The 72089-nt window shown below is 47.5% G+C and overlaps 2 protein-coding genes across 2 annotated transcripts; one reads left to right on the forward strand and one right to left on the reverse strand.

Annotated features, from left to right (window-relative positions):
• The first annotated feature begins 23911 nt into the window (after positions 1-23911).
• LOC149337620 (uncharacterized) lies at positions 23912-29120 on the forward strand. Its single transcript, XM_089554919.1, has 2 exons — positions 23912-24570; positions 28888-29120. Exons 1-2 carry the CDS (start codon positions 24186-24188, stop codon positions 29118-29120), a joined length of 618 nt encoding a protein of 205 aa, XP_089411045.1. The 5' UTR covers positions 23912-24185.
• Positions 29121-30335: 1215 nt separating this feature from the next.
• On the reverse strand, positions 30336-32808 carry LOC149337621 (uncharacterized). The gene is made up of 3 exons (XM_089554920.1): positions 32296-32808; positions 31145-31350; positions 30336-31020 (listed from the first exon to the last, which is right to left on the reverse strand). Exons 1-3 carry the CDS (start codon positions 32806-32808, stop codon positions 30540-30542), a joined length of 1200 nt encoding a protein of 399 aa, XP_089411046.1. The 3' UTR covers positions 30336-30539.
• Between the last annotated feature and the right edge of the window lie 39281 nt (positions 32809-72089).

Below are 72089 nucleotides of genomic sequence, written 5' to 3' on the forward strand. Positions count from 1 at the left end.
TCGGACGTTGCAGCGTTGCGGAAGCTGCTTTGTTCTTGGGACCGCTGGAACCGAGAGTTGGAACCGTTCGTGAACCACGCCGTCTTTTGGTGGCGTTTCTGAAGTGGTTTGTTTGGGGTAATGCCGCTAAGCAGCAGGGATCTTTGGGGTACGCTGCGCGGCAGGTGCAACGAGCCTCAATGTGACTGTAGACGCTACGTCGTTGTGTGCTCGGCGGACAGCTCCGCGCCCAGCGCTACTCGTTGCGACTACTGCAATCACGTTTCAGGGGTTCTTGGAAGAATGACGGACTTGGGTGAGTGGCCTTTTTTTATCATATGCACAATTACGACCTGCGAAGTCATTTATTTCATGCTGGTCAAATTTGTGCGTAATTTCTTTGTTTGCCAGAGCAGCTTCATTTCTTAGCCTCGTTGAGTGCACTTCGAAGTGAAATTTGGTTCAGTAGTTTGAGTGCCTCATTCACCTATTTCGCTGGGTTTCTTGTATTTACTCTACTCTTGAAGATGTTGCAGTCAATTAAAAATTTGCCTATCATATGCCGATGTTTGTCAATTTTCTCCTTTCCAAACCATTCTCTTGTTTAGCCAATTTTTGTTATATTCAAATTGAAATTCAGCACAGCTCTGTATTTCACCACCTTCAGCACGTTACAACGACATTTTTGCCATATTTAGGCCAGCCATTGTGGCTTACAAAGGTTACACATTTTGGAGCACGTAACCTATGGCTAACTCAATGATGTATACCTTTGTAAAGGTTACAGTGCTAAAAACGTTGCGTAACCTATGCGTAAAAAGAAGTAACCTTTAGCATTTGCAACTTTTACAAAGGTTATAAGTGGAAAGGTTACATTGTGTAACCTTTAAATTATAGGTATGCTTCAATGTGAAAATGTGCAACTTTGCAAAGGTTACCCAAAGGTTACCGTGTTTAGAGTGTAGTCACGGCGGTGAGCCTCACGCTCCTCTCACCAGTGGCGCTACAGTCGAGGTGACGTTATACCAGCTGCATAATAAAAGGGCCCCCAGCTCGATCCGTCGGCGGAGGGCGGCGGTAGTCACGACGGTGAGCCTCGCGCTGCTCTCACCAGTGGCGCTGCAGTCGAGGTGACGTCATACCAGCTGCGAAAAAAGGGCCCCCAGCTCGATCCGTCGGCGGATGGCGGCGGTAGTCACGGCGGTGAGCCTCGCGCTCCTCTCACCAGTGGCGCTACAGTCAAGGTGACGTCATACCAGCTGCATAATAAAAGGGCCCCCAGCTCGATCCGTCGGCGGATGGCGGCGGTAGTCACGGCGGTGAGCCTCGCGCTCCTCTCACCAGTCGCGCTACAGTCAAGGTGACGTCATACCAGCTGCATAATAAAAGTGCCCCCAGCTCGATCCGTCGGCGGAGGGCGGTGGTAGTCACGGCGGTGAGCCTCGCGCTCCTCTCACCAGTAGCGCTACAGTCGAGGTGACGTCATACCAGCTGCATAAAGAAAGGGCCCCTAGCTCAATCCATCGGCGGAGGGCGGCGGTAGTCACGGCCGTGAGCCTCGCGCTCCTCTCACCAGTGGCGCTACAGTCGAGGTGACGTCATACCAGCTGCATAATAAAAGGGCCCCCAGTTCGATCCGTCGGTGGAGAGCGGCGGTAGTCACGGCGGTGATCCTCGCGCTCGTCTCACCAGTGGCGCTACAGTCGAGGTGACGTCATACCAGCTGCATAAAAAAAAGGCCCCCAGCTCGATCCGTCGGCGGAGCGCGGCGGATAGTTTGCCATTTGCTTTCGCAACCTACCGGACTTAACCAAGCTCAGCCTCTGCCAATTTTAAGCATGAAATGCTTTTAGCCCCCGTTGTCGGCAGTGTGGTGACGTCACGCCGAGACCGAGATCCACTCATCCGGGCATTGAAATCCACTCATCCGGGCACTGAAATCCACTCATCCGGGCACTGAAATCGAGTCATCCGGGCACTGAAATCGAGTCATCCGGGCACTGAAATCGAGTCATCCGGGCACTGAAATCGAGTCATCCGGGCACTGAAATGGAGTCATCCGGGCACTGAAATCGAGTCATCCGGGCACTGAAATCGAGTCATCCGGGCACTGAATTCCAGTCATCCGGGCTCTGAAACGAGAACATCCGGGCACCGTACGAGACTTAACGAGATTTAACAAGACTCTCTAAGCCCTCCTACGCGACCGGCATGCAAGCAACGGATGGTCTCCAAACGAGTCACAAAAAATAACTGCTGCCAGTGCCTTCTCAATGTTTATCAAGATATCAGTCGCGCTGTGCGTTTGATAATTCACGGAATTATAATTTCCGATTTCTAATAACGCGTGCAAAAAGCACATAAATGCCACGATACACTTCGTTGTCATATGTGACCTCTTAGGGGCTTCGCGCATCGAAGCAAAGCCGCGCAGGCGCACAGGGGCCCGGGGGAGAAGCGCTGCGTTCAAAGGGCAAGGCATCGCGCCGAACGGGTGGTGGCGTTCCTCCCTTCCATTACGGTGCGGTTCGGGTGTCCACCGAGATGGCAGAGAATTACTGCGCCATTTCCTTTCCTCAAAAAACTTTGCGTTCAAATGGCAAGGCATCGCGCTGAACGGGTGGTGGCGTTCCTTCCTTCTTGTACGGTGCGGTTCGGGTGTCCACCGAGATGACATTAGGCCCGTAAACATTTCATGCTTACTCTACTCTCGGTTACGGGAGAGGCAGAGATTTTTTCTACGGATCAAGGGCAAGGGTTCTGCAGGTCTTCGGTGAAGAGTTTCGGCGAACGCCTATGGAGGTTGAAGCATGCGGTAGACGCAATCTTGTTTGAATGGCCAAAGCTGAAGCCAGAATGGTTCCGATTCGCCTACCTTATGTTGTTCCTCGTTGTCAGCAGGGACGTATTCGGATCAGGCCAAAGAACAACAGCCGCTATTTTATATTTGCCGAATACAACCGACAAGGAAGGTGTTTGAAGATATTTTTGGCCTGCACCTCTATCCATGCACACCGGTTCGTAAATGGCCTTTGTCACATTGCCGTCACTTTTGACACACGTGAGATTAGTAGACATTATTTTTCAATGGCAAAAACCGCAAATCGTAGGCTTCAAGGAGCTTTAGTCCCGTTTGCAAGCGCCGCCAGTCATCGCCCACATTAATGAAGAGATTTATCGGCTTCAGAATGAAGTTTTACGTGCAATATGTAACCACACTTTTCGCCCACACAGCAGAGCTTTCCGATCAGCATATTATGCGTAGTCAAAATATCTGGCCTTTAACATTTAAGACAGCTTGGGGCGCAAGCGAAGCAAAAGCGACGCACGCTTGGCGCGAAGCAGATCGGCACAAGCCAATTCACACTGGGGAAAGACCCTTCAAGTGTGACATATGCCCTTATACAGCGTCAGTGCGAGGTAGTTTAAAGCGTCATACGCTGACGCACGCGATCACACAGGAATATAGCTGTGCCCAGAGCAAATTCACGTGATCAGATAAGGATAGCCTCAGAGAGCACCTGTGCGGTCAGAGACAGTGAAATCTCCAGACAGACGTGCTGTGTCAGGAATATGCTCCTGCCTCTTGTGTACAATCCCGTGCGCCTTACCACATAATTAAGCGTCCACGATTAGCCATCAGGCGAGACGCATTGTTCTTGGAATCAGATAGACATCCAATATTAACGTCTTCGTTCCTACTGCAGAAAGATAAATGCATGATTTCGCAGGTTTTATTCTTTATTGCTGCAATGCTGCATTGTCTTGCTCATCAGGACATTTGAGAATAGCAGACAGCATACATGCTTCGATTGTTTTGAAAATCAAAGTTTGCATAATGAAGGCGGGATGTCGCAAAAGTTGCGTAGGGCACTCAGGTCTACTTATGTGCTCTGAACGCACAAGCATCGTTTTTAATTTCTTTTTATTTTATTTACCTTGTTAATATTTTCCATTCCTTTGTAAAGACACACCTACTCATTAGCATACAGTCGTACGGTAACGAGCACACTACGTTTGCCTTTGTTCGCCGAGCGTGTTTTTATGGCCTGTGGTTATACGCTCGTCTCGCAATCATAAAGACCGTGGTTCAATTCCCAGCACCCTGAGAATAATTTTTGTTTGTCTTTGATATTACGGTGACGGAATCGGATATTTTTGGTAGCACTGCTGGTTGTCGGTATTTAGCGCTCGATTCCAAATACTTGCTCACAGTGCGAATGAGAATGTCGGGCTACGGACATTCTTCATGTTGTAATAAAATTGCCACAGCAGCTCGCCACGAGGCTAGTGCGTTGACTCCGGCCTTTGGTATGTGACTATGTATCTAAGCTGCTGATTTGCATTTCGAGATTTAAATAACAACCAGATTTTTGAGTACGTGCGCCAAGAATGTGTTGGAAGGAAACCGTCTGACCATACGACATTGGTTGGATATGGAGCACCGTTCTCACACATGCTTCAGTACACTATGCATATCCAGTACATATATTGGCTAGCTATAATAAAGCCACAAAATTGACAGACGAGTACGCGGTATGTTAAGGCAACGCCTACTCAGAAGCCTACGATGAGGAACCCAGGAACAGCAGCCAGACATCTGCGGTCTAAAAAAGCAAGTTGAGCATAATTCCTTACGAGGGCCTGGCATCGGTTGGGATAATAAGTATGATAAACGCTACGAAGAAGACGTGCATCATTCCGCCTGCACAAGGATGGTGCCGATTTGCGCATCATTTTGATGGAAAATTATTTGGGACATTCGTTGGTCATGGTGCTGCCCAGTTTCTCATAGCGTCAACATTCCTTTCTTGCTGAACCTGTAAAGGTACTAGAAGCCCATCCGCCCTCCCAAATGGATCAGCGCCTGTTAATTTCTTTATTTTTCCAACAACTACATTGTCCGTGCAAGTCAAGCACGGAAAAATGTTTTTACTGCATTTTCATTACGCCCTTTACGTTACGTAATAAGCACTGGAACGAGAACATTTCGTGAGAGATCTTCGTGGTTGAGATCCGAATTGTAAAGAAAAGACAAACACTCCGTCCAAAATGTCATGAGAGGACTCCCGCTCGGTGCCGACTGACACCTTCTTAAGGGTTGGTTGGTTAGGAGTGTTAGTCACACATTCAGAGCGAAAGCATTCCTAGTCCCCCTACAAGAAAAGCTGGCGGTGACTGCGTGTGTGTGTGTGTGTGTGTGTGTGTGTGTGTGTGTGTGTGTGTGTGTGTGTGTGTGTGTGTGTGTGTGTGTGTGTGTGTGTCGCGGTGGAGCAATGGTTATGGTGCTCGGCTGCTGGCACGAAAGCCGCAGGTTTCATCCTTGCCGCGGCGGTCGCATTTCGATGGAGACGAAATGCTGGATGCCTGTGTATTGTGCGATGTCACTGGCCGTTAAAGAACCCCAGGTGGTAAAAATAATCCGGAGCCCTCCACTACAGAGTCCTTCATAGCCTGAGTTTCTTTGGTAGGTCAAACCCCATAAGACGCCCTGCCGTTGTGGTGGCTGAGTGGTTATGGCGCTCGGCTGCTGACCCCACAGACGCGGGTCCGAACCCGGCCGCAGTGGTCGTATTTTGTTGGAGGCGAAATTCTAGAGGCCCGTGTGCTGTGCGATATCATTGCACGTTAAAGAACCCCTGGTGGTTGATATTTAGAGAACACGTTCACTAAGGCGTCCATCATAACCTCAGTCGCTTCAGGGCCTTATACTCCATAAACGATAAAAATTCGCAACTGCAGCAGTTTATCTCAGTTGGCGTAAGTCGGCAGATAAAGGGCCGCCTTGTGTCCTGTTAAAATGATGCTATTAAGTGCCTATTCATCCCTCCGACACAAGAAAGTGGGCGTGATTCTAGTTATCACGTAGGATTGCGTGATCGTGCACAGGTCGGCTTTTTCTCATGCCCGTAACATGCCAAGAACCCTGATCGTGACTACTGAGGTCATCGGATGGTTGTCAGTGTGCAAACCGATGGGTTCCCTATGGTCGGACTCTGCCTGTGAGGCTTGTTTGTTACTTATAACTAAGGGTCCCGATTCCGCTGGTGAAATCTTAAGGCCCTTCCCCTGCAGGAAAGATTGTACCGTGTCGATAGCTCGTCGCAATGACTCTGCAATATATCCATCGTATTGGTAGTTGATCCACACGGTGATGTCGTCGGCGTACATAGGAAATGTGGAGAAACGAGATGCATCTTGGATGCAAAGCAAAGATTTCGACGAGGGGCGAGTCCCTACAACTTGCATCCGTGCTGAATAGATCCTGAACACACCCTATCGGACTGCCCTCTTAAGATGTGTTAAGCGGCCCCATAGTATTGTTCTCCGACTTGACTATCCTTTTTGCAATGTTTATTGAGAGGATATTAGCTGTCTCTATAATATTTACATCTGGACAACATGGTGTAGACGTAATCAGAGACGCGCACGCGACAACGTACATACATTATGAGTATGGGGGGAGGGGGGAGCACAGATTTATATACTTCGCCTGCGGAAGACTGGTATCCTAACCAGACCTTCTCAGCCACAACGGTTTGCCCACCTTGGAACCTCGTTGACAAATGCATTATTAGATAATAACGTTTGCTATTATCAAGAATCATACAAAAATAGAATTTCAGGCTTATATGCAGCACAACAGAATGCGGCAGACTCGGCACAAACATGACATCAACAAAGCTAATGCCTCAGAGCAGAACCATTGGAAACAAGCTGTCGTTTATTCCAAGAACGATAGCCGACTGGCATTATAACCCAAAGCATTTTTATCTGCAGTCAGATCAAGCAAGTTTTATGTACTTGGTTTGATTCTTCGAGTGTTGTTTTTTGGTGCTTTCGACGCCTGCATCGAAATATGACGCTTTTTATACTTTACGAGTTCGATTTTTGCGCAGATGCTCGACAGTATGCTCAAGTGCTCTCTTTTGTTGTTGTTGATGTTGTCTGTGATGGACCAAACATTTTTAGACATCAAGCACCCACTCTTGACTTGGCCACTAAAAGGCGACCGGCAGGATTCAATACAAAAAAGAAGAAAGAAACGCGCCACGCAGTCATAGTTCTCGTGGTTGTCGCGTGGTGCCGCCACAAGAAATCATGCGGGACCGTGGGCGTGGTGTTCAGACAAGCAGTAGGGGGCGTAACACGGCACCAGCGAACTTTTCAACACTTGTGGCGGTGTCTGCCTACTCACTGGGTGCTTAGACCGGCAATTTCAGCCCGCTGTGTGGTGTCCGTATTCCACTGAACATCCAAGCCGATGACCCAGCTCTAGGGAGAACCTGTGTGAGTAAAGCTGTTCTTTTACGCACTGCTGCCTAGTGTTTTTTTTTTTTTCATGAGGCACGTTATGGCCAAGCTTCCAGCGCTAATATGTATTCCAGGTTACAAGAAATGTATGTTTTGGTTGAAGTAAGTGTGGATTTTGTCTATTGTATGCCGGTTGTTGTTCGCTTTGTTTTATGAAGGAATACGAACCTTCCTACGCAATTTACATCTGAAAAAAAAAACGGTGTGGCTTAAAGGGAAGCTGAAACGGCTTTTTGAGAATTCGAGGTTATTCAAGGATTCCAATCTATCAAGCTTCTAGATAAAGCATGAAAAGTATTTTTGCACTAGCATTTAAAATGGTGTCATAATCATCGATTAAAATCGCGACGATGTTTAGGCTTCTTCTCACTACGTTGGAGGAGTGCGGGGAAACTCGGCAGTGACGTCATTGTTGCCGAAATTTCAGATGTCGGCTGCTTACGGCTGCATGCTGCTGTCGGTCGTGAGATGGCGCCAAACAATGCATCGTGAGCTTCATCTTCGATGGCGTCAGTTTTCTTCCATGGAGTAACCGTTTCTTTGCTGGAAACGTAGTGCCGTCGTACGTGACGTCATTATCGGGGCCTCTACCCGTCGATGCGCACTTCAGAGAAGAATGAACGCCGACAACGACTTTATTCGGCGATTACGCCACCATTTCAAATGCTAGAGCAAAGCGATTTCACAGGCTTTACCAGCACACTTCGCACATTTGGCAACCTTAAACTCATCGAATTCTAAAACCGCTTCAGTAGCCCTTTAAAACACGTCCCGCAGTCTGGTTTCCTTTTGCTTAGCCTTAACAATGTAATGGGTGCAGCAGTCAAATAGTGAACTTTTTGGCTCTCGCGACTTGTTTATACGCTCCAGTGGCAGCTAACTCCAGGTTTTCTACCTCGATCAGCAGCACCCACTTTCCCTTGAACGACCAAACAGAACTGAGACGCTTACGACGCAACTCTGGGGACACCTTCGTGAGTGCATTTGTTCTCTTGCACATGGCTAGGTTGGTGTTTTTTGCGTAGGCGTCGTGGAAAGCCGCATGCCTTTGTGCCTGCCCCATACTAGCAGCCCGTGTTCTGTTAACATGCAGGGAGCCTTCCTGAAATAAAACATTTTCTACACAGAATATTCTCGAGAAGTCCGCTGCGGGAATAGAAGTGGAAAGTTCCTGATATATGCATTCTTTCACGTGAAGAACTGGCGCGTCAGCTGTCAGTCAGCGAGCTATTTCGGGCGATGCAAAGTCGGCGTATATTTTTAGCTCCAGCTGCTCCTATTTTTTACCGCGAAGGAAACAGAGGAGAGAAGGTGCGCCATATTTAGAGCATCGATCACATTTCCGCGAAGTTTTGTAGTAGTTATGTGCTGCTGTTTCTGCATCGGACGAAATGGTAGCCATTGCATTTTGCGCCTTACGTAGGAAGTTCACTGTAGGCTTTAAATTCAGCGCGGCTGAGAGCAGCGGTCACTGTGTTCTTCGGCCACGCAAAATGCGCTTCTAGCTATCGCCGCCGCCAAGCTGTTAAGTACGGTCGCGACCAGAGTACTTTGGGACATGGGAAAGTGCGGGACAACTACGTTCTGAGCCACCCAACACTGCACGCTGTCGTGCCGGCGCCCACATTTCGCTAGCGGGCCTGTCTAAACAAGCGCTGCGCGCTCGCCGACGCTCACAGCAGGCCCAGACTTTCTCGGACAAGTCGCGACATGCAGCGTGACTCATCCCGCCAGCGCGGCGCCGACACGGACCCTTCCTCCTCCCCTCCTCTCCGTCGGTGCGAACTCCTCCGACGCTGGCCGGCTCTCGACCATTGGTCTAATTTGAACGGTGGCCAGTGATTGGAGGATTTGAACGGCTGCTGCCGTAACCGTTACCAGCGGCTATAAAAACGGAGCCGCGCTGAACCCGAGGAGCAGACGGGCAGCAGAAGAGCCATCACGCCGGAGCTACGCTCGCCGCCGGGGCAGCCCTTCTTCTGTGTGCCTGCCCGTGGTGCTCTTGACTCTTGTATCATGTAAAAGCCCTTGTACATACTGTACATAAAGTTTATTTGACTCACCGTCGCCTCGACCTTTTCCTGGCTCGGACACTCAGTCCCAACAGTGGTTCCAGTGGGTGGGATGCCCAAGTCCCAACAGTGGTGGCAGCGGTGGGATGCCTCAGTCCCAACAGTGGATGGCAGCTGCGGGATCGACCGGCGTCAGCTACCTCGGCGCGGTGAGTGCCTGATGTTTTCCCCTCGATTCGCCAGACTGCCCTAGCACACGTGATTGTAGTCTAGAGTAGGGCTGTGTGTGTGTTGCACTGTAGAGAGCTTTGCAGTTTCGAGCCAAGTCGGAGCGCTTTGAAACGAAAGCTGGTGCAGAGGGAGTAAACGAGACGTTGTTGGAAAGAATTACTTGCGCGTGTCATACTAGTAGCGCTATAGTAGTGAACGGCAAGGGAATTCTAAGAAAAGGGCAAACTGCAAGAGGCTATTGTGCGCGATGGAGAACTTCAAAGTGAAAGAACTCATCGAAATTTGTGAAGAGTTGGGCATTGATTTGGGCAACGCAAAACGAAAGCATGCGATTCTTGAGATCATGCGGAAGGAGAATGTAACGGCTGAGGAAGCCAATGAGGCCTGGGAAGAGATCACTGAACGCCGTGATCGCGAAGAGGAGATAAAACGGCGTGCTAGGAAACTGAGGGACCTGGAGTTTGAAGCACACGAGATCTTTTATGAGAGAGATAGAACATTGTTCGCTCTGCGTGAGACCAACGGTCATCAGCTGAGAGACAAGCCGCAGCCCTTCGTGATCGCCGAAGATATGGCGAAATATCTTGCGGAGTTCGAGCGCGTCTGCGAGAGAAAGCGCGTTGAGCGGAATGGTTGGGCACAGAAGTTGGTAGCCCTGCTTTCCAGCGAAGCGTATGACGTTGTCAAGCGCCTGTGGGACGACGGCTTGGCGGACTACGATGAGCTGAAAAGCTTCTTACTGGCGAGATATAACGTGTCACCGCTGGACCTTCGCCAAAGGTACCTGCGAGAGAATAGCACCCCATCGTTTAACGATTTTCCGTACCAGTTTAAAGCCGACATTTTAGAGTGGCTCGAAAATGCTGAAGGGTCGGAAGATCGTGACGCAGAGGTAGAGTGCGTAGCTGTAGAGCAGAGCTGCCAGTGCGGCACAGAGGAAGGTAGTCCGTACTTGGCAGATGTAACTGCTGCTGTAACAGTGGGAATTGCCTCGCATTCGCGAACTGAGGGAACCTCTCTACCATCGGATAAGGTAGTCACAGCATCGGACGATGCAGTTACGGAGGTCTCGCCCATTGAGATTGTCGCGGAGTTACCGGAAAGCGAATCTCCTAGCGTGTCAAAAGCAGGAGAAGTTGCCGAACAGGGCAGAGAGGACGTCCATCTGGGCATTAATGAAAACGCTTGCGCTGACTCAAGCGAAGTAGATGACGACGGCACACCGTGTTGTGCAGCGCGTTCGGCAGAAATGCAGAAACCCCACACTTCCGATCAACGGATGCGGACGCATATAGAGTTTGCGGACGCAGAGTTGTGCGCTAGTGTTTGCAGCGAGCGATTCGAAACGAGTCCCGTGCTTTCGCACTGCTCTGAGCTTTGCGACATTCCAGAAAGCAGCTGCAGTAGCGGGAACACCGCGACTGAGTGCACAGCCGACCCTCAACCGAAATTGGCTGAAACGCGTCAGGAGCATGACGAGAGCTGCGTGTCAGCAGTAATGTCGACAGAAAACACTGGTTCGTCTGCGCCTGAAGAAACTAAGGTGCTGGACGACAGTGGAGAACAGAGCGTTCCAGACGACATAGGGGCGGTAGACGTCAGCCCGTCCGAGAAAGATGAGGACGAATGCGCACTCAGTGACGCTGACAAGGAAGAACGCAGTTTGGAGGAGGCTAGTAAAGGCGCCAAAAACAGGCCTAATCTAGGTAGCACATATGAATCAGCTGACAATCAAAGCGACGTTGTCAGAGAGCAGAAACTTAGGCGACGGAAGCAGAATGTGCTTTCACAGGCGAAAGTGAAAGGAAAGCTCACGATAAAAAGCTGCAACCGGAAGGAAAGGCACCGCCAGTTCAGGAATGTGAGCTATCGCCACAAGGTGATAGCGAAACAAGAGAAACAGTGCTGCCGTCGAAAGGAGAGGAAAGGCAAGCTCAAGGGAGAGAGCTGTCACCGAAAGACGATGGAAGGCAGGCAAAAGAAAGAGTGGTGCCGCCGAAAGATGAAAGGCAGGCATAAGAAAGACAGGCGCCGCCGAAAAGAGAGAAAGGGCAAACGCGCGAAAACGGGTTTCCACCATCGGAAGCGCCAGCGTCGCCGGCAAAATGACTTCAGTAAAGTCAGTCACGTTGTCAGCCCTGAAACTAGCGTCAGAACCAGAGCTAAAGAAATGTGCGAGGCATTACTATCGCGCAAAGCGAAGCGCGTAAGTGTGTCGCGGCACATAGGTCTGGGCAGTAGAATAAACTGCAAAAAGAAATCATACCAGAATTCGCGCGGGAAAGAGTATCCAGGGATGAAACCGAGATACAAGAGAGCGCTGCTCAAGAAGCTCAAAATAAAGGAGCGAGGCAGGGGTGAATCTTGCCCCGAGCACAGAGAGAGCAAGAGGCGCAAAGTCACATGCTCTCATGCGGCCTCTCTCTTTCCGCTGCAGTCACGGGAGCAACCGCGCTCCCACAGAAAGCGGCACGCGCGCGCAAGGAAAACACGAGAACGGCTCAAAGAGCGAGAGATAGTACGAGGCCGCAGTGACAGGGGCAAGAAAATTGCCAAGAAGAAACCGTCGAAGCGCTCGGCCAATCACAGTTATCGCGATAGAAAGCCGCGATTCGAGATGACGCCACTTAGTAGGCGCAAAATCAAAAGGCTAGGAGAGGCGAACATCACATTCATTGGAGAGGCAAAAAGTTGCGCGACAAATGGACGACTCGTGGGAGGTCTGACTTGCCCCCACGAACAGAGAGAAAGAAAGAACGGTCCCATCGGAAGCGTTGCGCACTCGCTATGGGACGTCGCGACTGGCGCGCGAAGCGCAAAGAAAGGGACAAGTTGCCAGTCTATGAAGGCGAATCGCTCTCGTACTGTAGCTCCCGTAGAAACTGGAAAGACAAGTACAGAGAGAAAGAAAACCGCGTATACCGCGAAAGAGGCAGAGACATTAGCTACCGCGGTAGTAGAGAGAGAAAGAAAAGCGCGTCTACCGCGAAAGAGGCAGAGACGTTAGCTACCACGGTAGTAGAGAGAGAGAGAGAAAAGCGCAGCACAGCGAAAGAGGCAGAGTCACTAGTGTCCGCTGTAGCGGGTGTCGTTTACCGTCTGTTAGAAGCGAGGAAAACGCGAACGTAGACGCACTAAGCCGTGTGTTCTAAGCAAGGCTGGCTTCGCCTCCTCGTGACCTACATTTTGTCTCTTCGCGAACAGCTGTTAAGTTCGCTCGTAGATCGGGGAAAAATTTATGTCCTCATTTGTGGCCTCAGCTGAGTGCTCTTCAGGCCGAGTGATCTCAAGAGAGCGAATTTATTTTGCATTAATTTCATTCCGAGTGTTTCATGTGTTTGACATTTTGAGTTTATTGCTTTAGAGTTCTCGTCTCATGTGTCTCTTGTTGAAGAGGGAACAAAAAGGGGGCAGAACTATTGCTAACGGAGTTTTTGTGACCTTTAAGTCTGGTGTATTGACGGGTGACAGAGGGCACTTGCTCGTGTTGGGTGTTGCCTGTTGTCGGTCGGTTCTTCGCAACATGCAGAACGATCAACGACCGATGCTGAGAAGCAAGCTCTTCCGAAGGACCGAGCGAAGCTGATCCAGTCACCTGGGCGACTAAGCTGCGGAGCAGTGATCCTGTCCTGACGAGCGGGACCCGTTCTCGGAAAGGAGCCTGGAGCTACCTGCGGCTGAACACCGGACGAGAACTTGGAGGAGCCTGGCGTACGAGCGCGCCCCGCATCCGAGCCACGCGGAAGTAGCTCGTCTTCGTGGCGCATTGTTTGGCGGCGGTGGTGCTGTCGTGCCGGCGCCCACATTTCGCTAGCGGGCCTGTCTAAACAAGCGCTGCGCGCTCGCCGACGCTCACAGCAGGCCCAGACTTTCTCGGACAAGTCGCGACATGCAGCGTGACTCATCCCGCCACGCGGCGCCGACACGGACCCTTCCTCCTCCCCTCCTCTCCGTCGGTGCGAACTCCTCCGAAGCTGGCCGGCTCTCGACCATTGGTCTAATTTGAACGGTGGCCAGTGACTGGAGGATTTGAACGGCTGCTGCCGTAACCGTTACCAGCGGCTATAAAAACGAAGCCGCGCTGAACCCGAGCAGCAGACGGGCAGCAGAAGAGCCATCACGCCGGAGCTACGCTCGCCGCCGGGGCCGCCCTTCTTCTTTGTGCTAGCCCGTGGTGCTCTTGGCCCTTGTATCATGTAAAAGCCCTTGTACATACTGTACATAAAGTTCATTTGACTCACCGTCGCCTCGAGCGTTTCCTGGCTCGGGTGCCCAGTCCCAACAGTGGTGGCAGAAGTGGGATGCCAAAATCCCAACAGTGGCGACAAGCGGTGGGATGCCCCAGTCTCAACAACGCCCACACTTTCGCCCTTTGCAGGCATCTCCGTAGCATCAGTCCTACCTTACGCGCGCCGTATACGTAGCGACTTAGAAAACTTTATACCCATAGATATACTCTTGAAAACGCTTACAACGACCGCAGTTTCAAAGAACGCTCGCTTAACTCGAACGAGGGGAGTGCTACTGTCAAAGTATGCATTGGGGTGATGGGGACTGCATTTTAGATACTACGAACAACCCTGACATTGTAAATAGGCAAGATTGAGCGGGAAGGCGCAGCAAATTCGGCCTCGTAGACCAAAAACCGGCTTATCTGGTAGGAGCGGAGTTTGAAGAGCGCCCCCCCCCCCCCCCCCCCCCCCCGACCTCTCGTGACACCCGCCCTCTGAACGAATGCGGAGACCAAAATTTCAGTACGAAAGGCAACACGTTGACGACGAAATGACAATTTAACCTAATCGTACCGTCAAAAACAAATGCCTTGATAGGCGACACTGCGCTGGCAGAATTCAGCGCAAAATTGTGCGCTAACGGGGAAGAACGGCTGCGACAGGCGGCTCCCCATTGTCATCGGGAAGTCAAACCAACTAATACTTTCGTTCGTGCGCTTTCGTACGTTTCGAGCTGAATTGAAAGTCCCGGATAATGCCTTACTTTTTGTTGCTATTCCTGGAGCGTGCAACCAGGCATGAGCTTCGTAAGGGTGTCGCACGATTATCTCGCCGAGTGGCTAGTGCACTCGTCCATGACATGGCGAAAACAACACGAGCGTCTGCTCGTTCTTGACAAATTTGCGACGCACCACGCGTTGTCTTCTCTGAATATGGTTGCAATGTTCTTCTCGCCACCGAATGAAAAGTGAAAGATTCAGCCACCGGACTTGAGCGTCATTCCCGCGCTCAAGGTGTCCCAGCATCCGCGCTATATACAGCGCGTGCTCATACCAAATGATGCCGAAGGTGGCGTTGTACCATTTCGGGTACCTTTGTTCCCCGCTGTGGAAATGAACGAGGCCGTGTGGTTGCGGCTTACGGCGGAGTTAATAGGAAATTGCTTCCCTGAAGCACAGTTCATTGGCGAGGAAACGACAGAAGACGCTGCTGAGCATACGCGTGATATGAGAAATGTGGAATTGATGCACAGATGGCCGGGCATGACTTCACGTGGGATGACTTCGAGAGGTGCGGATCATGATGCCGTCATTGCAAAGCGAACACTGAACAGGCCATTGTTCGTGAAGTACGAGAATTTCCCGATTGCCCACAGTCTGCTGACGAGAATTTCGAGTTGCCAGCGGTTTCCAAGAACGCTTTATCCCCGGTTAGTTAAATCGTGTTTTTAAAGCACCTCGTTTCTAAACCTTGCACGGCAACATGCGTATGGCAGCTCTCCAGAGCTTGGAAATCGTCGTGATAGCGTATGTTTCGAAGAAGCCAACGCGCATAATGAATGTTTCTGAAAACAAACGTTTGTTAAGTCAGACTTCGCATTTCTGGCTGAAAATGAAAATTCCGCTTACTACGAATCTCGGATGCAAAGAACACAATCCGCGCTGCCATCAGGATTGTTAAAAGTGGGCTCGACTGCGTTGCTCTTTGCGAGCCGACGCGATGGCGGAGTGGCTACGGTTTTCGGCTGCTGGCCCGAAATACTGGAGTTCGATCGCGGCCGTGGGGGTCGGATTTTAATGGAGGCAAAAGTGGGTGTAAGGGCACTGTAAAAAAACATCAGTTGGTCGAAACTATCCGGAGTCCTCCACTACAGCGTCCCACATAGCCTGAGTCACTTTACGACATTTGACCCCCATAAACCAAACCACACCGATCAATTTTGAATTATAACCTTTGCCCCTACATTGTGAAAAAAAAATGTTAATTAGTTCATTTTATGTAGTTTTGTACTTATTCTTACAGGATGAGTTTGTAATTTACAGTCTGTACAGTCTGTGTATTGTACAGTATGTACAGTCTTTGTCAAAAGTAACCAGGCTGCTTGGTTTGCTTCTAGCTTGTATAATGGAGCCCTTGTGACTTTCCTAAACATCAAAAGTTGTTGGAAGGTAAGAAGACCCCCATACCTTACCTTTAACAACCATTCCAGCTTCAGGGAAGCTGTATGGGCTCCACTGTATGAGCTAGCAGCAAACCATACAGCCTGGTTACTTTTGACAAAGACTACATACAGCATCATGGGCATGAAGATGCAGTGAATTTAACCATTTTTCTCTTGTGTTTCGATGCCTATGTCACCATCCTAGAGTCTACGGCATCCAGGAGGAAATTTCTTCGTTAACCGCTCTCTTTCTTCTGTTTGTGAGCCATCTTCTAAAGTGAACCATGTCGCCCCCGGAGGTATACCAGGTGTTTCAGGGTAGCCGGTCATTAATTTTTCAAAGCAGCGTTCATATATAAAGCGAAGGTCTTTGCGGGGTAGTAATACCAGTATTAGCGGACGTCACAAAAATGGCGAATCATGTGAACTAGTAAAGTGATTAGCCTAATTCTTATAGTTAGAATTAAAAGATTTCTAGCAGGCTGATAGTCATGGCAATTTCAGTTCCTAGAATTCGCCGACGCGATTACTGTAGCTGCTATGGCGCAAAAAATTTTTCCGTAAAGTGAAACAAACCCTGGATCGGCCAGAAAAGTGGTCCACTGGGGCTCGCTGACATATTAGAAACTGTGGCCAGAGAACGTTTTTCGGAATGGCCGGAATTTAGACGCTGGATGTTAAAAACACTGGGCATATAATGAACTGCTGTAATTTTTACACGGGTTAAAAGCAAATTTGAAGCGTATTCACATCCTCGGCTTCCCTGAAACACCTGAAATATCGTGAGATAAAGCTTCTGCGCCTGCTTACTGTCCCCAAACTACCCCCACGGCCCCCTCCACCCCTCCCAAAAAAGAAGAGCATGAAATCAAGCCTCTTATAAAGTGTGATATCAGAGCTGCCTGGACACGCTGCAAGAAGCCCCGTACGTCATCTTACGGCAGTACATACACTACTGGCACTGTTTTGATATCTTGCATGAATCCACTCCTTAATGCTTGAGATGTCGACGTGGTGCGTTCCCTTAAAATGCCCGCGTCCTGCGTGTTATGTTACCATAAATCTTTGCGAGAATATTCCTCGATGCAGCCAACAATGTGGCATGCTTTAACTATCGCAAGAAAATTTTACGCATAATTGGCTGTGGTTCCCAGCATCTCGAGCAGAACTGCGAAGGCAACGGTGCGGCAATCGCAGCGGCGGCGGCATTTCAGGGGGCACTTTAACCGTCTAAAGTGCGTAGAGCATTTTCTGCACCACTTTGATCGCCTCTGTTGCACTGGTGACGTCATCACTGAATGACGTGACGCATAAATATTAGGTAGTAATTACTAAGTACTGATACATTTCTAATAATGGCTAATTACTGATTAATTACTAAATACTAATCAACTCCTTATTAAACTCCTGAGACCCGTCCATGGCAATTTGTCCAATATATTGGACATTCGTTATTGAGCCCGTACTCCTACACTTAAGCATCCATCTTCATAAAACCCGGTTCTCCACTACATTGCACAACTGGTGGTGCCATCTGTGCGTCGTTTTTGAAATTAACTTCACTTTCCCGCCAAAACACTTCGACAATGGCAGAGTTCAGTTAAAGCTTACTTTAGTTCAGTGGCGCGGTGAGGGTACGCCACCTGCTGAGAATTAAGTATTTTTTCCGCCATTTTCGCCAAATCTCACGGCAAAAATTTGGTCTTATATGAACGAAAATAGAATGGGAAATAAGTAGATATCAGAATTTTAACTCTACATGCCTTCACTTTTCTCTGCTTTTAATTTGATTTATCGTGTCCAATCGTTAGACACTGGGACCCAACCCGGTTATTTTGACCATGGTTTTGAGATGGCTTTGGTGACAATATTAAACGAATACTGCTGGTATTTAACGGATGGGGCGAAATCACGTATTATTTTTTTTTTCTAGTGGGCAGGTCTTGCGTTTCCGATGAGACTGCCGAAGCAGTTTTCCAAAGCATTTAACAAGGAAACAAGTCGGGCAATGGCCTACCGGATAGCGACGACGTGACTGCTGTCGATCCGAACTTCAGTGCAACACTTGAGGATAATTGCACGGACGAAACTAGCGATGACTCATTTGTTACCTCCAAATTTATGTGGGCCACCCCCGAAATTTGGCCCACCGGGCGTTCAAAATTTCACTTCGTCCGAATTACACCAAAATAGGTGTCCAACCTAATTTCAGTCAGGACAGCGCTTGTCTCTTGTCCTGGTGTTTTGCGCTGTTCCGTCACAAACTAATTGCAGTACGGCGAACCCAATAGTGATCTCAAAATGCAGGCAGGCCACACCCCGAACTTGGCCCACTGAACCCCCGAAATTTGACTTTGGCCACATTTGACAAAAATTGCTTCCAACCTAATTGAGTATGGCCAACTCAATGGTGACCTCCAAATTTAGGTGGGCCACCACCGAAATTTGACTTCGACCGACTAGGATAAAAATTGCTGCCTGACCTAATTCGAGTATGGCTAACTCAATGATGACCTGCATTCTTAGTCGCACAAGTTTCACGTCTATATCTCAAGTAATTTGTGTCATGCCCACTGGGTGGAAAAATACGGCTAGAGCCCTGGTGTCCCATATATTGGACATCGTGCTGGGCTGAAACTATCAGTGCTGTTGAAAAATTCTCTCTCACTTTTCACCTTTCTATTCCTACAAGCTTATTCTGAAAGCCTACAAAAAAATTGTGAACTGAAATTCATCGCGGGTCTCAGGAGGAAATGACGCTTAAGCTTCGCCTTTAGGAGTGGAACACAAGAGCTTGTTCTAGCACTGCCAGGGAGTCCACGGAACGCCACCACCCGTTCGGCGCTATTTCTTGCCCTTTGAACGTAACACTTTTTGAGGAAAGAAAATGGCGCTGTTATTCTCTCTCGTCCCTGATAGAAGAAAGAGAATGTGGGGCCGGAATGAAGAAATTGAAAATTGTATTTGAAGAAAGGAAATTACGCAGTAACTGTCTCGCATATCTCGGTGGACACCAGTCATCCATTTGTAGAGGAAGGGAGGAAGTGAGAGTGAAAGAAGAAAGAAAAAGAGGGGCCGCAGTGAAGAAAATGAAAAGTTTATTTGAGGAAAAGAAATTACGCAATAACTGCCTCACACTCGCTTCTCGCGCATGCGCAGTTGGGGCTCTCCGGGGTCCGCGATATCGCCCACACCTACCGTAGTGTTGCTTCCGTAACAACAAAAAAAAACTTACTTTCCCTAACGCCCCATTTTTTTAAACTTGAATTGCAGAAGCGGTGTGCTCTCCTGACTACCACGACAGAAGTTGTGTTCTGGGCTCACTTGTGGACAACCATCGTCGAAGGGTGCTGAACACTACCAGCAAGACCCCCAGCGCCGTATTCGCTCGAGGAACATAATTCAGTTCAGCGGCAGCCACCTGGGTTGAAAGGAGATGTGTTCAACCTCCACTCCGGCGCCCATGTTTCAGTGAACTTCGGCGATGTTACGAGACACGTGCACACTGAGACAGGAGGAGAGCCATTGAAATGCTCCGAGGACGCAGCGGTGTTAGCGAAGTGCGACTGTCAGAGCGATATGCGCTGTCACACAGGAGGACGACCGTATCACAGTGTTATGTGCCTTTTTGCAACTGAAAACTGTACAACGCACACTGGCAAAAGCCCCTTAAATTGCGATGCACGTCCTTCTACAGCAGCAGAGTCGAGATGTGTCACTCCGCATGATAGTACGCACCGGCACGACAAACGCTCAAAGTGCGATGTGGAAACTCTTACAACTGCACACTCTTCACCCTTAACTCGAGGCAAACGTACGCACACTGGCGAAAAACCATTCAAGTGCAGTATGTGGCCTTTTAAAACTGCATATTTTTCACACTTAACTCGGAACAAGCGAACTCACACTGGAGAAAGACCCTTCAAGTGCGACGTCTGCACTTTTTACGACTACTCGATCTTCCACCTTAATTCGGCACAAGCTCACACACACAGGGGAAAGACCGTTCAAGTGCCATTTGTGCCCGTTTAGAGCTGGAGACTCTGGGAGTTTAGCTGGACACAAGCGAATTCACACTGCGGAAAAACCCTTCAAGTGTGACATATGCCCCTATGCAACGTCTTAGAAAGGGCATTTAAAGCGCCATAAGCTGACGCATGCTAGCGCAGAGGGCTATCGCTGTACCCTGTGCTCATTCACGTGTTCAGATAAGGAGAGACTCAGAGAGCACGTGTCCGGTCACAGGCACTGAAATCTTCAGATGGGTTCGCCAATTTCAGGAACGTACTTGCCGATGGAGTCCACTTCTATGCTTCTTACCAGATAAATAAGACCCCTCGATGAGTCGTGACGTGAGGCGTATTGATCTTAAAATCCGACGGACATCCGTACTCTACTACTCGGTTCCTAATGGAGGGAGATAAAATGCAAGATTACCACAGCTTTTATTCTCTATTCGCTCTTCGCATTGCTGCATTGTCTTAGTTATAAGTGATATTTTAGAACTGGACACAGCATCAGTGCTTTGATTTTTGTCCCAAGAGTAAAAGTTCGTATACAGAAGAAGGTATTGAGCAAAAATTACGGAGGGCACTTAAGACTACGTGCTTGCTTAGAATTTAAAAGCATCCATATTTGTATTTTTATTCATTTTTTTTTTATTTTTATATATATATATTTGTCATTTTAGCTTCCTTTGTAATTGGATGCCTATTCGTTACCACACAGTCGTCAGACAATGCGTATACAACGCGCGCCTATGTTCGCCTAGAAGAAATGTGGTTTTGCGACCTGTGAGTTGTATGCTCGCCTCACAATCTGAAAGCCCTGGGTTCAATCCCCTGCACCTTTGGAAGAATTGTTAGTTTTCTGTGTTGTGGGGACGCCTTCGTCCCCTGCGTTCACTTTCCCGCATTGCACCCCACTGTTGTTAGCTGCCCCCGAAAAGCACTCCTCTCGGTTGGGTTACTTTTAACTAACAGGGGAGGGCGCTCGCGTCGCAGTGACACCAGCGCCACGGATGGCGTTTTGCTGCGCGCGCGCGAGGGATAGCTGGCTCTCTTCTCCCTGGGAAAGGGATCGCAAGCGGACGTTTCCGCGCGCCGCTCCGCTCTTCGTCGACGGGCGCCTCTTGGTCGGAATTTGCTCCCGCCGAGCCCGTCCCGCTCGGCCTCGGAGCCTATCCCTTTGCCCTACCGTGGGCGAACGTTCGCTCGTAGCCGTGCTGGTGAGTCGGACTTCCTCGATTCCTCAGTGTATTTTGTTGCTAGCTGGCGTTATTGTTGTTATAGCAATAAATGACTTGTTTGTGTCAGCCAGTGTGTCGTTCCTTTGTTCCCGTAGAGCAAGGCCCGCCGTGGTCGGCGTGCGCTCGGTAGCGTACGCGACCACGGGGTGGGGTCCGCGCGGTTTTGAACTGTGTCAGCCGCGCTTAATCGGGGAGAACATATTTATCTCGCCCCATTGCAAACCCCATATCTGGCAGCCTAACGTGGGGCCTGCTCTTGGAACATTGAAAGACTGTCAGTTCGGTTCGAGGAACGCTCTTTGTCCGTACTTGACAAGTGGTAGGCCTAGTGTGAATTTTGATCGCTAGGACCTGCAGCATGCTTTCTTGAGTGCGAGGTGTATTGCGCTGCAGCATGTTTGAACTTTTCAACATGCTCAGCATGTTTTTTCTTCGAGTTTTCTTGCCTGGAGTTTCTTCAGAAGAGCACGAGAACCACTTGGTCCGCATCGAGGGAGCGCGAGGCCTAGCGCCCGCGGAGTTGCCGAGCCCGAAGCGAGTGAGTACGGAAGCCGCGTGGGTGGTCCGAGTTTTCTGTATATATTTTCTCGCTGTCTCTTTTTCGACTCTGGGAGTCGCGGCTCCGGGAGCCGGTTGGCCTGGGGCCACGGGTGCCGTAGAGCTCGCTGGTATAGACGAGTGGCAAAATGGATGGATGGATGGATGGATAGGAGCGCCCCCTTTGAAACGGGGTGGTGGCAATTACCACCATGCTCAGCTTTTCTTTATTTATTATTTTTTTTGTTTACTGTGTTGGCAATTCTCATTAAGATTCTCCATCAACTTTGCCTACGGTTTCCTACTATTCTAACCTTATGCCACATCTCTGCTTTGGAGCAGCGGTTTGGAGCAGCGCCATCTGTATGCATGCACACGAACTTCGTTGCAGCCGCCATTGTGCAGGAAAGGTGCTCCGTGCCTCCGTGCTCGCCGTGCTACGTCCGTGCGCCCGCGCGACGCTTCTCCGCTTCTGGCTGCCTTACTTCAGTGGTTATTTTTCACTACCTGGCTGCACTGAACTACCTAAAGTCATGCCAGTTAACTGCTGCGTACCACTGTGCACGCAGTATGGCGGTTTCGACAAGCTGGGACGAAAAGTAAGTGCTTTCTGCATTGAGCTTCCGTAGTGTGCATGCCTTCAGTACGCGCGTGTGTGCAAGGCGTGACTTTTCGAGTTTAACGTCCCAAAACAACTCAGGCTATGAGGTAAACTGTTGAGAGACGCCGAGAGCACCAGATTAGTGATGCAGCCCACTTTCGGCCCTTTTAAAGTTCGCCGGCATCGCACAGCATACGGGCGCGTACTGTGCTTCTGTAGCCGAGCGCCCCAGCCGCTGAGCCACCGCAGCTGGCCCTAACGAAACGGAGCGCCGCGGCTGGGGCAGTGCGCGTAAATTATGTGTTATCCCGCTCCCACAGGCGCCTCGCCGTGTTTTTCGTTGGCACCAAGCGTGGATAGCCCGACGACGGCGACGTGCTGATTGCGAGCTACCCGAAATAGGACTCTAGGCAGGTGTGCCTTTAAAGTTGATGAATCTCGTTCATATTTATCGTAACTTTTTTTTTTATAAATAACAGCGTCAACCAGCGTAGCAAGAAGTCTACAAGGACTGCATTTCAAGGCACAGTTCGTATGATTCGGCAAGAGATACAAGACTGCTAAGGCAGAGGTTAAGAGAGGTTTCGGCAGTAGTAGTGCGTTGCTGGATTATGGCCAGGGATATGGAAAGCTTGACATATGGTACCCTATGTCAGCATGCTGAAAAATACAGTGCATTAGCTGGCTGGCATTCAAATCGTTGGCGGGTATATGCAAGATGGCATGAAGGCTTACTTAAAATAGCAGTTGTCTAAAATGACATGCATGGGCAGCGTGCAGCTGCAAGTCACAACAGTGCACAGTGTAAATGTGGAATTTTATTCTCAGGTCTCATACCACAGATTTCCGAGGAAACCAGACCTATACCAAAAATGGATCGTGGCCATTAGGCGTGACGAAGGTGCACTTTTTAAAGTGCCGAATGCAACAAAGGTCTGCTCTCTTCATTTTCTCGAGAGTGACTAAGTTGCAAATGTTGCAAACGGACAACGGCACTTGCACGACTTTGCTGTGCTATCAGTGTTTCCATTCAAAAATACCAAGCCTCCAAGGAAGCCACCAGCTTCAAGGGTCCCTTTTCAGAGTGTGGCACCATCAAAGAGGAAACGATGTGCGATGGACACGTCACCTAAGACAGTACAGCATATGCCTCTGAATGCTGATCACAGGAACCTAACGGATGAAGATATCCCTGCTTCCGAGCATAGCAAGCAGGCAGCCAATGATGACAGCCCAGGAGATGAAAACTGTGCCAAAATTATCAATAGCCCAAGAAATACAGAAGGCAGAGAGGTCTCAAGTACTGAAAATGAAGGCGTCCAGCAAAAATTCCCTTCGAATGTACACACAAACACTGTTTGCTCTTGCGGAGAAGCTATTGCACAGTTAGAACAACAACTAGCTGTCAGCAAGGCAAAAGAACTGGAAAGCAAGAAAGAATTGGAGTATTTAAAGCTACAGCTAAAATCCAAAGACAGTGAACTAAATTTGCTCCGTAGTGAGCTAATCCAGGCACAAAAAAAATGTGGAGAAAGCGGAAGGAACTGTTGCATTTGATGTCGAAAGATTTAAAGATAGCACAGAGGACATGCAGTTTTATACTGGTCTTCCTAACTATTCCCGTTTTCTTACCCTCTTGGAGTTCCTAGATGTAGGTGAAACTGGTGAGAACATCTCGCGCAGTGATAGTACCAGTACTGGTCTCAGAACCACAGCAAACACTGGACGACGACACAAAATAAGCATAGAGAATCAGCTTTTCCTTGTGCTAGTGAAGCTTAGGGTGGGTCTTTTTCACCGGCACCTTGCCCATTTGTTCCACATTTCAGAGAGCACAGTTTCAAGGATCCTTTCCACATGGATAGATTACATGTATTTACAGCTTACAGAGCTTTCTCTTTGGTTGTCACGACCAGCTGTAGATGCGACCATGCCACCTGCATTCAAAGAAAAATACCCTTCAACGCGCGTTATTTTAGATGCCACTGAAATAAGATGTGAAGTACCTACATCTTTTGTTACACAGTCACAGGTTTATTCTTTCTATAAGTCGACACACACACTTAAGGGACTAATAGGAATTGCACCTAGTGGAGCACTGACATTTGTGTCCGAACTTTTTACGGGCTTCACATCGGATAAAGACTGCGTCATCAAGAGTGGATTTCTGGAACTTCCCTTTGAAACAGCAGACTCAGTCATGGCTGACAAAGGCTTCAAAATAGAAGAGCTCTTGAAAAAAAAGAATGTGCAACTGCAACGATGCCAACGTACACTCACCTACATCGCCTCTTTGTCGTGCAGATGCTGATGTTCGCGCTCGTGCCTTTCAGTCCGCTTGCTGGTGGTGTTGACGCGAGAGGAGCCATCGGCAGCACTCTTCAGCCGGGAACGTCGTCCTCTTGTCCCCGGAACTCCGACCCTCCGTCCTCCATCCCGGCCGGACCGCAGTCAGCTGGCTCGCTCGAGTCGGCACAGTGCCTTCTTCGTGCCCCCTTCAGCCGGCCTACCACGGAATACTGCACGGATGCCAACTTTGGTTCCTGCCCGAGTACGGCGCATGCTCCAGTCTACCCGCCCACCCTCCTCCCAACGATAACCAGCATGACTACGTCACCAGAGCGTGCAAGCTACTTAAGGACTGCATCACCGCCCGCGCCGCTTAATGGGCTCGGCAGCACTGCAACGATGCCAACGTACACTCACCTACATCGCCTCTTTGTCGTGCAGGTGAGGTATGATAAATCGCTATTTGCGCGGCGTACGCGTTATGCGGCCTTGCTAGTGCTGCCGAGCCCACAGTGTTGTGTCGCAATTACCTTTGAATGTGTTGGCGTCATACGTCAACTGCTGATCTTGTCGGGTGACGTCGAGGTTAACCCGGGTCCCAACACCCGCGGCGCTGCTCCGCAAGATAACTCTGACATAATGGAGGCTTTGCAAGAACTGCGATCTGGCCAAGCATCTTTGTTGTCAGAAATGAAAACAATTCGTTGCACGTTAACTGAAAACGACAAAGCGCTGGGGGAAATAAAACCAGACTAGCAAAGATTGAAGATGATTGCGCAACATTTGCCGCAATAAAAACCGATATCAGCGATGTTCGGGAACTTGCGGAGCACAATGCCGGTGAAATATCAAACATTATGTCTAAGCTGGTGGATTACGAAGACAGGGCGCGCCGCTCGAATTTATTATTTTTTGGATTAAAAGACACCAACCCTGAAACATGGGCTGAATCTGAAAACTTGATCACGACGGTATGCAAAGAAAAACTAGATATAACAATCAGCCCCAAAGACATTGAAAGATGTCACAGATTAGGAAAATTTGATGCCAACAAAAACAGACCAATCATTGTTAACTTTGCTCACTACAAAACAAAAGAGAAAATTCTTTCCTCTGCTAGCAAACTAAAGAACAGTTCCTACAGTATTTCGGAAGATTACTCGAAAACTACCCTCTCTGCCAGGAAACAGCTACTTGCATTTGGTAAATCACAAAGTGAGAAATACAAACTCCGCTACAATAAGTTAATCATCGGCAGCACTACCTACATTTATGACCATATTTCAAACGAAGTTGTTCCCCGCACCCCATAGATACTACGTAATCCTCCGGAAAAGCCTAAGCTCCGCCCTTTGTCCATTCTTTACACTAATATTCGCAGCCTTGTACCGAAGTTAGATTCCCTCTCAAGTCTTATACGCACTACGGAGATCAACATAATTGTACTAACCGAAACATGGCTAAATTCAACCGTAGCGGACTCCGAAGTAACTTCCATGTTTCCTGATTTCAATATCTTTAGACGCGACAGAATTAATAGGCGAGGAGGAGGTGTACTAATAGGTGTTCATCATTCTTATCCTTGTTCCGAGATTAAACTTGATTCCCCTCTCGAACTCCTTTTCATTAAGTGTCATGCCTCGTTCCCTCCTGTTATCATTGGTGTTTGCTATCGGCCCCCTGATCTAACTGATTCCTTTGTTGCCCACTTACACGAAGCACTCCGCGTGATAACTACGTCCTATCAGCACATACCCATTCTTTTTTATGGTGACTTCAATTTTCCTGACATTACCTGGTCCGATCTTCCCACCATTACATCAAAAAATAACATTGTAAGTGACTTTGTTAACACGTGCCTAACCTTTGGCTTGTCTCAAGTCGTATCTGAACCTACTAGGCACACTGATCATTCCTCCAACATTCTCGATCTCATTCTCACTTCCCACCCTGATAAAGTTTCTACGCCACTTCATTTACCCGGACTTAGTGACCACTCCATTATACTAAACACATTTTCATTCCAAGTCCCAAGTTTGAAGAAAACCAAAAAAACACTTACATTATACGACAAAGGTAACTACGCTGCCATGAACACAGAACTAACCGATTTTGGGGCGTGGTTCGTCCATGACTTTTCAAGCCGGTCAGTAGAAACTAACTGGTCCCTTTTCATACACAAAATGCATCAACTAATAGATAAGCATATCCCTACTATCACGATCACAGAAAAATCATCGTCACCGTGGTTTAACAACGATCTGAAGCGCCTTAATAACAAGAAGAAACGGCTTTTCCGTACAGCCAGACGTGTGAACACTGACTGCTCATGGAAAAAGTACCATTGTGCTGAAAAAACATTCCAATCTCTGGTAAACCAAACTAAACGTTCCTTTTTTTCATCAGTATTACCTGCTATGCTTCTCACTAATCCGAACAAGTTTTGGAAATCCATTAATCCTTCACGCAACACACCTATTACTTTACATGATGAGGACCATAATCTCATTCCGGAATATGATGTCTGTCGCGTTCTAAATTCTTTTTTCTGTTCAGTTTTTACTAACGAACCGGACGGCGAATTACCGCACTTCCCTGTCTTCGATCATCCAGCTATGCCAGACATTTTGTTCGATAGCAATGGTATTAGGAAACTAATTGAATCATTGAAAGTGTCATCGTCATCTGGCATTGATGGCTTGAACTCTAAAGTGCTAAAAAATACTAAAAACGTGGTTAGTGTCATTTTGTGCCATCTTTTTCAACACTCATTATCATCAGGCGTGCTTCCGCAAGACTGGAAAATCGGTAAGATCGTTCCAGTCCCCAAGAAAGGTTCATCGTTTTCATGTAAAAACTACCGCCCTATTTCTCTTACGAGCATCTGTTCAAAACTAATGGAACATATTATTTATTCTCACATCGTTAAATTTTTAGTTTCGCTCAAGTTTTTTCATCCTAACCAACACGGCTTTCTAAAAGGACTTTCCTGCGACACCCAACTAGCCCTTTTTGTTAATGATCTTAGCTCTCATCTTGACCTAAACATTCCCGTTGACACGCTCTTCCTTGACTTCGAAAAAGCTTTTGATAAGGTACCCCACAAAAGATTACTACTAAAACTTTCACGTCTTAACCTTACCCCCTTGGTGTTAAAATGGCTACAAAATTTTTTGACCAACAGAGAGCAATTTGTCTACGCCAACAAATCATCGTCACCTCTTTCCCCCGTTACTTCAGGTGTACCACAAGGCACAGTGCTTGGACCCTTGCTTTTTCTAATCTACATTAACGATCTTCCCTCTAACGTCAACTCGAACATCCGATTATTTGCCGACGACTGTGTAATCTACCGCCCTATTACCAGCAGAACAGACTCTGACACCCTCCAAACTGATCTAACCCAAATCAAAACTTGGTGCAAGCATTGGCTAATGTCCCTTAATATTACTAAAACATGCATGCTTTCTTTTGATCGCAGGCAATCCCATATTCCCTCAAAATATGTTCTTTTCGGTTCTGAAGTATCATCTGTTCTTTCCTGTAAGTATCTTGGCATCACCTTAACTCATACCCTAACATGGTCTTCGCATATCACGAACATCGCTAATGACGCTAACCGCACCCTTGGCTTCCTACGTCGAAATCTTCGTTTTACTTCCCCTTCTATCAAATTATTAGCTTATAAAACATTCGTCCGACCTAAACTAGAATTCGCGTCAGCAATATGGGATCCTCATCAATCTAACCTTTCTATAATCCTTGAAAAAGTTCAAAACCGCGCTATCCGTTTTATTTATTGTGACTACTCTTACTATACTAGCGTGTCCTCTTTAAAATCCAGAGCATCCTTGCCTAACCTTGAAACTAGAAGAAAAATATCTCGACTATGCCTATTCCACAAGTTCTATCATTCACCTTTAGGATCATCTATCATATCAACAGCTCATCGTCCTTCTAGCCGCAACAACCACATCAAGACCGTATACCCACCCGCTGCAAGAACAACATCTCATTTCCGTTCTTTTTTTGTCATATCATCTCGGGACTGGAACGATCTGCCGCCGGAAGCCGTACTCATCGTCAACTGCATCGACTTCAAGAAAAAGATTGAGGCCATCCTTATGTAATCAGTAATCTTTATGTATCCTGTAATCTTTATGTATCCTGATCTTTATGTAGTCTGTAATCTTTATATAATCTGCATGTAATCAGCCCATCCCTCATGTAATGCCCCACAACCGGGGCCTTTGAGGTAATAAATAAATAAATAAATAAATAAATAAACATTCCTCCATTCTTAATGAGAGGACAGTTCACTGCGATTGAAGTGAAAGAGACACAGGAGATTGCTTCCATCAGGATACATGTGGAGAGGAAGATAAAGAGAATCAAAGGCTACCACATATTCGACCGCCTTGTTCCTATCTCCCTGGTGCCTTTGGTGAACCAAATGTGGACAGTGTGTGCCATTCTGACGAACTTTCACCCTCCCCTTCTGAAAGACAACGAGTGATGAAACTTTTAATAAATGCTGGTTCTGCAGGATTCATTTACGGGGGGGGGTACCCAAAAGAAATCGGACTAAATTTTTTGGTCGCCAAAGCTTCTGTGGTACACTGGTACCGCGTTTTGCACTAGGAGCGCATACAACGAACATTCCAGAGTCAGTAAGCCGAGTGCCGTCGTTGAAGGAGGTCAGACTCGTTTAGGCAGAGTTTTAGAGTGACGACTGTTTTGTGTGAATGTCGTTTTTGCAATGGCTGATTTTCGTGAACAGCGTGCGCCGGTGAAATTCTGATTTTTGCTCGGAAAAAGTTGAATGGAAACTCTTGAAATATTAAGAAAGACGTACAAGGACGATGCTATGGGGAAATCTCAAGTGTTGCTGAATCGAATCCTGAAGCAAAGCAACAAGCATGCCAATGGAAAACATCAAATTCACCTCGCCTCAAGAAAGCTCGTCAGGTGAAACCAAACCTCAAAACAATGCTGATTGGTTTTTTCGACGTGAGAAGAGTCGTCCATTGAGAATTTGTTCCGCAGGGTCAGAAAGTTAGCCAGGCTTTCTACTTGGATGTTTTGAAAAGATTGGGCAACAGTGTGCGGTGGAAGCGGCCAGATTTGTGGCGGTCGGGTGACTGGTTTTTCCATCAAGGCAATGCCCCTGCTCACACAGCCCTGTCTCTACGACAATTTTGGACCAAAAATGGCATGACCCCTATTCCTCAACCCTCATACTCTCCAGACCTTGCCCCGTGCTACTTTCTTTGTTTCCTAGAATGAAAAGGCAGGTGAATGGAAAGCGTTTCGCTGATGTTGCTGAGGTGAAGAAAAAAACGACGGAGGCACTGTCAAGCATCACAAAAGATGAATTTAAACAATGTTTTGAAAAATGGAATGAAAGATTCGACAAGCGTATCATTGCAAGTGGGGAATACATTGAAGGAGATTGAAGGTCTGTGCTTAAAATGTGGACAAATAAGTTCAAACAAAAATAAGTCCGGTTTCTTTTGGGTACCCCCTCGTAGAGCTTGCATACGTTTCTGAAAACATCTGCTTTCAAAAATAAATGCCATAAAAATTAAAAAAGGTATTGCATAAGAGCATGGCTAGTTTTGTTAGCGTGATTTCTCCATGGTTACGGCGCTTGGCTGGGGCAGATGGGTGTTTCAGAGCTATCTTGGGGCGATGAAGGCGAAATTCTAGAGGCCCGTGTGTAGCTTGCGATGTCAGTGCACGCTAAAGAACCCCAGGTGGTCGAAATTTCCGGAGCCCTTCACTACGGCGTCCCTCATAGCCTTAGTCGCTTTGGGACGCTAAACCCGAATAAACCAAACCAAACGTGATTTCTCCCCTATTCCTCAACAGGTCAGGATTAGTTGTTCATGGGAATAGATGGCATATAAATAGCCTTGTGTTAGTGGCAGTGAGCTTATATCGTAATCTCAGATAGATATGGCAGCAGAGTATTAAAATAAAACTGATCTAGGACCCTTTTTGTACTGTCCCATACACTCTCCTGAAATCTTATTCTCTCTATCAGGATAAACTCTTCTCCATACACAACAAAATCGCCCCAAGATAGCTCTGAAACGCCCATCTGACCCAGAATCTGGTGGTAATAGTCGTGATCCTCTTTCAAGTGTGGCAATCCGTTAAGAACAGTGCTGCAGAATTCTGCTGTTGTCAGATCATCTGCTGTGAGGCCACGTAAGCTGTAGGGGCATTTGATTTCTACGATGCCATGGGACCCTTCCACAGCATCGTAGACAATTCGGTCTGGAGAAGCTCCCAGCCATGGGAATGCTGGGTTCACCAGGAGTCCACACGTAGTTATGACAGGAGCATGGCCCATCTTCTTGAGCACATCCTCGTACCTCTGGGCAGCTATTGCTTCTGTTTTGATCCCGTAGCTGGAAAAAAAAAGTCAGGTAAAATGTTTAAAATAAAAAAATTATTGCTCACAAACTCATTTTCTATATCACTTTGCTTGCAAACTATCAGAGTTGTGTGCACCGCTACTGAAAAAGTACTTACTTGATTGCAGGAACCCTAGAGAGGTCTCTACTAGCTGTGAGATTCTGTAGGCCCTTGCTTGTCCATGGCGACTTGCGGTTGAGGACTTGGCCAAACTTCGAGGATGTAATTCGAACTTTTCGACCTTTATGCCAAGAGCTACTTCTGGCCTGCTGTCTGCTGTCCTTTTCCAGTGCTTGTCCTTCTTTCTGTGTCGCATGCACTTCCTGCATTATAATAGCCAAGGCCATGAAAACCAAGAAAAAACATTCTTCACGACACTTGCAGCCATGTTGCCTGCTTCTATCACATTAGCATTACCACATAGTAGCATAGCAGCCACACTGGAGCAGGTCAATACAAACAGCAACACCCAATGCTACAATCAACAAAGCATACACCCTTAAGCCCACCTTTGTCGAGTATGACTGCTCGTAGCTACTACAATTTTTCTTAGAGTACAGTTACACCAAAGAGTCCAAGATCAGCAGCCCTTTCTGCTGCTGTTCAGCAGACTTTGGAGGATCAGAACAAACGGGCCAAGCATGTACAATCTAACTGTCTTTCTGTTAAGCCCTCAGTCGCAAGACTTCGCTCTATACTACCCCAGCGCAAGTTCTTTCCTTTGGTAAGCACTCACCATGCATGGACCATCCACAAGCTAAACGCACAAAATCTGTATGACCATACCAAAAAGCCACACCGCTGTGATGTATACATCACGGCAGGCACGCATCAACTAGGCCCTCATTAGCACCTTTCTCAATGGGATGCAATATAGTAGCTGCCGCTGCATGGACTATAAAGCAAGGCAGCACACGTTCAGAACAACAAGCAGCCATTCGGAGCACTTGAACCAGTAAAGCAATACCAGAATTATCACAGATGCAGGCAGAAGTAAATGCATTAACTAAGCACTGATGTCCCTCAATGCTGTTACACAAGCTCGACAGCCATAGACTTTTTGTTTATACCCACTCTTCAACACAGATGTGTATTTTAAGTTCTTGTGAGATTATAACAAAGTGCGATCTAGAAACAGCTATGAGATTTTAAAAACTCCTTGTTTTTCTGACAATAACTGCCGCTTCTGAGTACAACCAAGCAGGTCATCGATAACAGGAAAAAACCTGCTTACTCTAGCTTCCCTTTCTTTCAAAGCACTCACTGACCTGCACAATGACGTTCCCTTCGAGATGTATTTCAGGAATCCATGGAGCAGATTCTCGGAAGAAGGTGAGGGGAGGGATGTTCTTCTCTAAAGTGATGGCGGCAGGCTTCACACCAGACATCAGAACGGCGAAACCGTGCGGCAAAAGCGACTGCTGGTAGCTCTGTGGAGATAGAGTAGACACAGACCCAAACCTTGACTCTTCTGTATCCCCTTCATCAGTTAGCAGGAGGCCCCTCGCAAAGTCATTATCGGGGTCATCAGCTAGCAGGGCGAGCGCAAGACGCCGCTTGGATTGCTCTTGCTGCTCACGATTTCTAGTGCGCACGCGGCGTTCCTTGGGTAGCGCGATCCGAGGCGTGACGGCTCCGCCTTCTTTCACCTTGCGCCAGTCCACGGACTGCAGTGAGCATCCTTTGACAGTGTCACCGCGCGGTCTTCTCCACTTCTGCGGCAGATCCGTACATGAGAGCTCGTCAGGCGCCACTGTAAATCCTTTGCTTTTTAGCAACATCACCGTGCGCAAAACGGCTATCAAATGATTGCAGGCGAGTTTTCCTGCCGGACAGTCGCAGCTCCCACCTACGATGTGCGCTGTGTCGTCCAAGGCAATCAACACAGAATACGGTGGGGCATTCTTCTTTTTGCTTCGAAAGCACGGTGCTCTAATGAAGGCAAGACCACCACTGAAAAGAAGGTTAAGAAGTTAGCGTTTTGAACATAGATATTCTTCAATGAGAAAGGCGCACAAACCAACACACTGCGTTTTTAAATTCTGTAGACTGGCGGCAACTAACTGTCGAAAACATGGGGCGAGTTTAAGAGGGCTCGCGAGCTTGACGTCGACAGCAACGTTACGAGCACTGGCCAGGCAGCGGTACACAAGTTACTACGTGCCTGCCGCCGCGACCACATTGTGATGGAGAAGAAATGTAACAATCCCTCGCACTCTGATTTAGATGCATGTCAAAAAGCCCCAGGTAGTCAAAATTCATCCACAGCCGCCCACTTCGGCGTTCTCTTTAAAAGCCCGAGTAGCCGATGCTAAACCTCGCAAATCGAAATCGCAGCTAACCTACCAGACACCCATGAAATAATTCTCTTACCTGCTGTCGCTTTTGTTGGTCATCAGTGCCGCTACATTCACGTAAGATTCTACGTGAAAGTTGTAGCTACGTTCGTAGCTGCGCTGTGCGCCCGATCTCTTCTCATAGAACTCACGGACGCTCCGATCCGTAAGCGTTGGTATCACGGTCAGATCGTTTTTCCATCCCGTGACTGGGAAAATGACCGGTTGTGCCATGACACGAAATGACGGAATAAACGGCAGCTCACTGACTTCCGATCAAAAACCGCTGAAATCAGTGACACAAGGGAAAATTGCAGATCAGACACGGCAAGTCTGCCAAGGCGAACGAAATGTTTTCCTGCACAATGGCGGCGAGGTACAATGTTGCTAGAACAACCTGCGACATTTCACAGCGTTGCTGGCATTTATGCAACCCGTCTATTGCAGCTCGGCACCGGGCGTTCCGACACCGTCCGATACGGTGGGCGCCGATCACTCAGAAGCTGCTTCGTGCAGTGAGTGGGGTAGGACCATCCCACAACGCTGATGTCTCCTCGCGGCTGCGCGCACGAAACCCGTTTCGGGTCGTTCTTTTGTTGGGGGTCGTCGACCGTCACTATGGTAGTGAGGCCTAAAGCTATTCATAGCTGCCTGCACCTTGTCAAAAGTTACACGACCACCGGACCGTGGTGTTGAGAGGGGGCGCACTTTGCTGGCCGCCCGTTTTTTTTTAACCTCGCATGAACCGAGCATTCTCGTCCAACTCAAGAAAGGTCTTTGTTCACTCGAACTTTGCGTTGCACAGCCGCCCGACACGTTTCGCTAGCGAGTTGAGCATTGAGCCACCAGGCCCTTGTGTACGCCGTTTCCCCTCCCGTGACCTACGTTAAAGGCATGCGGAGTGTGTTTCGGAAATTTTGCAGATCCAGTGGAGCCACTCCGGCTTGCTGTCCTGTGCACATCATCTCGCTGCCGCCTGCTGCGACGGAGCGGCCTGTATCCTGTTCGCCGCATCCATCCGGGGCAGCCGTGGCGAGACCAGACAGCAGCCACCTCCGGAATCTGCGGAATCTTGGCCTGCAATGGTCAACCGGCCCTCTTCGCGGGCCTGCGGACACACAGACCGCGGGCCATGCGAGTCGTCCCAGCGGAGAACTTCACGCCGCCTTCGGAATACCGCGGAAGACTGTGTGCACTCTGTCGGCGTGACCTCCGCTGCACGACCTGCCTCAAGTGCATGAAGACCAGGAGACTCCTCCATAGCATGTAACTTGCAGGCGCGTGGGTCTATTTAAGGTTGGGGGGATGTGGGGACGCCTTCGTCCCCTGCGTTCACTTTCCCGCATTGCACCCCAGTGTTGTTAGCCGCCCCCGAAAAGCACTCCTCTCGGTTCGGTTACTTTTAACTAACAGGGAAGGGCGCTCGCGTCGCAGCGACACCAGCGCCACGGATGGCGTTTTGCTGCGCGCGCGCGAGGGATAGCTGGCTCTCTTCTCCCTGGGAAAGGGATCGCAAGCGGACGTTTCCGCGCGCCGCTCCGCTCTTCGTCGACGGGCGCCTCTAGGTCGGAACTTGCTCCCGCCGAGCCCGTCCCGCTCGGCCTCGGAGCCTATCCCTTTGCCCTACCGTGGGCGAAGGTTCGCTCGTAGCCGTGCTGGTGAGTCGGACTTCCTCGATTCCTCAGTGTATTTTGTTGCTAGCTGGCGTTATTGTTGTTATAGCAATAAATGCCTTGTTTGTGTCAGCCAGTGTGTCTTTCCTTTGTTCCCGCAGAGCAAGGCCCGCCGTGGTCGGCGTGCTCTCGGTAGCGTACGCGACCACGGGGTGGGGTCCGCGCGGTTTTGAACTGTATCAGCCGCGCTTAATCGGGGAGAACGTATTTATCTCGCCCCATTGCAAACCCCATAGTGTACACCACAGTGACTTCATCTGGCAGTTTTGTGACCACTGCTGCTGTTCAACTCTTACGCCACGTTTCTTTCTCGATGCGCCATATGATGTTTTCGCATCGATAAACAGCAGAGATTACAGCTTACTTGGCTGCTGAGAACACACCTCGTTTCTAAGAGCGAGTAAATTGATGTAAAAGACCCATGACCACTGCAGCCGAAATGAGTGTCGGTAGACAGAGCTCGCTTCCGGTTACTTGTTCACAGCGAGAATGAGGAAGTGGGCTGCCGACAATCTGTATGTTGCAATAAAACTGGCACCGCTGTTCGCCATGAGACCCGTGTATTGAGTTCATTCTATGATGTCTGTACTTTTATCTAAGCTGCTCCTTAGCACTTCGAAATTCAAATAAAGAACAGGTTTTTTTAGTACATGCCTGAAAAATGTGTTACAATGAAATCGCCAGACCACTCGACATTGGTTAGATATAGAGCAGTTTTCAAACTTCCTTCGGTACACTATGCATACCCAGCACATCTATCCGCTAGCTTATTCGCGGAGCCAGTTAAAAGCGTAGAAGTGACTCCCCGTGTTGGGTTTTAATTGGGGGAAATAAATACGTTTTCTCTTTTTATTCGCGGCTGACTAGGTTCAAAACCGCCGGGCCCCTCCCGTGATCGCGTACGCTACCGAGTGCACGCCGACCACGGCGGGCCTTGCTCTGAGGGAATAAAGGAACGACACTCTGGCTGGCACAAACAAGGAATTTATTTCTACAACAACAATAGCGCAGCTAGCAACAAAATACGCTGAGGAATCGAGGACGTCCTACTCACCAGCACGATTTCGAGCAAACGTTCGCCCACGCCAGGCTATTCCACCAAAATGGGTTCAAAAATCGGCTAAATATTGTCGGAAAACCCCAAAATATCTGCTAATATGCACTGTGATGCTAATATGTAAAAATACCTGCACTGCGACTTTCTTTGGCTTAGAACTGCAAGCAAATGTAGTGATCCATTGTCGGAACTATGATCACAAGTGTTTAAGCAAAAACGAAACCAAAATGCTCAGCGTTGCTTGAAGCGGTGTCTGCTTGTGCGCATATCATAACCAGTCATGAGCATCAGGTCAAGGAAAAGGTGGCACATTTTATCCCGCAACTTTGGCTAGAAGTCAAGCGTACAGTCACATTATTTTTTGAGCAACATTGGTTGGAAGCGTCCAGGTAGGTCGCACCGCGTCATTTTGCGCCTGCTGCGTACTCAGCGAGCGTTCCTGCCAGTAATTTTATTTAAAGGCGTGGTTAAAGCAAAGCAAATATAAGTAGGCTGTAAGGTAATTCTATTCTCCTAAAATGCACACTTCGCAATAACCTGCATAAAAAGTACTCCACAAGGTACCATTCTATATGGGTTTATTGTATATAAACATTAGGAGATAGCAACAAGGGTTGCAGATTGCATCAATCACATTGCTTAATTGCAAGAAAAAAAACGTGACAGGAATGTAAATAAGTTCGGACTAGTCATGACTAGCCCAAAGCAACTCTATGTAAGCGTTGAAGCAAATGCACAGAGAAACTGTGTGATGTCAAAACACAAATGCATCAGCATCTTGATCGGAATTTTAGTCATCAATCTGCAGGTAAAGCGGCTGACACGTAACATTTCAGGAAGTTGATGGTTCACTCTGTCCACGGTAACTCGTGTCACTTCCAATGAGTCGGGATAACTTTTTCTGGAAGTTGGTTGTCTAAACAACTTTTACCTTTCCTCTTCAGCCACTCTCTGATTAACTATAACGGCATTAGAATCTAGCTGGCGTCAACCTGCTTCGCAGTTGTGCCTTGAGCAAGTTCATGTCGCTGAGCGATCTTTCAACTTCCGCATTCGAGTAAGGTAGGACCAGCATTGAGGTAGCAAAGTCCGCTAGTTCTCTGAATTTTGAATCTTTAGTTGCTGGGTCTTATCGTTTTAGCGGATTACAGGATTTGTAGTCGATCTGAACAAAATGAGAAATTCTGTCACCAGGGCTTTAGTAAAAGAAAAGTGAGCTGCGGGTTATGTGCGCTGAAGGAAACTAGCGGCGGCGCCGGCAGCCTGCTCGTTGGCTGGCCAGTTAGTTGGCATGGAGCGTTATATGACACGCGCTGAAGAACCCCACGGAGAGATTCGCAGCCTGCGCCTCTCTGCACCTGGGTGCTGTAGGGTGTCCACTGGTGCCATGCATGACCCCGTGCATCGACCCTGCGAGGCGCGGCGAAAGGCGCCACGCCGCCGGCGCATTGGCGCCTCGGTAACTTTTGCTATCCTACCTCGCAGGTTACCTCGGCGCCAGCATCATTAACCTGAGAGTCGCTGTGCAGTGTGAACGCTCTCTCTTAGTGCTTCCTCACTCCCCTTGCTTCCGTGCAGAACAAAGCAATCCGCTTGGTATATCGGCATTTCTGTGGCACTACGCCAGAAATTTACCTCTTCCAGACGGTGCGCACGTGCATGGGAGATTATCGTGCCAAAAATACCAAAAGTGAAGTACGCTCAAAAGTTTCGAACCGCGTGGCTTAAAGACCCGGATGTGAGCAGCTAGCTTCTCTGCAAGACAGCACCCAGTGGATTGAGGGCTGCCGAATGTAAGTCCGATGCCAACTCGGATCCAAATAAAATGACCTGAAGGCGCACAAAAATACAAAAACGCACCAGAAAGCTGCTAGCATATTGGACCCGTGGCACAAGCAGATTACCTTCCCGAGAAGAACTGAAAGCGATGCAGCGAGTACAGCAGAGGGTAGGGCGGCGTTGTTCATAGCTGAACATTGCAGCATTATTACTACCGACCATCTGGCAAAATTCATCAAGAAATAATTCCCAGACAGTGCGGCTGCCAAAGGGTACCGAATGAAGAGGACAAAATGCGCTGCCGTGCTTAAAAATTATGTTCTGTACCTGCACTTTAAAGAGGACCTTTCATCTTACACTGACAACAGCAAATACAGCATCATTCTTGACGAAGAAACTGACATATCAGTAACAAACTATTTCTCAGTATGTGTCATTTACCACAGTGAAGCAATGTAGTCAATTTTAACAACATTCCTCTCCCTGTGCGAGCTAGAAACATGCGATGAGCGCGGCATTGTTAAGAGCATAAAATGTGCGCTTCACAATCACTGTCTGAAATTGGAAAATCTTGTTGGTATCGGGACAGAGAACGAGAGCATTATGACAGGCGTAAACAACGGCGTCTCTCAACAGCTCAAAGCTCATGCTCCCCATTTGGTTTTGATTCGCTGCTTCTGCCATTCGCTCCAGCAGTGCGACATCAGCCGCTGCGGGAGAAGGAATTTCGAGATGCTTAGATTACCTTGTGAGCGAAACTTACAACTGGTTCGCTAGGTCCTCATCGCAGCAGCAAGCGTATAAAAAACTTTTTGGTCTCGTGAACAGCGGAGAATCGCCTTTGAAGATCGTGCAAGCTTGCTCGACTTGATGGCTTTCTATCGCGACAGCAGCGGAACGAGTGCTGGATCAGTCCTGAAAACGCACTTCCAAATAGTTAGGTTGACGGAAAAATGTCATGGCGCGGAAGTGCTTCACTCCGTGTACTGTGACGACGCGAACAAAACTTATTTGCTATTCCTAAAGTCAGTACTTCTGGAAATACAAAGAGTGAACAACTAGCCTTTTGAAGCGAATAGTGCGGGCTAGACAAAGCTGCTGGAAAACCTTGTGCTACTTTTCTCTACCCTAATCAAAAAAGTGATGATTCCAACTGGAAACGTCGACGCAGTCAAGACCAAAGTACAAGACTGCTTAGACCTAAAACCGTACTTGGGCTACTTGTTCGAAAATGACATAAAAGAAATGAACCAAGCGGGCGTCCAGAAGACGAAGACATGTTAAGAAAGATATGCGTAATGTTCCTGGTTTCCTCCATCGAACAAGTATGGCTGAGGCTTCCTAACAAAATTGAAACGTTAAAAAGCGAGCGACAGTTGTTAATAGAAAAAGCCTTGTGTGTACTGAAGCCCTCTCTAGTCCCATTGATGGAAGCGGTAGGTGTACCGCCAAGCAAATAGATGCGGTGGAAAGCCAATGGAAGAGCATCACGACTGTCGCGTGGGCGAATAACTCAACTACTCAGAGCTTCTGGTGCGAAGTAAAAAACTATAGAGACTATTCTGGCGAGAACCCATTCAGAGAACTCCGCTAACAAACACGCTAGCTGCTAGACGAACATTGTTCCCTCTAAGAGGCAACAAAATTAGCTAAATTTAGCCGAAAAACCGCTAAAAGTGGAACATTGCCGAAGAGGGTCCGTCTCCCCCCTGTGCGAGCGCAGAAAACACGCCATCCGTGGCGCTCGTGGCGCAGCGACACCGCCACCCTCCTTTGCTAGTTAAAGCAGCTAACGCGGCTTAGGAGAGTGCATCACGGGGAAGCGAACCACAGGGGACGAGTAAAGCGCATCCCCACACCCGTTAAGGTTAAATGAATAAACTACAAAAATTGACAGACGACTACGATAGTCGGTACTGCGAAAGTTCTGCGCAGCTCTTCATCCCAAGGAAACCACCTTCCTGTTGTCCATTTCTCCGCTCTGCGCGTGGCAGGTGGAGTTACGCTCTGCTACTGCCTGCCATGGTTGTCAGTTGTTGCGGTAAGGCAGCTCCGACACAGGCGACTTCGATGAGAGATCCAGCAACAGGGCCTGATTGGTGTGTTTTGAGGAAAGGAGATAACGCAGTATCACATATTTCTGTAGTAGGTGGCTCGAGCTAGCTAGTGAGTCCCCGCGCACACTGGGCATACGAAGAGCGTCTGAAAAATTGGGGGGAATTATCAACCATTATAAATTGGGCCATAGACTAGCACCCCCGCCAGATGTTGGCCTAACTGTTAGAGACACTGTCGAGTGGAGGCGGTCCAAACTAACACCTTCACGAACTCGGGCTGGGCGTTTCACGTGCTACCAGAGCTTAGGGGCAACACTGTGGGGCGAGAGGGACCCTCGACTACATAATTTTGGAGTTCCCACAGTGCCCAGGTGTGGGACAAAATATCGCCAGTACAGAAGCCTGGAAGACCTGGCTTCGAAGCGTGGACCCTACCACCCAGCGACGCAGCATTCATCTGTCGGAAAAGGCCGCAACAAGCCAAGGGCTGCCTGCCAGCCTATAATCCGCGGGCGCACGACTCCCCGTCACCCCAGGCCTCCGTGCCGGAGAAGTTCTTTCAATGAATCAACATATCTTGGTGGACATCCGAACCGCGCCGTAAGGAGAGGCATAAATGAGGGAGTGAAAGAAGAAAGGAAAAAATTCGCGGGGGCTTAGCTTTGGTTAAGCCTGGTAGGTTGCGAAAGGAAACGCGCAGCGCCTCCAACTGAAGGACCGCAATGCGCCGCGTCTTCAAGTCAAGCGTGGCTACCCGCCACCGCTGCGCGACGACTCAAAGCGTGTTTGGTAATTCTTTTATGTTTTGTTTTTGATGTGTTGCGAAATAATAAAATACAGCTGGTATGACGTCACAGCGGCAATAGCGCCACAGGTGCGCAGCGCGGCAAACACACACCGTAACAGCAGCTGGGCTCTCTGAAGGAGCGTGTTGGTCGCAAATAATCTACAGCTGGTATGACATCACAGCGGCAGTAGCGCCACACGTGCGCGGCGCGGCGTAACTGCAGCCGGGCTATCTGAACGAGCGAGTTGGTCGCCCATATTCACTCTGCTAAGGGTCAAATGTAACTGCGGCCGGGTCCCGCGAAGGCTTGAAAGTGCGAGTAGTATTGCTTTCGTAATAAAACGTAATCTACAGCTGGTATGACGTCACAATGGCAGTAGCGCCACAGGTGCGGAGCGCGGCAAACACACACCGTAACTACAGCCGGGCTCTCTGAAGGAGCGAGTTGGTCGCCCATAATCTACACCTGGTATGACGTCACAGCGGCAGTAGCGCCACAGGTGCCCAGTGCGCCACAGGTGCGCGGCGCGGCGTAACTGCAGCCGGGCTATCTGAAGGAGCGAGTTGGACGCCCTTATTCGCTCCGCTAAAGGTCAAACGTAACTGCGGCCGGGTCACGCGAAGGCTTGAAAGTGCGAGTAGTATTGCTTTCGCAATAAAAAAAACAAATGCCGAAGTAAAGGGCTCCGGAATAAGGTCGACCACCGGGGAATCTTTATGCAAAAAACAGCGCGAACGAACGGGGACGAGACCAAGAATACACAGGAACAAGCGCTGTACGAAGAATACACAGGAACAAGCCTTAGCCTCAGCGCTTGTTCTTTTGTGTTCTTCGTCTCGTCCCCGTTCGTTCGCGCTGTTTTTTACATAATGCATCACCAACTCGCCCGCTTATCTATCCTGGGGAATCTTTAACGTGCACTGAAATTGCACAGCCCACGTGTGTCGCCTCCGTCGATATGCGTCTGCCGTGTTAAGAGGTAATAGGCCTATCCTACCCTACGATTCAGCCCACTACAAACTTGTAAAGAGGAACATCGCGAAATCAACTTTTAAGAATGCACTCACAAAATCTTGTGAACACAAGTTGCAAGACAACTTTTCGAACTAAGTGGTGAGGCTGACGCAATCAGGGTACCCGCAATCCCTCCTTTCGTCTGTAGCAAAAAAAATTGCGCGTCTCCCGTAACCGAGAGTAGAGTAAGCATGAAATGTTTACGGGCCTAACACAGGCTCCATTGCTCCGCTTAAGCAGCTTTGACGGTGGCGGCATTGAAATCCAGGACGATGCAGAAGCGTATGCGGACACGACGAGACGCAGGCCTGACAAGAATGTATATGCAGCGCGTTCGAATACTCCGCGAGCGTGTATACATCTGCCTGCCAGAGGGGGAAAGGGCTTGAAGGCCAAGCGTCCGGTCTTTTACATGCGTGAGTGTGGGACCGCAGCGCCATACTTGGGGAGGGAGCGAAAGTTTTCCGCCGAAAGCCCTTCTCGCCCTCTTTCTCTAAGCAGCCTTCTCTCAAAGCCCCTAACAGATCACGTATGACAACGAAGTGTATTGTGGCATGTATGTGCTTTTTCCACGCGTTATTAGAAATCGGAAATTATAATTCCGTTCATTATCAAATGCACAGCTCGACTGATATCTTGATAAACATTGAGAAGACACTGGCAGCAGTTATTTTTTGTGACTCGTTTGGAGAGCAACCGGCGCTAGTATGCCGGTCCTGTAGGAGGGCTTAGAGTGTCTCGTTGAATCTCAGTACGTCTCGTACGGTGCCCGGATGTTCTCGTTTCAGAGCCCGGATGAGTGGAATTCAGTGCCCGGATGATGGCTCTCGGTCTCGGCGTGAAGTCACCACAATGCCGACAACGGGAGCTAAAAGCATTTCATGCTTAAAAGGTCCTGATAGGTATGAAGCTTGAAAGTAAAGCTCCGGATGATACCCGACAGCGGAACAAAATGGTCGCCGTTCTACCGTACCTGCACCAGATATCGTATAATGTGAAGAAAATTGGTAGAAAGGCAGGCGTAGACGTAGTCTTTTCAGCCCCTATGCGCCTGTCAAGCCTGTGCAACCCAGTTAACAAACAGAAAAAGAACCGTGGCTGCACAACCAGGCACCGAGACCCTATTGTGCCTTGTGCGGACGGGGTTGTATACTCCATCCCTTTATGTTGCATAAGGCGTACATAGGCCAAACAGTAAGCTGTTAAAATGAAAGGTTGATGAAACATAAAAATGATTTAACTGGGGCGCCATTAAGGAACATGCCTGCCCATGCCGGGGATGTGACAGCAAAAAGAAATGTATTCGTAATTTTAAGAAAGCAACCGTCTCTAAAAAAGCATAAAAAACAAATGACGCATGAAATCGTTGAAGCCCCCAAATCTCAGGGCTTAAGGAAGGTTGCGTAAGCACCCCATCTATCTCGCTATCTGAAAAAGAAATCACCTTTCTCTCTGGTTTTGTCTGATTTTACCTGGTTTTTAGAGGCACATTTTACATATTGCTTTTCCTTTTAGCCGTGTTAATTGTTGGCCCTCATCCTTCGTATCGCTAACCTTTCCACCGTCTTCTCGCCTCCTCATGCTTTTAATAAAATTCGCGCCTTCAACCCTGTTTTCCCATATTTTCCATCTTTTTTGTCATTCGTGCACACTCAACCCTGTTTTTTTCCCCATCTCCTTTTTTTGTTTTTTCCGCATTTCATTCGTGCTTCATTTCATGCAGCGCAGTGTACAGCGCGATTCTTTTTATCTTTTGACGCACTGGACATCCTGTGGGTACCAGTTCGATCGCGCGCCTTGATTACTCCCTCTGGTGGGCTTTAACTCGGTGTGCGTATATTAGTGCGGGTTCAGTTTTTGCTGAAATAAAAGTTGGAAGTTCAGCGCTCTGTACTATCTTCTCCTCCTACCTGGTTTTGTGTTCGCGCTGCAGATACATATGGGCTGAAAAATGCCCAATTTGTGTCAAATTACATTTCAAATGGGTAATTAAGCGTAAATAGCACTTCATCTAAACGAGCCATCTATAATTTGGGTAAAAATTGCTCGTAAACGAGAAAAACTACATGATGGCGTCACATCAGACGGAGGGACGTCGGAGCAGTGTTATCCGCCGCCAAGCAACAAATGTCGACACGCTGGGCATGCGCAGATCGACGTCCCCACTTTTTCTCGCCACGCTCATCGCTATATAATGAAATGAATTCACGCATGGGAAATTCAAATCAGTGCGATGAGTCGCAAATGGGTTCCGCCTTCCCGTACTTAAGAGATATGTAAGTGCTTCCAAAGAATTTTTTCTTTTTGCACATAGCGTACCCAATCTTGACTTGGCCACCAAAAGGCACATGACACTGCTGAATAAAGAAAAAGAAGAAAAAAACGAACCACGAAGTTCGGTCCCTCGTGGTTACCGCGCGGTGGCGCCAAGTAAATACTTGAGACAACGTGGGCGTGTTGTTCAGTCAATCAGCACGGGGCGTAACAGATAATCAGCGAAGTTTTTCACAGCTCTGCCGGTGTCCAGCCGCAGTTTTAGCCGGCTGTGTAGTGTCCATTTTCCATTCAATCTCCAAGCGGGATTAGAACGCTGACGACCGAACTGTACGAAGACTCCCTGTGAGTAACACTGTTCTGTTACACATTGCACGCCTCCTTTTTTTTGTGCATGAGTCACGTTCGACGCTATCATTATTTTCAGCGCTAATATGCATTCCAGATTGCCTGACATGAATGGTTTTGTAGAACTTAGTGTGGCTTCCCTCTATATTCCCGATTGTCCGTTGCTTCGCGCTCTGTTTTAAAAAGGAATACGAGATTTTCCACACACTTTACACCTGCTAAACGAGGTGTAGCCCAGTACGCGGCCCGCAGTTTTGTTTCTTTTTGCTTGTCCTTGGCTTCCCGAAGCATATGTAATCAGGAGAGCATGACCATACTCATAAGAAAACGTTCTGGTTGCAGTATAGTGAAATTTCTCGCCCTCGCAATTTTTCTAGACACTTCACTGGCAGTCAACTCAAGCTGTTCTACCCCACTGTACAACGCCCACTTTACCTTGCACGACCAAGTAGGACTGGGACGCCGACGACACAACTCTGAGACCCCACGTGAGAACATTTGTTCTCTTGCACATGGCTCGGTTGATGTTTTTTGTGCAGGTGTCACGGAAAGCCGCATGCATTTCTACCTGCCCCATACTAGCAGCACGCGTTGTCAAAATCAAGGCAGCCTTCATCAAATATCACGTTTTCTGAGCAGAGTATTCACGAGAAGTCCGGTGCGGGAATAGAAGTGGAAAGTTCCTGGAATATGCATTCTTTCACCTAAAGAAGTGGCTCATCAGCTGTCACTCAGCGAGCCATTAAGGGTATTGCAAAGTTAGCATATATCATTAGCTGCGGGAGGTCGAATTCTAGAGCGCCAAGTAAACTGAAGAAAGAAGCTGTGCCATTATTAGTATATAGATCATATTGCCGTGAAGTTTTGTAATGTTTTCTTTCATAACCTCGGTACGGACCTCATAATACTTCGCGAAGCGGGACCATATTTATCTCGAATTATCGCATTTAAGCGCTACTGTTACTCGCCGTGAGACATTGTAGCTACTTGCTTTTCGCACCTTACCTAGACAGTTCTTTCTCAGCTTTAAATTTAGTGCGGCTAATAGCAGCGATCGCTGTAATCGCCGTCGTTGTTGCTATCGCGCTTGTTGCTATCGCCGTCGCAAAGCTGTTAAATAGAGTCGCGATCACAATAATAGGGTACTTGGGAAAGTGTGGCAAAATACGGCAAAACTACGCTCTGCTCCACCAAATGCGCAAGGCCGCACTTTCGCCCCATGAAGACGTCTCTGCACCCCCACTACTATCCTGTGCGTGCCGTACGTATCGACTGACAAAACTTTATGCCCGTAGACATACAGTCAATCTTGCTCATAACGACCGAATCATAACGAACGTTTGCTTATTTCGAACGAGGGTAGTGCTATCGTTAAAATATGCATTATGGAAACGGGGACTACACTTAGGATACAACGAACAACCATGACACCGTAACTGAGGACACCGTAACGAACGGACAGGCGCAGCGCAATCAGCCGCGCAGTCGAAAAGCCCGCTTACTTGTTAAGCGTGTCGTTTGAAGAGTGCCTCCGACCACTCATGAAACCCGCCGTCAGATCGAATGCGTTCGCAAATAATTCAAATTCAAATTCTTTATTTCTACCTTGTAAAGATACAGACAGCGGAGGCGCAGAAAAAGCTGTGAGAGACAGCTTGACTAAGCCGCAGCCCCCTTTCGCTTGGCAGTAGGGAAAGCGACAAGTTGACGACGAAGCGACAGTTTTACCCAATCGAGCTGTCAAAAAAAAATGCCTTGAAAGGCGACACCTGCGCTGGTGGAAGGTGCCGCTAACTTTCGCGTTAACGAGCAATACCGGCTACGAACTGGCGCCTCTTTACTCTCATCGGCAAGTCCAGCCAACTGATATTCCTGGGGTGTGCGCTTTCGTACGCTTCGAGCGTAATTGAAACGCCTGCACAATGACTTATGTTGTTATTCATGATGTGTGCAACCAGACACGGGTTTCATAAGGGCGATGCACAATTATGTTGTCGAGTGGCTGGTGAAATCATCCATGACGTGACGAAAAATGTAGGAGCTTCCGCTCATTCTTTACAAATTTGCTACGCACCACGTGTTGTCTTCTCTTGGTGCGGTGGTAATGCTCTTCTCGCCACCAAATGAAGAGTGCAGGATTCAGCCACCGGTCATGGGAGTCATTCACGCGCTCAATATGTCCCAGTATCAGCGCTATATAGTGCGCATGCTCATACCAAATGACGCTGAAAGTGCCGTAGTTCCGTTTCGGATATCTTGTTCGCAGCTGTGGAAAAGAAAAAGGCCGTGTGGATGTGGCTTACAGCGGATTGCGTAGTTAATTGCTGCTCTGAAGCACAGTTCATGTTCCAAGAAATGACAGAAGACGCAGCTAAACATGCGCGTGATTTGACACATGCAGAATTGTAACAACGCGTTGTTCATGCAAAGAGGGCAGGACATGACTTCGCTTTGCATGACTTTGAGAGGTGCGGATCATGACACCGCCTTTGCAAAGCGAGACGCTGACTAAGCCATTGTTTGCGAATTACGAGCACTTCCCGGCAGCCAAGAATCGGCTGACGAGGATACCGAGCTGCCACCGGTTGCCACGAACGCTTTAACCGCGATCAGTTAAATCGTGTTCATAAAGCAGCTTATTTGGGATCGCAGCGGTGGCCTAGTCGTTTGAGCATCCGGCTCGCATCCAGGAGGTGCGAGGTTCGATCCCCAGTGCCGCTGGGTTCCCACCGGTGAAGCAATCGGTACAATCTTTCCCCTGGTCTGGTGCTCGGCTTCTTTACGGTGAAAAGCTTAGGAAATGGGTCTATGACCCCCCCCCCCTCCCCTTCAATAGAAGAAACAACCACGTGTCATGGGTCTCCTTGCCCACAGATGCCCTTGCGCCATAAAAATTCATCATCGCCATAAAGCAGCTTCTTCATGGCCTTGGACTGAAACATGCGCATGCGCGCTCTGCAGAGCCTGTAATGCGTCAGATACGGTCTACTTCTAAGAAGCAGGCGCGCATATTGAAAGTTCCTGAGAAGCAAACGTTTGTTTCACCGAGTTTCGTATTTCTGGCTTACTACGCTTACTACGCTACTACTACGCTAAGCCCGCTTACTACGAACCTCAGATGCAACGAACGATATTCACGCCACCCTGAGGTTCGTTAAAAGAGGTTCAGTTGTTATGGCGTTCGGCTGCTGACCCAAAAGATGCTAGTTTGATCCCGACTAAGGCCGCCACATTTAAACGGAGTCATAGAACTGTATCTGTCCACGTTAAAGAATCCCAAGGGGTCAAAGAACCCTCCTCTAGGGCGTCCCTCATAGCCTGATTCGTTATGCGTATTGGACATCATGAAACCAAACCAAAGCAGTCAATTTTGAGTTGTGACCTTTTCATCTAAATGTAAAAAAGGTGGTTAGTTAATTTTAGATAGTTGTCTACTTATTCATGCGTAATGAGTTCATAATGTGCGTTTTGTTCTATATTCTACCTGCACATACCGCACCGACGTAATTCTCACAATTTCTTATATCAAATCTCTAAAGTTTGAGAAATCGTATTGCATTTGATTAGTCAGCCTATCGCTAGCCCCGCACCGTTTATTTACTCTACAGGATCTACAGCATCATGGCCATCAAAATACAAAGAATTAAACTATTTTTCTCTTGTCTTTCCTATTCCTATGTCACTCTCCCATCGTCTACGACAGCCAGCAGGGAATTTACTGGTTAACCGCTCTTTCTCCTCATTGCGAACCTTTTTCTGGAGTGAACCATATCCCCCAGGGAAGCCGGCCATTAATTTTTGAAATCGGGGTTCAGATGTAAAGGGAAGTTTTTTGCGGGGAATTAATACCAATGTTGGCGGACCTCAAAAAATAGGCGAATCATGCTAACTAGTGAAGATATTAATAAATTCTTATAGTTAACTTTCGAACTGTGCCCGATAGCCACCTGACTGCAATCAAATACTGGTAGCAGCCGGTTAGTGATGACCATGGCAGTTTTTGGAATTTCGCGAATGCGATTAATGTCGCTGCTGTGGCTCAACAAGCTTACGCCATTTATCGCGCTGTTCAAAAACCACGCGCTTTCGCGAAAGCGCAAAGCAACATCAATCAAATGACGGGCGTACCACGTGATAGTTTCAGTCCCGCCCATTCCGCAGTGTTGCCCGCTGCTCTCCACCTCGCTGCTCCAGGCGAGGCAGAGAACGTCACGTTGCACGTGCGTCAAGTGGTGTCGCGATTTGATTGGCGTTGCAAAGCGCCCTCCCGCAGGGGCGCGGTTTCGAATGTCGTGAGAAGTGGCCCAAAAGAGCAGAGCAACAGCAGCGAGGGAAATCAAGTTTTGAAAAACTCCGAAAACATTATAATATCGCTATTGCTAAGGGCCGGCTAAAAATCTTTAATTTCAATCGGGTGTGTATCGGTAATTGTTACGAAGGCAAATATTAGGATTTACTTCAGCTAATTCTGTATACTTATACTAATTCTGTACTGTAAACTAATTCTGTAATTTCAGCTAATTCTGTATACTTAGTTTTTTAGTGTGTGTTTGTCTTCTGCTTTTTTAATGTGCATATTATGAAATGTTTTGTTTATTATTAACTGGTATTTATTATTCTCTATCATTAACTATTTTCTATTGTGGACATGTTTGCTCATTGTTTTTTATCTTTTGTCCATTCGGCCCCCGTTTCCATGTTGTGTTGATCGGGGTGTAGGCCTTGTCAGGAGGCATGCTTGGTCTACGTCCTTTAGCCTCACTTCGAGGGCATATTGTATATAATATGGCCAAATAAACATAATACTACTACTACTAACATTAGTAGTTAACATGATTCGCCTGTTCCTTCTCTTCCGCCAACATAGGTATTACCACACCGCATAAAGCTTCTCTTTTAAATTCCAGAAGAGGCGAAATACGGGCTGGTTGGTGCATGTTGGTCATTCTCTTGTCTTCCGTTGCGCTCTTTTATCCAATTCTTCTCTTCAGAAGAGCAAGTTGCTAGGCTAGTTGGTACTGTTGCATCGTGGTGGAGCAGCGCAAAGAACGGGACACAAGACACAAGGAAGGAAGTACACATTCGCTGACCGGCAGACTGCAAGACTTGCGCTTCTGAACTTCATATCTTGTTCATCGGGCTCTGTAAACTGTGTCCATTCTGACTCCAGCCTTCTGATTTCCCTCACCGCTCTTGCAGTCTGCCGGTCAACGCCTGTGTACGTCCTTCCTTGTGTCTTGTGTCCCGTTCTTTGCGCTGCTCCACCACGATGCAACAGTACCAACTAGCCCAGCAACTTGCTCTTCGGAAATCTCAAGGCCGTTCCCCTACATGAAATAATCCACCGTGCCGACAGCTCGTTGTAATGATTCTGCAATCGCTCCGTCGGATCGGGAGTTGGTCCATATGGTGATGTCGTCGGCGCATATAGAAAATGTGGAGAAAGAGGATGCATCGCGGGGAAACAACCCAAAGGGGTAAACGCGGAGCGAGTCCCCACAAATTTTATCCGCGCGCGTGCAATGGATCCAGAACAAACCCCATCGCATTCCGTCCTTAGATGAGTTAAGTGACACCATAGCATTTGTTTTTCGTCGTTACTATCTTTCTTGCATTGTTTATTGAGAGGATACAGCTGTCTCAATGATATAGACGTGTGCACAACACGGTGTAGGAATAATGCATGACCCGCATGCGAAAACGTAAATTATAAGTGTATCGCGGGGGAGAACTTCGATTTATACACTTCGTCTATGGAAGACAGGTATCAGTATCTGACCTTCGAAGCCACTCCGGTTTTCCCACCTTTGAATTTCGTAGTCAAATGCATGGTTTCATAATGTCAATCGTCATGGTCAGTTGTCATAGAAAAGTAGAATTTTAGGCATATATGCAGCACAACAGAATACGAAAGACTCGGCACAAACATGACATAAAAAATACTAATGCCTAAGTCCATTGCCATTCAAAACAAGCTGTAGATTATTTCAAGAAATATAGCGGACTGGAATAAGTTATCTTGAGATGAGGCCGCCTTATCATCCCGGAAAGCATTTTTATCTGCAGTCAGATCAAGCCAGTAAGTTTATGCACTTGGTTTGATTCTTGTAATGTTCGTTTCTGAAGCTTTCCACGGCTGAATCGCAAGATGACGCCTTTTTATTTACTTTACGAGTTCGGTTTTTGCGCAGAAGCTTCACAGTAAGTTCATGGGCTGTTTTCTTGTTTTTGTTGTCTGTGATGGACCAAGTATTTTTACACATAGCGTACCCACTAAGAGGCAGCTGGCAGTATTTAATGAAAAAAAGAACGGAACACGCCGCATAATTTCGACCACCTGGGGATCTTTAACGTGCGCTGACATCGCACAGCACACAAGCATCGCCTCCATCGAAATGAGGCTTCCGCAGATCGGTTGGGTGCCGGGTACTTCGGCAGATAGACGATCGGCCAGGAGGGGGGGGGGGGGGGGGGAGCTGCAGTGGGAATAAGAATGTTGAGCATAATTGATTATGCGTGCGTGACATTGCGCTTTTGAACATACGTTCGTTTTTTAAAGCGCTACGAAGCAGACGTGCATCATTTCGCCGGCGCCAAGACGGACCCGATTTGTGCAGTATTTTAATACAAAATCACTTTAAACAGCCGCTGGTCATTGCCCTGCCGAGTTTCTCATAGCGTCAAAATACTTCTCTTGCCGCACCTGCGGTGGTACTAGCATCTTTACGCCTTCCGAAAAGGCACAGTGAATAAGGTGCTCGGCTGATGAGGCCGAATATGAGGGTTTAGTCACTGCCTTAGCGGATGCCGTTGCTTGGGGGCGAAACGGAAAATGGCTTTTCGGCTGAACGATTTTAGTGTACGTTAAAAATATCCATGTGATCCAAAATATATGGAAGCCGTCCACTACTGCACCAGTTTATTTCTTTGTTTTTCCACCGACTGCATTCTCTGTGCCAGTCTAGTACAGAAAAAAAATGTTTTTACTTTATTTGTATTACGCACTTTACGGTACATTACAAGCATTGCAAAGTAACATTTCGGGAGAAATCTGCCTGGTCGACACGTGATTTATAAAGAAGAGACTAACCCTCCTACCAAACTGCCATGAGAGGACGGCTGTTCCGTGCCGCCTTGATACTTTTTTTAGGGTTGATTGGGTAGAAGCAGGACACCCACTTTAAAGCGAAAGCTCTACTAGTCCCATAACAAGAAAAGCTAGCAGTGCATGCGGGCGTGCGTGCCTGTCTGAGCGTGTGCCTGTGATAAGTGTGCGCCCGTGTTCGTGCGTGTGTGCCCTTGCGTGTGTGTGTGTGCGTGCGCATGCGTGCGCGCGTGCGTGTGTAGGAGTGTGTGTGTGCGTGGGGGCGTGTGCGTGCGCGGGCGTGTGCATGTGTGTACGTGTGAGTGCGGGGGGGGATTTTGGGGGGATGGATTTGTAGGTGCGTGCGTGTGGGAAGGGGGGGGGGGGGGTCTCGCGTTGGGACAAAGTTTTTGGTGCTCGCCTGTTGGCCCGATAGAATCTCGTCGATAAATGTATCGTTTGATAATGCTCTTTGCCATCATCAGTTATCTCACAAAAAAAAAATAATTTCAGGCTTATATGAAGCATAATAGAACACGGAAGACTGGGAAGAAACATGACAGAACATCTGCAATCTCTCAGTGCACAATCAATGCATACAAGATGTCGTTTTTTCCAAGTACGATAGTCTATTATAATTGGTTACTCGTGGTGTGGCCACCCTATCTGCACCCGAAGCCTTTTTATCTGCTGCCAGATCAAGTCATTAACTTTTATGTGCTGGGTTTCATTCTTCGAGAGTATGTTTTTGATGCGTTGTGCCCTGCATGTAAATTCGGCGTTTTTTTTTTGTTTGTGGACTGGTTTCTATCACAGAAATTTAACTGCATGCCGATTTCCTTTCTTTTCTTCTTTTTGTTATCTGTTATAGACCATGCATTTGTACACGTCTTTTCCCCGCTTCTGCCGTGGCTACCGAAAGGCGATGGGCAGCATTGAATTAAAAAAAAAAGAGGGAGAAAAGCCACCATCTTGTGCAGCCTTGTTGCTCGTGGTTGCCTCTTGATGGCGCAACAATAAAAACGTGAGAGAGCGGGGGCGTAGTGCTCAGACAAGCTGTACAGGGCGCAACAGAGAACCAGCGAGCGTTTAAACAAATGGGACGGTGTCTAGAGCTGCTACACTGTCTGCTTTTGTGATGCAGTTGTAGCACACTATATAGCGTCCATTTCGCACTGAATAACCAAGCAGGACTTCAAAGCCGAAGACCCAGATCTAGGGAGCCCCAGTGTGAGTCTTTTGTGGATTGTGTGTTTCTTGTCTTTTGTGCCCGGGTAGCGTTTTCAGCGCCAATATCAATTCAGCTGTTATTAAATCAGTGGTTTAGTGGAACTTTGTTTTTCTTCCGTCGATCTGTTCATATACCCGTCGTTTTCACTCGGCTTTATGAAAGAGTACCAGCTGTTTCTACCCAGTATACTTCTGCTAAACGGGGTGTGGCCTAACACGTGTCCCGAAGTGTTGCTTCTTGTTCCATGCCCTTGGTATAGCCCAGCAGTAAATATGGCGCAGCAGTCAAAAGGCGACCTTTTTCTTTCCCGCAACTTTTCTAGACGCCCCAAAAGCAGCCAACCCAAGCTACTCTACCTCGATCTGCAGCGCCTTGAACCACCTCTAACCACCAAGTAGTACCGGTACGCTGACTACGCAGCTCAGGGGAGACCCTACGTGAGTACATTTATCCTATTGCACATCGCTCGGTTGGTGCTTTCGTGCGGGTGTCATGGAAAGCCTCACGCTTTTGTACTTGCCTCATTACCAGCACGCCTTCTAGCTGCATCCAGGGAGCCTTCTTCAAATATCGCATTTTCTGCACATAATATTTCTTAGAAGTTCACTGCGGTACTAGAAGTGGAAAGTTTCTGAAATAAGCATTCTTTCACAAAAATAACTGCTACGTCAGCTGTCACTACGAACCATTTCGAGCAATGAAAAGTCGGCGTACATTTTTAGTAGTTGCTGGTAGAATTCTAGATCGCGAAGTCAACAGTAGTTGTGCCATTATTTGTCCATCCATTATATGACCGTGAATTTTTGCATTGTTTGTTAGTTCCTAGTCTTGGTACTGGGCTTTATATCTGTATGACACGTAGCGCGATCACATTTATCTCGAAAGGGCTGTGGAAATTTCCGCCACCTGATGTTCTTTGACGTGGCCTGATATTGCGCAATACACCGGCCTGCAGAATTTAATCTCCATCGAAATTCGACTGCTGCGGCCGGGGTAGATCCTGCGTCTTTCGGGTCAGCAGCCGAGCGCATAACCACCGATGCACCGCGGCGGCTTTTTTTCCCGAATTATCGCAGTTACGTGCTACTGCATCAACGATCTGCGAAGCAGTAGCTCTAGCATTTGGACCATGCCCCGAAAGTTCGTTTGCCAGCTTTATATATAGCCCGGCTGAGACCAGCGCTCGGTTGTGTTCTCGACGATCCTAAAATGTGCTGGTTGCTAGCGTTTCCGGTAGACTGTTAAGTACTGTAAAGATCGCATTTGTCTACACTGGTCCTGCGGCTCTGCAAATACAGCACTTTAGCTCCAAACCGCGCCTGCGACGTCATGCGGGAGTCATCGGGTTCGAGTTCACTTGTTCAAATGCGTGACGAGAGTGGATGCTACAGCATTCTCAGCAGAGAGAGATACAGGCTTGCGTGTTTTGCTGCTCCCGAGAGCTGAGTTTCTAGGAATCTTCACCGAGCAAAACGCTTGACTACGCCTCATTCCACTGCGACGACCCCGCATACGAATTTTAGCTTGAAAGTGACGCGGGGCAAGTCTCAAGTGACGCCAACCAGAATACGACGACATGCCTGAGCCATATTTCGATCCTCGACGCAGCACTGACCCTGCTCAGAGGCGAGCGTGCATTTCGAAAGTAGCCATGGAAACTGAACTGGAATTTCATGGCCGCAAGTTTACCGACCTGGTAGTCAAGAGAGGCGACACTGCCATCAGCGGACAATCTGCAGCCATCATGATTGAAGTCATGTTCATTCCCAACGGGCCTCGAATCCACTCTGCAGGAAGGATCCTCATTCGCGTTAAAGGGCAACTGCACCACATTTCGAGAATGGCCCGTTGTTCAAATATTCAAATCTATATAGGCTGTAGGTAAAGCATGCCAAGTGCTTTTGCGGTTGTATTTAAAATAGTGACGCCATCGCCATTGAATATTAGGCTTCTCCTCATAGCGGAAGAGTAGTGCAGGCAAGTTATATGTCACGTCACGGGAGGGAAGATTTCAGATTGCCGCTGCTGTAAACGAAATCTTGCCGTGCTTCGTTTGATTCTGGCAAACAATTCTAGGTGTGCTTTGCCTTTTGTGGCGTTGGCTTTTTCTTTCAAAGCAAGTGCTTACGCTTTGAAATGTACGGGTACCTTCGATGACATCATCATGAGCCCTCCCACTTGGCGCTGTGTGCTGCGGAGAAACTTGAATGCTATCGAGATTTTAATGAGCGTTTGCGTCACCATTTCAAATGCTAGCCCTAAAGGATTTAGCATGCATTACCTGCAAGTTTCAATTCGACCCCTTAAAGTTCCTCAATTGCTTAAACTTATGCAGTTTCCCTTAAAGGATCATGTGTTGCTCGAGTGCTACTGAACGCACGTAGTTACTTTGGCTGTGACCTTTGTAGTCCTATGGCTTTGTTCTCAGGACCATATCATATTGATAGGCTTCCTGCAGTGGACATATAAAAAAGTCAACGACCTCAGATCCAAGCACTTCTTCGTTTCGACGGCGGACTAAGAGGTGTGTTCTCAGGCGACTCTGCAAATAACATTGCTCAAGTGTGCTCGATGATGGTTTATGGTTTATTGAGGTTTAACGTCCCAAAGCGACTCCGGCTATGAGGGACGCCATAGTGGAGGACACCGGAAATTTGGACCACCTAGGGTTCTTTAACGTGCACTGAAAACGCACAGTACACGGCCCTCTAGAATTTTGCCTCCATTGAAGCAGTTATGTTCTCACACTGGCCAACGTAGTAATCCCCGTGGCTCCTGGGGTTTTAGAGAACTGCAATAAATGTATCGTAGAGTGAAACAAACAGTTCTTCCTGGACCCACGATTGGCATTGCAAGAGGCGACGTAGGTCTCGGAAACTGCTAAGCGAGGTTCTGGCTTAAAATTTTGCATTGAATCTCCAAAGCTGAGCTGGAGCACGGTAATTGCACTCTTAGACGATAGTGCCGATGATAGCAAGGGATTAACTCTTCTAGAGGTTTATTCAACGACTGCAGTAGCTCAAGCACTCTAGAACATTCTTATGAATTGAGAGACCTCCTAACGGCGCATAGAGGAGCCCTTAATTCACGAGTAAAGACCGAGCAGACACCACAGAGTCACGAAACGTCTCATCATAACAGACGGGTACGCGAGCGACCTGTCTCTCAATGCCCATAGCAAGTGACAGCACGAGAGCGTTATGCGATCAGATATGAGATCGAAAAACTGATGTGGCACGGCGTCATCAAGTGCTCTATGTGCCTATTGGGGTCATGCTTTGTTCGCGTGAAGAACAGATGGCACTCTTTGGTGCTGCGTTAATGACAGTAGCCCCAACATCATAACTAAGGTTTGCACCACTACCCTGTATCCGCGACACCCGGATCTTACTGCAACTCGAAGTACTTCTCGTCGGTGGTTCTCAAGGTCACGACATACGGCGTATTTGAGTCCAAGAGAATGTAATTTAGACTTTGGACCGCCAGTGCGTTTTTTCTGCAGATCACGGGCAAGGGGTCTGCAGGTCTGTGGTGGCAGAGCTCTGTTGTTTATTTCAACGACGCTATGCTCTTCGCGAGCAGTTTCGAGGAACACCTAAGGAGGCTGAAGCAAGTGATAGACGCAGACATATTTATCGGACTTATGCTGAAGTCAGGATGGTTCCGCTTCGCCTGCCAAAACTTGTCCTCGTTGTCAACAAGGACAATTTGGGATCCGGCCAAGGAACGACAATCACTATTTCATATTTCTCGAATCCAACCGACAAGGAAGGCGTTTGGAGGTATCTTTAGTCTGCAACCGTATCCATACAGAACGGTTCGTAAAGAGTCCTTGTCGCACTGCCGTCGCTTTTTGACGCAGGCGAGAAAAGTAGACGTTCTCTTCCAATGGCAAACACCGCAAATCGTAGGGCTCAAAGAGCTTCTGTCCCGTTTGCAGGCACCACCAGTCCTCGCCCACATTAATGGAGAGATATATCTGCTTCAGTATGAAGTTTTACCTGCAACATGAAACCACATTTTTCACCCACACAGCCAAGCATTTCTATCAGCATAACATGCGTAGTCAAAATATCTGGCCTTTAACACTTACGAATGCTTGACGCTTACAAAACTCGCCCACTTGGACTCGTTGGCAGATCGTGTAGTAAGCACGCCAAAGTACTCATTATTCAGTGATTAAGTAATTGTTCAGTTTCATTCATTACCGATGGATGTGTGAAGTAATTCAATAGTTGAACAAATTGAATGATTAATTAGTTTCATTATTTAATAATCCAGTTCACTAATGGTAATTGCGATTTGATTGGAAGTAACTGAATTCTTTGTTTAATTAATTCCGTGCCTATAGCCCCCGCGGTGGCTCAGTGGTTATGGCGGCCGGCTGCTCATCAGTAACGCGCGGGTTCGATCCCGGCCGTGGCGATCGGATTTTGATGGAGGCGAATTTCTAGAGGCTCGTGTTCTGTGCAATGACAGTGCACCTTTAAAGAACATCAAGTGGTTAAAGCACCTCTCAAAGCCTTAGTCACTTCAAGACGTTAAACGCCCATGTACTGAAGCAAGCAATAATTAATTCTAGAAATATTAATACGTCCATTCAAATATTTTACCGAACAATTTTTGTAATGATTGACTAATTTAAGTAGTAAATGACGTAAATCAATTAGTTACCCATTTGGTGAGTTAGTTGCTCTTGATATATACAAAACTATTCAATTAAACCATTCTATTAATTATCCCTATAATTGATTGCTGACAGTTCACGCGGACGCGCTCTGATGACATGCTCTGCCGAGAGGTGCTGTCCGAACCACCTGCGGCACACTCTAGACCTTCTATTAAAAACGAATATTAAAAACACATTGCCACGTATTTCTCAACACGCTGAAAGCTGTTTATGTATTTATTTATTTATTATTCCCTCAGGTTTAAAACGTACATTACAGAGGGGAGTGCCTGATGAAGAGGCGTACATACTCTGCATAAAAATGAGTTATTAGTAAAAAATATGCATAAATCTCTGCAAAACCAGTTCGATAACAAAACTAACCACACAAAAACAACAACAAAAAGATCAAAGGTACAAACAGTAAATATCGAAATCGGGAATAGTGTTAATAAATACAGAAGAATAGGACAAGGAAAATAAATATTAAACAAGGAATACAGTTCCCAATAAACAGTTGATGTGAATATTGCTGAAATTTCGAGCTACTCACTTTTAAACCGATCGCACTCCTCTAACTGTACTGAAACTTTTTTCTTCTCTCCTTTGTTTTTGCGCACATACGAGTATGTGCGCATTTTTTTTCTGCATTTTCGTTTGCTACCTCAGACTGTAGGGCTGACTGGCTGTGTGTTTTGAATCAGAGTACTTATATTTCTGCACTGCTGTCTGCTGCCACGTGCTGTAGAGGTGGGCGTACTCGACCAGCCGCTCTTGCATCCTTTATATTCGGCCCTGCCAAAGCAACACTGGGAAAACAGTTCAATTCACTTGCTTGAGATGTTCATTTGTTGCGTTTTCTGGAAATCTTCGCCTCCTCTTTGTTATCAGAGCCCCAGTCTTTGCGAAAATTATTCTTCCACGCAAACAAAAATCTGGCATGTTTGAACTGCCTTAACACGTACGCTCCAACAAAGCCCGTAGATCCACATACGACGGTAGAAACACTACGGGCACTATATTGAAAGCTGCCTTGAATTCACTAATTATTGCTTGAGATGTCGTTGATGTAGCCTGTTTCCTTAAAATGTACGCGTCCTGTGTTATTTTAAAATCAATATATCGATCATTACTCCATCTTCTAAAAAGCAACTTGCATGCTTGAACCAATGAAATAAAATATTGCGGAGTGAGTAAGTCGAAAAAAAAAAACTACATTTCTCTAACGGCAGCACATTCTTTTAACTCTTTTCGCAGGAGCGGTGTGCTTTCCTGACTACCAAGCCGGAGGCTGTGTTCGGGGCTCATTGCAGGACAACGACCATACCAGGAGTGCGGTGAACGCTACCAGAACAGCCCCCTAGCGCCGTATTCGCTCATGGAACAAAATTCGATCGGGCAGCAGACACCTACATTGAAAGGAGATGTGTTCAGCTGCTCCTCCTTCAGCTCCGGTTCAGCGAACCTTGCCGATGTTTCTAGGCACATGTACTTGAGATAGGAGGAGAGCCATTAAAATTCTCCGAGGACCCAGCGGAGTTAGCGAAGTGCGATGGTAAGGGAGACGAGCGGTGCCACACTGGAGGACGGCCGCATCAGATTCCGATGTGCCCTTTAGCAACTGAAGACTCTACAACACTAACTCGGCACAAGCCTACTCACAGTGGCGAGAGCAGCTTCAATAGCGACACGTGTCCTTCTACAGCTGCAGACACGAGAAATGTCACTCCACATAATAGTACGCAGAGTGACGAGTGCAGCTTCAGACGCGACATGTGTCCTTCTACAGCTGCAGACCCGAGAAATGTCACTACACAATATAGTACGCACAGCGGCGAGAGCAGCTTCAGTCGCGGCACGTGTCTTTCTACACCTGGAGACCCGAGAAATGTCACTACGCAACATAGTACGCACAGCGGCGAGAGCAGCTCCAGTCGCCAGACGTGTCCTTCTACAACTGCAGACCCGAGAAATTTCACTGCACAATATAGTACGCACAGCGATGAGAGCAGCTACAGTGGCGACACGTGTCCTTCTACAGCTGCAGACCCGAGAAATTTCACTGCACAATATAGTACGCAAAGCGGCGAGAGCAGCTGCAGTCGCGACATGTGTCCTTCTACAAATGCAGACCCGAGAAATTTCACTCCACAATATAGTACGCACAGTGTCGAGAGCAGCTTCAGTCGGGATAAGTGTCCTTCTACAGCTGCAGTCTGGAGAAATGTCACTTCACATTTTAGTACCCAAACTGGCGAAACCGCGTTCAATCGGGACACGTGTACATTTACACCTGCAGAGTCTGTATGCGTCAGTCCACACAACACCATGCACACTCGCGAAAGCCTGTTCAATGCCAACACGTGTGCTGTTTCACCTGCAGAGTCTGGAAGTGTCACTCCGCCCGATACTATGCGCACTGCCGAACGCCTGTTGAATCGCAACACGTGTACTTCTGCAGCTGCAGAGTTTCGATGCGTCAATCCACGCGATACTATGCACACTGGTGAGAAACCGTTTAAGTGCGACATGTGCCTTTTTAGAAGTGCAGACTCTTCGATCTTAACTCGTCACAAGCGTACGCACACTGGAGGAAAACCGTTCAAGTGTGACTTGTGCGCTTTTACAGCTGCGCGCTCTGACAGTCTCGCCACGCACAAATGAAAGCATACTGGCGAGAAACCGTTCAATTGCGATGTGTGCTCTTTTGCAGCTGCAAGCTCTAGCAGCCTCTCTCAACATAAGCGTACGCACGCTGGCGAAAAACAGTACAAGTGCGACCTGTGGGCTTTTTCAACTGCGCAATCTTCTAATTTAGTTGTGCACAAGCGGAAGCATACCGGCGAGAAACTTTTCAAATGCGACGTGTGCTCTTTTGCAGCTGCAAGCTCCAGCAACCTCACTGCACATAAGCGTAGGCACACTGGCAAAAAACCGTACAAGTGCGATTTGTGCCCTTTCACATGTGTAGACTCTTCGAAATTCAATCGGCACAAGCAAATTCACACTGGGGAAAGACCCCTCTAGTGTGATATATGCGCTTATGCAGCGTCAGTGCCAGGGAATTTAAGGCGTCATATGCTGACGCACATTATCGCAGGGGGCTATCGCTGTACCCGATGCTCATTCACGTGCTTAGATAAGGGGGGCCTCAGAGAGCACCTGTCCGGACACAGGCAGTGAAATCTTCACATAGACGTGCCAATACCATGATAATGCTCCTCCAACTGGTGTACAATCTCATGCGCCTTACCACACAATTAAGCGCCCGCGATTAGCCGTCCCGCGAGATGTATTTTCTTAAAATCTGACTGACATCTAGTATTAATCACTTGGTTGCTAATGCATGCAGGTAGATAAACACACGATTTGGCAGGTTTTAATCTTTGTTCAGCTTTGCGCGCTGCTGCATTTTCTTGCTGATAAGTGACATTTTAGAACGGGACACAGCATTAATGCTTCAATATTTGTCTGAAAGTCAAAGATTGTATACTGACGGATTTATGTCGCAAAAATTGCGAGCGTACTTAAGACTACTTTTGCGCTATGAATGCGAAAGCATCGGTTTTGTATTTTAATCTCTTTGATTTCCTTTATGTTGTGATGATTTTTCTTTTGTAATGACACGGCCATTTATTAGCATAAACTCTTAAGGCAACGGATATCTTACGTTCACCTTTGTTCGCCAAGCAGCAACGTGGATTAATGGCTTGTGGTTGTATGCTCGCCTCGCAATCTGAAAGTCCTTGGTTCAATCCCTTGCATTTTCGGAAGAAACGTTGTTTTTCTGTGTATACCACGGTGACGTTATCTGACAGTCTTACGACCACTGCAGCTGGTGAACGCTGAGCCGGCGTTTCGTTCCCAATGAGCCACATATTTGTAGACTATAGCCGGCTTGGCCGCTCAGGGCATGCTCCTTTCTGTAATAGAGCGTCACTTGGCGTAAAACATTCATGACAACTTTAATCGAAATCAATGTCGCTCTGCAGAGCTCATTTTCAAATACCTGCTTAGTGACAATAAAAAAGTCGCCCTGCGGACATTCTGTATGTTTCAATAAAATTACCACGGTAGTTCACCAGGAGGCTCTTGTGTTGACTGCGTCCTGTGGTGTCTGCCGTTGTATCTAAGCTGCTAATTCGCACTTCGACATTGAAAAATAAAAATTCGCGGCACGTCTCAAGAATGCGTTAATAGAAATTCGTCAGATTACTCGAACTTGGTTGCATATGAAACAGAGCTCGAAGACTCGCTTCATTACACCATGCGCGCGCTTGATTACACCAGCTGATGCGGGGCGCGAATATAAAGCCTACAAGTGATACCCCGTTAACGGTAAATGAATGAAACCACAAAAATTGACGGGCGACTATGATAGCCGGTAATGCGAAATTCGAACGCAGCTCTTCACACGCCACCTGCCACAGTTGGAGGGTGGCGTCTTGCGCAGCTAGCCACCCTCCGGGATCTTCCCGTGGCAGCCACCTTCGGGTTGTCCGTTCTTCCGCTGTCGCCGTGGCAGGTGGCGTTTCGCTCTTCTGCTATCAGCCATGGTTGTTAGGTGGTGGGGTATGGCAACGCCGACACGGACAACAACGATGGGGAATCCATGAGCAGTGGCTAATTAGTTGGCTTCGAGGAAAGGAGATGACGCAGTAACTGTCTCACATATTTCGATGGACGCCTCAACAGCGCCGGAAGGGGGGGGTTAGGGGGGAGTTAAAGAAGAAAGGAAGCAAGAGTTGCCGAAGTGGAGGGCTCCGGAATAATTTCGACCACATGGGGATCTTTAACTTGCACTAACAGCGCACAGCACACTGGCCTCGACTGTATCGAAATGCGGCCGGCGCGGTACGGTTGGAACCCGGGTACTCCGGCTCAGCAGATGAGCGCTTTCAGGGGTAGGGAGGTGGATATCTGTAGTTTAAAAAAGCGTGTTAAACCCAATTCGTTATTCGTGCCTGATATAGCTAGGGTTAATGGGTTTGATAAAGCGCTACGAAGTAAACATGCATCCCTCCGCCAGCACCAAGATGACATCTATTTGCGCCGCATTTTGATGGAAAATTACTTGGAACAGCCATTGGTCATTGCGCTGAATTGTTTGTGATAGCGTCAAAATACCTTTCTTGCCAAACTTGAAGGGGTACAAGAATCCCTTCCGCCATCCAAAATTGCTCTTTTACTAGGGCGCTCGGATGGCGGGCCCGAGGATGCTGGCTTAATCACGGCTTTGGAGGCAGTGTTTACTTATTGGAGTACAAACTGAGAAGAATCCGTGCGTTGTGCGGTGACAGTGTACGTTAAAAATATCCACATGATCCAAAATATTCGTAAGCCCTCCACTACGGCAGCTCTTTATCTCTTTGCTTTTTCCACCGACTGCATTGTCAGTTTTTAGTTCATTTTTTTGCGCACTTTAGGATGTCTTATCAGCTTGAATGACGCATCGCGGGCTACTTGGTTCATAACAAGGAGAACAGTGCAAGCTACTCAAGGACAAGAAACTAGGCGAGGCACACAGAGCGCTGACCTACAGCTGAAGGTTAATTTTTCGGACCCTTCGGTAAATATATAGAGCAGTATCAATGAAATAAGAAGAGCAACCGAGTCTGAAAAAAATTACCGACGATTACGTTACTTCCTAATGCGAAATTTGAGCGCAGCAAATGAGCTGTTTCACCTTTTCGATAGATTGAGGCAAAGAAATCGAGCAACACATGTATGCGCTATCACAGAATTTTCTTTTTATTTTTCACACGTATTCCTTTAACAACCAGGTCTAGCCGTGGGAAGGTGGTCACGTATTCGTCGACGTGCCGGGGCCTACGTGAAATAACCGGCGCGTCGGCAACTGAAGAGCACCCTATCCGCCACACATGAACAGGGGGGGGGGGACCCTTTCCTCCTCTTTCTGCATGGCGGCGACGGTGTTCTATGCAGTCACGTTATCTTGACTCTCTAGCGGCGTCAGCGGCATCCAGCGGTATCAGTCGGTCGCTGCTATCTTTCTGCATGGCGGCGACGGTGTTCTATGCAGTCACGTTATCTTGACTCTCTAGCGGCGTCAGCGGCATCCAGCGGTATCAGTCGGTCGCTGCTAGCGCTGGGGGGATGAAAGGGGGGCGGAGCTGGTTACGAGGCCGACGACAACGCCGACGACGACGCGAAACCCAGGAACGGACGCCAAAGAGCTGCACTCTAAAACAGCCATCGCCCCTAGAAATTACACAGGAGAACTCGGGTAATCCAGCTGTCTATAAGAAGCGCAATTCTTTATAAGAGCTATGGAGGGGGTGCTGATGCAACTCTCCTGGCAGTGAATGCCCAGATTGCCTGAAATTTGTTGCGTTACGCTGTAGTTATGCTCTAACTCTTTTTAAGGCATCTGCCTGTTTCGCCTCCGTATGCGTAGCAGCAAGACAAGGGGATAGAATACACGACGCCCTGAGCACACAACACGAACCGGTCGCGATTATTTATGGTGCATCCTCAGTGCTTACTTGAGTTTAGTTGAGTTGTTGTATGCTACAGGTGTATGCCTTGATCATTCCGCCTGCAATTGCTCCACCATAGCGTCACTTCTATGTTAATAATGTTCTAAACCGGTCATATCTGCCCCGCTATGCACACAGTTGCTTATAATAGAACATAGGCCACTCCCGCAGTCACCATTTATGCGCACATTCACTCACAGCACAACATTATCCACTCCAGAAGTCACCATCTGTACATATATTCAGTCACTGTAGAACATAGTCCATTGCAGAGCCACCGTCCATGCACACACTGACTCACAGAATAACATAGAACTCCCCAGAAGGCACCATCTACTCACACATTAAATCACAGAAGACCATAGATCGTCCCTGCTGTCACCATTTAGAGTCAAGATCAGTGTCCTGCAGGGATCTTAAAAAAAGGCGTGGAGCCTCTCTTCTCTATGTCTGGTTTCCACTCCGGTAGAGAATATCCTGAATTGTACTGTGAAGGGCTCCTGTCCTCTTGAAGGAAGCGAGCATCACTTATCTTTCCGCGTTGCACTCTGGGCAGTACGTAATATAATGTTCTATATCCCCGTACACAACACATATAGAACATAGCGGAGACGATGCCATGCCCATCTTATGCATCCAGACAGGAGTACGAGCATTCATCGTTCGAATTCGATGTACTAGACTGTCCTGGCACCTTCTCAGACCCTTCGTCACACATGGTTTGTGGGGTGCACTCCACAGGGTACTGAAATAATCGAGCACATTTTTATGAAGAAACGTTTTGCATCTGGATGGAGTTGTTTGATGAATTTCGTGACAGTGCTTTATGGGCGAGACTATCCGCCATCTCACTGCCTATGACTCCTATGTGAGAGGGCAACCTTCGGAAATATAGAGTAAACCCTCTGTTGTGCAGATTCTCTAACAAGCGTAGAGAGCTTATAGACAAGGTGTCAGTAGGGAGCCCACGCTCTAACTTCTGAAGGGCAGATTTTGAATCAGTTAGGATGACAACAGGTTGCGCCGGGGGAGACCTTAACGACCCGTTTAATCAACGCGCTTGCACAGGCTTGGAAAGCGATCCGGAGCTGAAAACAAAACATCTATTCCTACTCTTTTCCTAACTTTCTTAAGTTGTGTGAAACCCTGTGTGCGTAGGGAATGACTGCGTTCTTATCCTAATATCTTATTCTCTTTTCTTATTTGGCTCTCAACAAGGCCTCAGCCACTGATGATAACTGCGTCAGCGGGTAAGCAGCCTGCAGTAATGGGCACGTCTGGGCTAAAATGCTATCATACAGTTTGTGGTTGCAGGATTTATGTTTCAGAAGTCAGTTGAATCATTTTCACAAAAACAACTTAAGTTGCTGACAGTCGACGACCAATTTTTGGTGAAAAATGTAGGACCTGTGGTTGATTTTCTAAAAGATAACTCCGAAAAGACAGTGATCGGATTTTCTATCGACATAAAGGACTTATATTATGTCATCTCTCATGACGACTTGTTCAATTTCATCAGGAACTGTATAGACCAGCATGGAGCTGTAGAATTTCAGAATTCAAGTTGGATCTCAACTGCCGGATTCCTTGAGCTACAGTGTAGTATTAAAGATCGACATCCGCGTAAAGGAACGGTTCGCTTTCAATTCAAAACAGTGACATTTCTATCGGTTCATCCCTTGCACCTATCCTGAGTGATCTTTACTTAGCCATGCAAGACAGAGCGCTGCACAGTTCCCTTCAGGGCAGCAATTTGAAAAAAATGTTTAGATTCCTGGATGATTACCTTGTGATATTACAGTGCTAGCAGGACGTCCTCCCTTGCGAAGCTTCCAAAGTTCTTAGAAATTTTCAAGCGTTCTGAGCCAATTGATTGTCGCTAAAGAACTGCCAACAAACGGCTTCTCACGGTTTCCAGAATTAGAAATATATTTTAACCCCAATCACTTCTGCTCGGTCATTGTGCCTCGCTGCAACAAACCTCTTCTCTCTTTTGATTCAACGCACTCGAATCTAGTTAAGCGCAGCATCATCAATTCATGCGTTAACAATGCATTAAAAAAATCCATCAAACACAGCCGCCGCGGTGGCTCAGCGGTTATGGTGCTCGGCTGCTGACCCGAAAGACGCGGGTTCGATCCCGGCCGCGGCGGCTGGAATTTCTTTGGAGGAGAAATTCTAGAGGCCCGTGTTCTGTGCGATGTCAGTGCACGTTAAATAACCCCAGGTGGTCGAAATTTCCGGAGCCCTCCACTACGGCGTCTCTCATAGCCTTAGTCGCTTTGGGACGTTAAACCCCATAAACCATAAACCATCAAACACAAACTGGAAGATATCTTTTTATCCCAGAAGCGCCGATTACTGCAGGCTAGTTACCCGCTAATTTTCTTATCCTCAATGGCTGAGGCCTTTTTGAGAGCCAAAGAAGAAAAAAGAATATGAGATAAGGATGAAATCGCAGTCGCTCTCTACGCACACGAGATTTCGCAATACTTAAGAAAGATAGGAAAGAGAGTAGGAATACACGTTTTATTTTCAGCTCCGGATCGCTTGTCAAGCCTCTGTAAGCGCGTTAATCAAATGGCTCGTAAGCGCACAGGATGCACCATAAATAATCGCGACCGGTTCCTTTCCTGTGCTCAGGGCGTCCTGTATTCTATCCACTTGACTTGCGGTCATGCATACGTAGGCCAAACCGGGAGGTGCGTAAATAAGAGATTGTCCGAGCACAAATACAATGTGACGCAACGAATCTCGGGCCATATGGGCATTCACTGCCCAGATTGTAAATGCGCTCCTGACCTGGGCAGCAGGAACGTGCTGCGTAGATGCGATGAAAAACCTACGCGAGAAATCACTGAAGCCGTAAAAATCACGCATCTTAAAGAGAGTTGTGTCACCCCCCCCCCCCCCCCCCCCCCTCCGCCCCCTAAGCCCTTATAATTAAAGAATTGCTGTTCTTATCGGTTGCTGTATGATCTGAGTTCTCCTGTTTGATTTCTGGGGGCGATGACTGTTTATAAAACTAAGTTTCTCTACTTAATTTCTTGTTGCTGCTGTATATTTTTACCGAAGTGCCTGAAAAAAATAAACCTATAGTTGTAGACAGCACTGTGTGTTTCTCGTCTACTTCCTTGTCCCTGTGTAGTTTGTGCTGTTATGCCTTGTGCCTTACGTTATAACCACTGGAACGAGAAAATTTCGTGAAATATTTGCCTCTTAGAAATCTGAATTATAAAGAAAAGACTAACTCTCAGATGAAATTGTTGTGAGTGGAGTGCCGTCCGTTGGAGACTAGGCGCTTTTTAAAATCGATTTTTTAAGAGCGGAAGACGCGCTTTTAATGCGAAAGCATTGCTAATTCCACTACAAAAAACTGGCCGTGTGTGAGTGCCGTGGTGGCGCAATGGTTATCGTGCTTGACTAGTGGCCCGAAAGACGCGGGTTTGATCCCGGCCTCGGCGGTCGCATTTTGATGAAAGCTATACGCAAGAGGCCCGCGTACTGTGCGATGTCAGTGCACGTTAATGAACCCCACGTAATCGAAATATCAGGAGCCCTCCATTAAGGCGTAGCTTATTGCCGCAGTCGCTTTGCGACGTTAAAACCAGTATCCCATAAAAATTGCTAACAGCAGCAGTCGATCTGAGTTGGCGTATGTCGCCAGATCAAGGGCCGCCTTGTACGCTGTTCTAATTATAATATTAAGTGCATCGTCGTCCGCGCGATTCACATGATAGTAGGGGCAAGTCTACATGATTCTAATTATCATAAAGCTTTGCATGATCCTGCACAGGGCCGGCTTGCACGAAACAAATAAGACCGGTTTATTTCCAGTCTAATCTTATTCGCGGTTTAAAAGCTCTCTCGGTTTTGAAGAAAGGAAAGGCGCAAAGCTGGTTCATTTTAAGGCGAAAGCCTTTAATGTCTCATCGTTGTAACCAGCAGTTGTCGACAGAAATGTCACGCTTTTCAATTGGTCGAAACGGTCGTGACGTCACAGTGCGCGAATTTCAAACGGGGCCAATTGCACTTTGGCTAGTAACCATGCAGCCAATTGTAGGGATCATGTAGTGATGCTCCAAGTAAGTGGGACTAATCTTAGTGAATTGCATAATTACCCAATTAGACTAATTCACTTTTCTAGTCAGGCCATACAAACAAATAAAAACGAGTAGGAAATTGGTCGAGCTCGGGAATCGAACCCCGGTCTTCGGGGTGCGAGACGAGCATGCTATCCACTCCGCCATGCCAGCTCGATGGTTTGGAATGAACAAAGGCGCGTCTAGTCAATACGGTGTCTTCGCTCACTCCCATCTTCCTCCCTTCCCTTCCGGTGAGGTTTAGGTGTCCACCGAGATATGAGAGACAGATAGATTTCCTTTCGTCAAAAACCAATTTACTGACGAGCGAGGCGTAGAACCGAATGGGCGATGGCGTTCTGTGGACTCCTTGGCAGCGTTGCAAGACGCTGTCGCGTTCCACTTAGAGGCGAACCTTAGCATCTTAACCACACATCAGTGACCGCACTTTAGGCAAAAAAATTCCCCCTGAATTTTGACGGGTGTCCACCGAGATATGTGAGACCATTACTGCGTAATTTCCTTTCCTGAAATACAATTTTCATTTTCTTCATTACGGCCCATCTTTATCTTTCTTCTTTCACTCCCACTTCCTCCCTCCCTCTACGGTGCGGTTCAGGTATCCACCGAGATGACAGAGAACTACTGCGCCATTTCCTTTACTGAAAAAGCGTTGCGTTCAAAGGGAAACGCATCGCTCCGAACGGGTGGCGGCGTTCTGTGGACTCACTGGCAGCACTACAACACGCTGTCGCGTTCCACTTCTAAAGGCGAAGCTTAAGCGTCATTAATTAGCAGTTAATTTTTATTCAAGATTTAATCAGTAATTAACCATTAATTGGTGACTTGTCATCACTTAGTAATTAGTACTCAATTACATGTGACGCCACCAGTGCCACACAAGCAGTCAAAATGGTGCGGAAAACGCTTTCGCCTCTACGCACTTTAAACAGTCAAAGTGCCCCCTGAATTTTTGTCAGTGGACACCTCAAATGCACCACGAACTCCGACTGAAAGTTCGGTAACTGAATGTTTTAGTCGGCGTCGTGCGCACTTGACGCACTCACCGACAAAGTGAACCATCAATGCGCATTTTCTTTTCTCAAAATCGAGAGACCTTTTAGACCGCGAATAAGATTAGACTGGAAATAAGACGGTCTTATTTGTTTCGTGCAAGCCGGCCCTGGTCTCCTTCTCTCATGCCCCTGCGACGGGTGGCAATACGTGTCACCCGCGCGCCGTGCTGGTGCGTCGTGACGCGTAGCCGCGTATCGCATCCGTGTTGCATTATTCTGAATCAACATGCCAAGAACCCTGATCGTGGCTACCGGGGTTATCGGTAGGTTGTCAATGTGGCAACTCGGTGGAATCTCGAGGGTCGGGTTCTGGCTGTGAGGCTTGTTTGTTCCTTATAACTAAGAGCTCTAATTCAGCCGGTGAAATTGCAGCACTGTTCCCGTGCACAAAAGATTGTACTGGGTCGATAGATAGTTATAATGGCTGTGCAATCTCTCCGCAGGATCTAGGTTTGGTCGATATGGTGATGTCATCGGCGGATGTAAGAAATATGGAGAGAGATGATGCATCCAGGGGAAGCAAAACGAAGGGGTTGATGGAGTGAGGCCCCACAACTTCTATCCGTGAGAAATGGATCGGGAACACATCCTCATTTAACTGCCGTGTTAATTAAGTTGGTTGATCGACCCCATAGTATTTTTTGTTCTCTCTGTTTCTTGCATTGTTTATGTAGAGGATATCAGCAGTCTCTAGATATTTTCCTGTGCACTATGTTGTGTAGACGTAATGCAAGACCCGCACGCGAAAACGTTCATGATATGTATATCATGGGGTTGGGGGGGAGGGGGTGAAGCACTTTTATTTATTTACTTCGCCTACAGAAGACAAGTGTCGCTATCTGACCGTCTCAGCTAATCCGGTTTGCCCAACCCGAAATATCGTCGAAAAAGGCATCGCTTGATTATGTCGTTGAGAATCATTAATTATCACACAAAAAATATAATTCTAGGTTATATTAAGTAGAACAGAACGCGACAGACTGCACAAACACATCATAAGCAACACTAACGCCTCAGTGCACAACCAATTCAAACAAACAAACAGCTTTCCGTCGTTTCTCCGGAAAGCTGTTGTACTGTTTTGAATGAAGTGTTTTCAGCGTCCTTTTTGAAAAACGTTCCCTCTACCCTTCCTATTGTGTCTCAGATTGATCACCCATATATGGATCCTGTCATTTTAGATTGGACCGGTATATGCAAATTAATATCTGGAATTAAGCTTTCTTCCTCACCAGGCATCGATGATATAGTCCGAAATTCCTGAAAAACACTGAAGCGTATTCTGCAGTATTGTTAACAAAACTTTTTTCGCAGTCCTTGCAATGTGGTGAACTTCCGGAGGACTGGAAAGTGGGGAAGGTGGTTGCTTTGCACAAGTCAGGTGACGTTCATTCTCCTACAAATTACAGACCGATCTCACTAACAAGCATTCCCTGCAAGCTACTGGAGCATGTAATTTATAGCCATATAGTAACTTTTCTTAAGAGTAACTCTTTTTTCAGTATTCATCAACACGGTTTTCGAAAGAACTATTCATGTGAAACTCAACTTTTAGCCTTTACAAATGACTTGTTTTCAGCTCTTGATTCTAACTTAGGTATTGACTGCATTTTCATTGATTTCGCCAAGGCTTTCGATACTGTTTGCCATAGTTTACTACTTCTGAAACTAAGCAGACTTAACATTGATCCGAACGTCTTAAAATGGATTGAATGCTTCTTGTCTAACCGCACACAATTTGTAACTGCTAACGGCCATAGCTCTGATCCTTGCGGTGTAGCCTCTGGTGTTCCACAGGGATCAGTGCTGGGGCCGTTGCTCTTTCTAATTTATATTAATGACTTACCTACTAACATTTCTTCTTCCATAAAACTCTTTGCTGATGATTGTGTTATTTACCGTCAAATTAAAAGCTGTGCTGACCGCCTTACCCTCCAGTCGGACCTTAATCAGATTTCCTCTTGGTGTAACACTTGGCTAATGAAGCTGAATGTAAGTAAATGCAAGTTTATGAGAATTTCCCGCCACTCACCTACTCAAGTTTCCTGTGATTATTCACTATGTAATACTCCTTTAACCCATATTTCCACATACAAGTACCTTGGTGTGCATATTTGCAGTAACCTTTCCTGGCAAGCTCACGTGGACTATGTCACAAGTAACGCTAACCGTACTCTCGGTTACTTACGTCGCAACTTTTCTATGGCGCCCACTAACTTGAAACTTATACTGTACAAAACATTAGTCAGACCAAAACTTGAATATGCGTCGTCTGTATGGGACCCTCCTCTTAACTCACTAATTCTGAAAATCGAAGCCATTCAAAATCGGGCTGTCCGTTTCATTTTCTCTAAATATCATAGAACTGCAAGTGTAACTCAAATGAAAGCAAATTTAAACTTACCGGATCTTTCAATTCGTCGAAAAATTTCTCGTCTATGCCTATTTCACAAAATCTACCATTCAAACCATCATCTCAGAGATACGTTGCTTGTACCGCCATCTTACATTTCATCCCGCAGCGACCACCAGTTCAAAGTTGGCCTACCCAGCAGTCGCACCAACTTACACTTCGCCTCTTTTATTCCCAAGACTGCTAAGGAATGGAACCACCTTCCCGCTTCCATCGCTTCCATCGCCTCCATTACAAACGCCGACTTGTTTAAAAACGCTGTAATTGATTTTACATTGTAGTGCTGCGTTACCTGTTCTGTTTTTGTTGTGTACCACCCACTCCTCTCTGTAATGCTTCGGCCCTGAGAGTAAATAAATAAATAAATAAACTGTCATTTATTCTATGAACGATAGCCGGCTGCAATCACTTATTTTGCAACGTGGTCGCCTTACCATCATCCGAACTATCTTTATCTGCACTCAAATCAAGCCAATACGTTTTTTTTTACTTCGTTTGGCTCTTCGAGTGTAGGTTTGCGGTGCTTTTGACACTTACATGGAAATACGAGGTCTTTTTGTGTGCTTTACGCGCTCATTTTTTGCGAGAAGCTTCACAGTATGCTCATGTGCTCTCTTTTCTTATTTTTTGTTGTCTTTGATGGACCTAGCATTTTTACACATCTCGCACCCAGTCCTACCT

The sequence above is a fragment of the Amblyomma mixtum genome, chromosome 7 (assembly GCF_055824585.1).
Source record: "Amblyomma mixtum isolate Tamu chromosome 7, ASM5582458v1, whole genome shotgun sequence".
Lineage (NCBI taxonomy): Eukaryota > Metazoa > Arthropoda > Arachnida > Ixodida > Ixodidae > Amblyomma > Amblyomma mixtum.

What these genes read in the sequence shown, in the direction of transcription:
- LOC149337620 (XM_089554919.1), top strand. Translation starts at nt 24,186, where the DNA reads ATGTATTTACAGCTTACAGAGCTTTCTCTTTGGTTGTCACGACCAGCT. An exon ending in GAAAAAAAAGAATGTGCAAC is followed by an intron (nt 24,571 to 28,887) that starts TGCAACGATGCC and finishes TAAATAAATAAA; the next exon opens with TAAACATTCCTCCATTCTTA.
- LOC149337621 (XM_089554920.1), bottom strand. Translation starts at nt 32,808, where the DNA reads ATGTTGCTAAAAAGCAAAGGATTTACAGTGGCGCCTGACGAGCTCTCA. An exon ending in AAGGGAACGTCATTGTGCAG is followed by an intron (nt 31,351 to 32,295) that starts GTCAGTGAGTGC and finishes ATTATAATGCAG; the next exon opens with GAAGTGCATGCGACACAGAA. An exon ending in TCTAGGGTTCCTGCAATCAA is followed by an intron (nt 31,021 to 31,144) that starts GTAAGTACTTTT and finishes TTTTTTTTCCAG; the next exon opens with CTACGGGATCAAAACAGAAG.